The sequence below is a fragment of the Athalia rosae genome, chromosome 6 (assembly GCF_917208135.1).
Source record: "Athalia rosae chromosome 6, iyAthRosa1.1, whole genome shotgun sequence".
In the NCBI taxonomy this organism is placed as follows: domain Eukaryota; kingdom Metazoa; phylum Arthropoda; class Insecta; order Hymenoptera; family Athaliidae; genus Athalia; species Athalia rosae.
Genome location: NC_064031.1, coordinates 11338718 through 11394855, shown reverse-complemented (window position 1 = coordinate 11394855; position 56138 = coordinate 11338718). Strand labels below are relative to the sequence as shown.

Sequence of the window (56138 nt, the reverse complement as noted above, 5' to 3'; positions counted from 1 at the left end):
GATGTACAACGAACGTTTGACGGCCGTCGTTCGAGCTAATAATTTCGTAAACTCGTCAAACCACTTGATTGATGGGGCGCTAAATCTCCCATCCGCATATTATACAATCTGTACCTCATAAACTCGATGAATTTATTAAAAACAAAAGAATAGAAAAAAAATCGGTATACCTGCAACGGAAGATAATTCCAACTCATTTTCTCAATCTTCGAACAACTTTTCTGGCGGAAGAGCGTATACGAAATCAGAATGAGCGGCATGAAAAATAATAATCGAAATCCCATAGTTGTTCGAATGAACTTTGATGAGAATTTTTGTTTTTCGCGGGTTACGACCTCGTGGCCCTCGACCTTCGATGTGCATTTCTATTTTCACGTGATACGAAATGCGTTCTAGAGTTGTTCCGTAATCGGTAGCACGGATCTTGATGAAATTGAATTTCTTGAGTGAGGTTGGGCAGGTCGAGGAGCGCGTGGAGCGGGTGATTGAGATTGATGATGGTCAACTTATTTTATTCGGACGTCAACTACCCGTTCGAATTGTCTCCGCCGGCATCGGATGAACCCGGTCCTGTAAACTTTCCTGGCCGTTGGATCGTTCTCCCTTTTCAGAGCGACGGATCCCAGATATAGATTTTCAGCTCGACGATCTCGCCGGACGATTCCGCAGGGACGATATCTGTATTCTTTCATCGGTGAATTTTTTCACCGACTTTTAGTCCAGGTATCCCAGTGTAGCAGCACCGATAATTGCGGAATATAACTTCACCCCCTGCGAACGGGATTTGGACTACGTCCAGTAACGATTCTACCTTGAAGTGAGAGAAAAAGTTGAAGAAATGAGAAAAATAAAACTGAATGTACAGATGACCGAATGAAATTTACAACGTGCAATAACGATGGGCATGGAATCCGTAGGAGAAAATCGGAATCAATACACCGATGAACATTGTGTTAAATATTACATTATCTCAATATTTAATCAAGTTTAACGAACAACAAGAAATTTCCCAATTTCGCGTTCAGACGTTCGGGTTAATTAATCGAAATTGAATAGCTGGTAGGAGCCTCACCGCGGTCTTGTGGATCAATTGGATCTGCTTCCGAACTCGGTAGCTCGAGGGCCAGAATTACCAAAGCCGCGTATCCAGGTGTATCTCGAAAGGCTGATAATATTAAAAATGTCACGTCGGAGATTTTAGGGCAGACGGGGGGAGGATGATGAAAAATTAAAACAGAGAAATGAAAACTGAACGAAACCTGTCGCACGATACGTTCCATCGGTTGCCAAACGCCGTTGGGAAATTCGTGTCTTATCAGTCGTACTTTAATCTTAATCCGAGTCGACGTGCGATCACGGTGCCGTAACCCCGCGATCGGCTCCGGCGTGAAACTCTTTTTTTAATTTTGTTTTTTTTTCTTTCCAAAACTGGGACACCGCTCCGACTTTTGGTTACCCAGATTCGAATTTCTTTCGTCAATGTACGGCCGCTGCGGATCGGTAACGCGTTCAACTGGACCGGAACGTGATTGCAATACCGAGATCCTGAGAGCGGTGTGATTAGTTTTCATTCTTCGACGATAAAATCCACGGTGAGCTCGAGAGGTTTAATGGCGGATCACCTCGGTAATCATCGCCTTTGTCGAACGACGGCTTAAAAATTATGCATAACCGCTAGCAAGGTCAGCGACGAGGGGTTCCCTCTCGAAAAAAAATGACGTAAATGCACGGCGGCTGGTGTTGTTACATGCGTTTCATCCTTAAGGCGAAGATGAAAATTATTCAAATGCGGGTATCGGGAGCTTCTCCGTGATCCCGATCACGGCTAGCCCGAGGTGATCATGTAGGCGTTATGTAATTCACATGTGTGTACGATTAACCGAACGTGGGGATACGAGTATGCGGATACATGGGTAGGTACATAGGTGTACCAGGTACACGTGTAAGTGTTTATATTTTTTGAATCGCGTAATCTGCCAACTGACGCAATATTCGGAGGCGAGTAATGTGTAGCGGTGTACGTACAGTGTGCGGCACCGTCGGAAGAACGTCGAAGCATCTCACCCACCTAACTACCTGTATGCCCAATGTGCTATTCATGAGAGAACCGATCCTCCGGCAAAATTACCTACGGAATTGCCCCCGCTACATCAACGAATTGTACATGCATATCGCGTGTAACGTACGTACACACGGATGGGTACATATAAGCGAGTGAGAGCGAAACGATCGTTTTACTTTCTTGAATCTGCGGTGTATCCCCGCTTTCATTTATTACATCCCGTTCGCCGTTCGTAGCTCGATCTCGATAATCCAATTACATCCTTCGGGATACCGAAGAAATCCCACTTTTAGGCTCGTTAATTATTCGCGCGCACTCAAACCTCCAGGGTCTTCCGTGATAATTACCTCGCGTAAATATGCGATGCGGCATTTTTCCGAACACGTTGATCTTCGGGATCAGATCGCATTGAAAGTTCCGATGTGCACCCACGCGTACTTCCGTTAACCAAAAGTCCAGGGGGTTCCAGAGCAATTGAAACACGCGTCCGAATGTTCGTCGACGTTCCTCTAATCCTCGACTCTCCACGTTCCATATTTTGTCTCTTACGGTGTACGGATTATTAGGTGTGTATTTCATCGTCGCACGTCACCGCGATTCTCCGTGTCAAATGGGCAAGTGAGATTTCTGCGCTGTGTGTAATGCGGTTAATATCCCCAGGTTGAATGAGACGTAATCCGCTTAACCCTCGGGGCAAACATAGAATATTAACCCGAGAAATTCTAACTCTTTGATCGCGGCGTATACGCGCGATATGACACCGCGATTTTTCGTCTCTGTCAAATAATTGCAGGTCTACATTTTTCTATTTTTCTCTTCGTTTTTCGAACTCCAACGGTTTTGTTGAGCTCGTTGTATCCGCCGCCACCGAATCACTCAGATTTTCGTATCGTCGATTGAATTCGCGGTGGATTTTATTCCCCGAAATGGAGATTGTAACGATCGGTTGAGATTTTTCGATCCGATACAACAGAACCGCTAAAGCTCGTCGCTTTTGCGGCATCGAATAGGTTTTGTCTCCGTAATTTAGCGTGGTAATATTTCAGACTCCTTTGAAACCGACGGTTGGCCAAAATTCCGTGCTTTAACAACCGCAACAGCTGTTGGTGAAATTGCTCAAAAGAGGTAAAGTCAAGGAGAACGGGGGGGGGTAATTTCAAACGGCGACAGCCTCGCGGGTTTCGCTCGTTTTAATTATGAAAGTGAAATAGTTACCGGGAAAAATTGTTAACCCGAATTAACTCGAAACTCGCTTATCGCTCCTCTGGAATTGACACGTGAAACTTCGTCACGGCAAATCAACGATTATCAAAATTCGAAAATCTTGAAAAAAGTCGCGGTGGAAACGAAATCGAGGAACTCGCATACACGCGCCACAACTTCCTGCCGATCGAGTGAAATAGGTTCGGCGACGATCGCGAACTGAAATGAAAAATTTCGCATCGTATTTCTCGCTTTGATCCGAGGAAATTCGGAGCGTAAAGTTCGTGCGCTTTTGGGGCGTAGGTGTGTAAAAAAGGTACACGGCGATGAGGTGTCGTGAGTCTGAGAAGGCCGCGAAGTCGTAACAGTACTGGGGAAACTTACAAAGAAGATGTCAGCCGACGTTACAGTTAACTTGACACAAATCAAGTCACGGCTATTTCTCATTCCTTTATAATACAGTTATAAGGTAATAATGTGGTCAGTCATGTGTGTAGCATCGTTATACGACGTAGTACTCCTCCAATCCCATACGACTGAAACCTTCACTTTTCATAGAACGTTCAACGGTCGCATTATACGGAGATCAACTGGTTCATCGTTAGACTCACTCTCGAAATCCTCCAAACGTAAATGACCGCGGGCCAGACCGCCCGAGAATCTGGGCCATATATTTGTCGCGCGAAGACTTCTTCCCCTCCATTTCATTCGTGAAAAAAATTCGCAGCGGAGCTCCGAGCTGGCGATCTATTTTTCCTAGGTTGTACATTTTCGAGAAAAAAAAAACAAAAAAAAAAAAAAACAAACAAACCGTTCGATTGTCCCACCGCGTCGCATCGGTTTTGTAGTTAGCTCCGTTTTTCCGTTTCCTCCTCTCGACTCAAACGGGAAAACGGCGCACATCGGCCACATCAGCTGCTCCGAGAAGTTTTTCTCGGTTACTGATTGCCAGAGTGTTCGTTCGCTTAGATTCGAACAAAGAAGTTTATAAAACTGAACAATGGTGCATCGAACAAACGGGATCAAAGGAGTTGGCTGTAAATCGATTTTATGATTGGTTTTGCGGTGATTCCGTAAACCGCCCCCGCCGCCTTTTCCCCGCTTCGAATGTACGTAGGAGCGCTATGAATTACTCTTCCCGACGGTGCCGATAACGCCCCGTATCCAATCGCCCCCTTCGAAATCGGCAAAAAGCTAAAAAAAAAAAAAAAAAACCATTAAAGTTTCGTTCAACGAGGTAGAATTTAATGAGCCTCCCTTGAATTATTCCGGATACGTTTCGCGTCGACCAGAAATATCGGCGTCAGTACAGCCGTTCGATTTACGAGTATTTGAAGAGTAATAAAACGCGATACGTTATTTATAGACGGGATGGAGTAAAAGAAAGGGGGAGGGGGGTAGGGGGTAGGGGGATAAATAAAGCAGTTCATCTGCTCATTCGAGTGCCGAGTAAATCATATGATCGCAATTTTGAAATTCAAGAGCAAAAAGTAGCACAGCCGAGTATACGATCGAAGGTCTAACTCGAAGGATATTCACGGCTGAAATAAATACGCTGGTCCTTTTTCACCGTGACGAGATCCCGGAGTTTTTTTTATTTTTTCTTTTTTTTTTTTCTTTTTTTTCGTACCCCTTTTGCCGTTCCCAGTGATTTTAAAAACCTACGTATGTCTCTACTTAGCGAGAACCTATCACTGCGCGTTACGTTGCACGGGAACTTTCAAGGTTCGAAAAACTTTGCCATTAGCGTGCAGCTTACCGGGTCTTTATTCGGCAGCTCGGTTCGTCCGTTATATTCTTTCGTTATCGTTTTGTTCTCTTTCATCGAATAGTACCAGACCCCGTTACCGCCCTCGTGGCCAGCCCAACCCAGTGCGGCTAACTTCTGAAACTTTTAATCGCTCATTTCTGAAGGATAATGCCGACAAATTGTGAAGTAAACCGCCAAGTTTGCACTAGCGACTTTTATACAAACCGAACTTCAGAACCTCCGTAATAGCCGATGTTTTCACCCTCGAGATATCCGTCAAAATTTATTCTACTCGATAACTCGATATTTATTCACCTCCGCCATCAAGAACGCTCCGAACCCTCAGATGAAGAATTCTTTTTTTCTTTTCCGTTTTTGCGCAAAAAGGAGATCAAATGAGCGGATTTAGAACGCCGATGGAATCTAGGGGAACTTCGATCGCGGTATTCTCGAAGTTTTCGAGAATTTTGAAACTATTGAGCAGCAATCTGATTCGATATTAAAAAAAATCGGGCGCTGTACCGCCGTCGCCAGTATGCAAGATACATATTTCCTCGAGGCGCGTGTGCACCAGTCATTATTCATTCTTGCCTATACAGCAACACATTTATGTGCAGCAGTGACGTGGCATGAGAACTAATTAGGAACGATCCATCATCGCAAATTCATATTCCCCCTTTCCCATATTTTCGATTAGTAACGGAAGCAAGTGACATTGCAAAAGCCATGAGCGGTCCGTTTAGAATTACGATGACTCGCCGCTCGTCGGCTCTTATGTTAGAAACGAACAACGATAAACCAACGCGGAGCCGCGGCTGCAATTTTACCAATCGTGTATAGCGCGGATTTTTTTTTTTTCTTTTTTGACAATTTGGAGCGGCTCAAATCGGAACGAGGTGAGGCGATACCTCCTCCCACAAAAGCCGCCGATGTGCGAGAAATCCGTGAAACACATCAATCAATTAACGCCGGGATCGATCCACTTCGATGTTGAATTTCTCAACACCGTCCTTTCGCACCGACAATCGTCTCGTTTCATTAAATTTCATTCCTTTATTTTCGATTGGCCGCCTCACGAATCGAAGGGGTGATTATTAATATAATGAAGAGATGTGATTTTCGGATTCGATTGGCAATCGTACAGCGGATGATACATGTGTGTCGATTCAACGGAGATAAAAATCGTAAGTGTAGCATTCGATCATGTCTTCTCGTAGCCCCTAGGTAAATACACGTATACCTATGTGTATACGCGATGCCGTATCGTGAGCGAATAGATCGTAGAAAATAATCGGGTGTGACGTCACTACGCGTCCGAACATCACGGCGAAGCCGCGGCTGACGATTTGAGCGAAATGAACGAAAATCAGAAGAATTTTCGCAATGATATTTCTACCGATGCCCTACGATGCGCTACCATTAGAGATTCCGAGACGTGTTACATTCGAATTTGTCGTTACGTATTGAAAATGAGAGGACATGGAACATCGCTAGTTATAATATGAGAAGGTAACGCGATATCGCCAGATCTGGACAATACACATCTGCGTCTCAACGTCGCAATGTCCCAGATACACGATACCTCCGACCGCATAACCGTATATCTAGTAAAATGAACGGGTTATGCATGCGATTTCAACGAAGGTAAATGAACCCACGAATGTGATTTTCGTGATTTTCATCGGTCGGTTGTCGGGAGAAATATTTTTTTCGTGAAGCGTGATATTATTTCTGCACAGATTAGCCGGTGGTTCATCAGCTGTGAATAATATTAACAAGAAAAAAAAAAAAAACATTCACAATCGAATTACGAACTACGTACCTTAAAAAAAAACAAAAAAAACCAAACCTAAAGAGAATAACGTATTCGAGTACCCGACGCGGTCGCGGTGGGCGTCTAAAACTTATTTCCTAGACCTCGAACTGATTTTTAAACTCGTAATAAGATGATTAATTGCGCACCGATGTTGGGTACGACCTCTGAGGTTCGGTGGTATATACCGTGTACATTGTTCTCGTAAGACGTGTCAAAACAATTAAAATGAAAAAAGAGAGAAAAAAAAAAAGAAAAAAAGAACTTAATAAATAAGTAAATGGAAAAAACAATTTTACGATGGGGTTTTGCGGTCGGCGGTGCAACGTGATTCATTGGGTTTTGCAATTTATTTCGAGAACATTGAAAAACCCGGACAACTTTTCCATTTCCTCGTCGGTGATTCGCGAACGGTGAACCACGCGACGAGATTTATAACGGACAAAAATTATCCGTCAACGATTAATTAATCGTTGCGAACAATGTAATGCGGTAAACGGATTCTATATAATAATGGATGAACTGATTTATATTTATACCGTTCATTGTATTACGAGTATTTGGCAGAAATTCAGGTGAATTTTATAAATCTGTTCATTCCATTGTCGCACCGGCTGGAGCGGAAATAGAAAGAAGAAAAAAAAAACGAACAAAAATTTCTCTTCCATTTCTTTCTAGTTGTCGGTGTCATTTTCGTCAGTGGCATTTTATCAACGCGACGGACAATCGAATCGGTGGATCGTCTTCGTCGAGGTCATCTATTAACGCGTTGCGGTATACAGATAGTAATCTGTAATTTCGTAACTAATCGTAAGTATATTTATAACAAAGAGCAGGCCGCGAGATGCGATCGAATGTGAATAAAAAGAATACACCTATATACACGCCTATGGTTACAAGTTTAATAAAGAAGTGTACGCTATAACCGCGTAAGTGAATCGTGCAAGAGTCATCACGATTCGGTTGTTCAGCTTCGAAAGAAAAAAAATAAACGGGTGCGGTGGCCACCCGTTTTCCTTGAGAATATTATAACAGGGGAAAAAAAAAAAAAAATCAAAACGATCGTCTCGTTTAAATTATTACGCGCGCATCGTCGTCGTTCGAATTATTCTTACACCTTCCACGTACTTTTCTGCAGCAACGCCCGCTTAACCTCCTGTCTCAGGTGATGATCCATTGACCCAAAAAATGAATAATGATCGAAATTTACACAATCTGCTCGCACACGATACGCGTGACGCGAACGTGAGAATAACTCGGTTCGACTTTTCGCCCGAATTCCGTCGCCCGCATGAGGGTTCGGGGATCGAAATCGATTACCGAGGGTAAAATGCTTTGAAAATATTCTTCTTTGACGATTTTTTTCAACGAATTTAAGTCAGATAACGAATCGCGCGAGAACATGTTACGGACACGGGGTGTTTTCGCGTCGAGAGGGCAGGAAATTATAATTTTCGTTGAATGTATTCGGCGATTTGTCTCGCGACGAATGAATTTCCACCGTCTGGTTGACCGTGCGTTACGGGGGGGGGGAGGTTGAGTGCGGAGGACGTATTCGCGGTAAACGTCAATTATTAACAACCTGGTCGCGATTTATTTGGGTGAATTTCGCAACAATGGCAGCTATTATACGTACCCACAGCGATACGTACGGTGCATGAAATGCGATTCTTCGGCGCCATGGCCGTCGGCAATAAACGTTTTCCGTATGGACCCAAGTAAATTGAAACAGACCGGGTTATAAAATCCGTGGAAATCGTCGGTTGGTTTGCGACCTCTGCTACAGCGCGGGGTAATACCTCCGAAAAGGGGGGGGTTTCGTTCGTTTTGCGTATTCTACATTTACGAATGAATTTGTATTTGCTATTGTTCCCGCGAAAATAATATCAATTTCGTACTTCTATCACCGACGCCGTATACACAACTCTACGTACACGCGTGATCTCCACAACTCGACGTATTCCGAAACGCACACACGTCGTTTCGTACAGGGATTTCAATTTTGCAAACCATTACAATTTCTTTTCAACGGAAATTCACCTATTCATAACGTTCGCATTCGTTCGATTCATTACAGAACAGATGCAGCTCTACAGCTGGTCGGTCAATTAACGTTGAAAATTATTTAGAAATTTTTAACGACTGAAATATTTATTCTCTCTCTCTCTCTCTCTTTCCTACCCCACGGAGTCGAAGTCAGGGTGACAAAAATTTTCCAGGATCAGCAGCAGCGCCGACATTTCCGCAGAAAGTGGACACCGCTTCCCGATAATCGATGGGTAACATCCGGATAGTTGCATCGATGCGGAATACCCGACGTCTCTGATGCACCACCGTACGTTAGCTAGAGCGTTCAAGTGTCGGGCTGTCTCTAAACGTTCGTTCGAATCTAGTCGGTATACGCCGCGGATATTGTACGGCCGATTTGAGGGGGTAGAATTTTTCAGAGAAAATACCCTTCCCTCCGTCTGTAACGGGACGTACGTTCAAAACTCAACAAAAAAAAAACAAAAGAAAACGCTTTTGCAGCTGGCATTAAAATTTATCGTGATTCCAAAAAATTACGGATACGCCCTTCCGTTTCTCAGCTTTCGACGTTTCGATAGGTGAAGATTTAAAAAGCTTGAGCAACGACGACCGTCAAAACCAGATCAATTAGTCGACCCTCCTTTCGTTAAATTACGCGTCAGACATCAGACGTGCATGTGGCCACGCTCATCTCGCGATCATCTGTATCTATGTGAAATCGGTTTTGCACGGGTGTCACTCAATTTCTAGACTCGCCACTTCACCATTCTCGTTTCTACCGGTACGTAGACGGCTACCTTACTCGTGGAATGATTCAGCGAACGTAATCCCATTTGTTCAATGCACTCGTTACAGAGGTGATGTTACGTTAAATTTCACCGTGAAAAAAAATAAAGAGAAATAATATATATATATAGAGAGAGAGAGAGAGGCTCACTCTCGATTGTAAAATATCGCAGCTTATCTCGTTCCCCCCTAGTTATAAACTTGCGAGTAGTCGGAGTTATGTGTGCGCTCTAACGAACTGCCGTTTCGAATTGTATATTTGTTTATTGGTCGTTATAACTGAGATCTAAAAATGGCAAAAAGTAAAAGGCTAATTAGATTTTACACCGAATGTAACTTAACGCACGGTGCAGGCCTGTCGTACGAGACCGACACACCAGTTCCGATTCACTCGAGTCTACACGATTTGTATTCAATGATGCATTGCTCAATTTTCTACGGCTCGATCAACGCCCGACTAAATTTATAGTCCGGATGTCGCCTAATTGAGGTGTTTGACGTTTTTTTTTTTTTCCAAGCAGCATAAAATTACCCTCGAAGCTATAGGTCGATGTTGTTGTTTTTTTTTTTTCTATTTTTTTTTAAGGAAGCTCAGAAGATTCGAATTACAGCCGGGTAGAATCGCCGTGGACCCCGCAGCGTCCGTGAAGGAGAAGACAAAAAAAGTTATAGCTTTAACGCGCGAGGTCCGCGCGCGATTATTTAGATGTAAAAAGCAAACGGACCTCAAGCACCGACCATTGAAGCGTCAATCAATCGTCATGAAATACGTGTTCAGTTCGGCTACACGCTACGTACGTACGTACGTACGTAGCGTATTTCTTTGTAATACACCCAATTTAAATCTGGGAATAAAAATCACCAATGAGCTGTCAAGAACGGACGTATTCGTCGATCCTGTAATAATGAAACAGCGAAGAGATGAGCTCTTCTCGTTACTTGAGATGGACGTTCGATCTGTGAGCTCGATTTTACGTCGGTGCAGGGATCGGTGCACATTTCGGATATTGGCAGAATTTCGCCGTTCGGTATCTCTTTTGGAGAGCGGAATTAGGTGCCGACTAATTGGCTCGATTTCCGACACCCGTACCGCGCTAATTATGATCGAAGTATTTTTTCACCGTGAATTATACGACCGACGTTGTTGTACCGACGTGTTTCCGGTTCCGCTTTCTTCGTGCGAATTTTGCGAAGTAAAATCTATTGCCAATCTTTTCAGTATCGTCGCGTCGACAATTTTCTAACAAATCTGTGTCGCGGATATTTTTCTCTTTTGCGATTTTTCGATTACTCTGTACGGATATTTGCTCGATCAAAGGCGGGTCTAATCTCTCAGGAAATTAAGTAACCAAAACCGCGGCGGTAAGGCGATCGTTTTTATTTATTTATTTCTTTTTTTTTTCTCTTCGATATCGCGTTCGGATACAATCATGACACAGAGAAGTGAATCGAAGCGGTCGCGTCGTGGGCCGCGTTGGAGCACAAAGTTTGCGCCGAAAGTGAGATCTTTCGGTGAAATGTTGGTACGAGGTGAGGTCTAGAGTAAAGCCATGGCTAAAAGGCTATAATTCGAAACTGGGAGATTCGATGGTGGGAGGATTTAGCCCACCCTGGCCTTGCCAGACGCCGATCTCGTTGTTACAGTTTCCTACTTGGCACGCTTACGTCTTACGTAATGAAGATACAACGCGCCCCTCCTCCTACGGGGAAGATGGAACGAGGCGGGGATGGACCACAAGATTTTTGGTATAAAAATCATCGGCTTAAGTACCGGTCATCACACCATCCTGTGTTCTCTAAAAGCAAACATGAAGGTAAGGAATAACAATTGCCGGTTTACCGTAAGCCTGAAGTCTACTTCGAACGATCGATCGTCTCTGTACCTTGTGAAAACAAATCTTACAGGTCCTGATCCTGCTCGCTATCGCCACCGCGGCTCTCGCCAGCCTGGAACCAGCCGGTTATCGTCCCCCAGGGTCATCTCCGTCTTCGAGGTACTTACCGGCCTCACAAAATTCCATAAGTTCGCCGTCCAACCAGTACTTGCCGGCCAACCGGTACACCGGCGCTTCCACGATTCAGACACCGTCCAACCAATACTTACCCGCGAATCGCTACCAGACTCCGACTTCTCTGGAAACACCGTCGAACCAGTACCTCCCAGCTAACAAGTACAGCTCCTTCCAAGTTTCCCAGACTCAGGAGGCCCCGGTTAACCAGTACCTACCACCTTCGGGCAACCGGTACACCTCGGCAAACGTACACCGGGAAACACCGTCGAACCGCTACCTACCAGCGTCTGCCAACAGAGAAATCGACGCCAGCTCCGCTCGCCAATGGATCGCCAATCGCGCCGACGTCGGATCATCCCCGAGATACACCGGCGCCATATCGAACCAGTATCTCCCAGCCGCTTTCGAAGCCCAGCAAAAAGTAGCGCAACCCTCGAACATCTATCTGCCAGCTTCCGGTCGCTACTCCGCTCCCAGCCATTCCGCTTCTACTTCTTCTTCTTCTTCGAGGTATACGGGGGGTAGCGTCGCCGCACCTTCCAACCAATACCTTCCCGCCAATCGGTACGCCTCATCCGATAACGGATACGGATACCAGTCCGCCGAGGATTCCGTAAGTATTGAATGCGCCAGATATCTTTGGATGAATTTTTCAATTAACGTTTCGCATCGATGGTCGGTGATCAGGTACCCGCGAAGTACGATTTCGAGTACGAGGTCAAGGACGAATCCTCCGGTAACGATTTTGGCCACAAGGAGAGCAGAGACGGCGACAACACCCAGGGCGTTTATACCGTTGTCCTGCCCGACGGTCGTAAACAGATAGTGGAGTATCAGGCCGACCAGGAGGGATACAAGCCGAGGATTTCTTACGAGGAATCGAAACAGGGATACAACAACAACGCTTACAATCGTCAGGGTGGATACGCCCATGGTTATCCCCAGGGACCTTATTAAGCGGAATCGAGTTTTCGTACAACGTAGAAACATGTGCCAGTATGCCGACAACGACGACCTAGCGTTTTATAGTATCATTTAAAGTATCGATTAACCTATAGTTTCCTGTACATTATCCGTCATAATCACTGCGGTATATTCGATTGATACACGGTGATTATAACAATCATTACTGATGTGTAAATTATTTTTATATTAAAAGAAAAATAAACGAATTTCAATTGATAATAATCACGACTCGTTCGCAATCTATTTGAAAACAAAAAAAAATTCTCACCAATCTCGAACTCTGTAGTGTTCGTTCCGATTATCGTGGAAAGGTTGCTCGGAGGATGACTGAGCTCAAAGTTAAGGTCACATAGTGGTGATCGATGGTTGTGGAAACTCAGAATAGAAGATAGAAGGTGCAGACGTTTCACAAACGAATGCTGGTGAACCGAACCGTTGCAAGGTTGCAAGGATGTGGCTACGCGTTCGGAAAATAACGAAGAGTATTAAAAAGGAAGTGTATCGGTGTGCGAATGCAACGAAAATGCATGGAAACCGGTTGAATGGAGGTGAAATTATTTTCAGCCTGTACTTGTTCAACGGTTTGAATTATTCGAAATTACAACAATCGGGGCTATTGTACACATTGTTGTAATATACCGTTTGAAATATTGCCTCGGTTTATTTTAAATCAAATCTAGTTACGGTACCATTAGTACGTACGCCGTTATTGCAAAGGTCTTGATTTTTTCGAGAGCAGCTCCACTGTGAAATACAACGAATACTCGACACAATAACTAATTTACCGAGTGTATATCGTCGGCCATAAATTCAACCAGATTTATCGCGTCAGAGTCCAAACTTACGCTTTGACAAATTGACAAAAAAAAAACTCTCGAAACGTTGGTAAGTTACATTCGTCAGGGGAAACACCCGCGTACATTCGAATTCAAGGATACCTTTTTACTCGAAACCCTTCAACCCTTCCGGACGTTGGTGGAAAAACCGGGGGAAATATGTCGGTGCGATTTACCATCCAAATGCACAGTTTTTTTTTCTCTCTCAGGGAACCAAACGTCGAATCATTCGTTTGTACCCTCTGCTTGCATGTTTTTGTTGTTTTTTTTTTTTTTTTTCTCAGCGCACGATCATTCCGAAAGGCGCGGTAGCGATCGATCGGCATCTATAGCTGAAAAGTTGCATGTGGATCACGTAGAAACGGGACTGACGTCATCGATTTTTTTCATACACCGGGCTCACTCGAAAGTGCGCATCGGCGGACGTCGCGAGTGAAAATAATCCGAAGATCGAAGTTTGAGAATCAAGGATGCCCTAGCCCGTTGATCTTCGTCGATCCGCACGGCTCGTCATAAGTATATGCGTAAAATAAACGTACCTACGTACCTACGTACGTAACGTTCTCGCGCGTACAGACACTTGTACAGATGCGAAGATGTTTGCGGCGCGGTGAAAAGAGTGAGGCGAAGAAGTTTCGGCCTTGCTCCCGATGTTACAGTTGCGTTATGAAACCATAACCGGAGAAATATTTACATGCACGTTAACGAATAACATCACATTTCTCATCTACGTAGGCTTGGCGAATGCGAAATTGAACAACTTCGTCTATAGATATATCGCAATCCGCGTAATTACTCGATCGATATAACAACGATGATGATAACGGGGGCGGGAGGATCGTCGCTTACAAAATTTCTCCACTTCTCAACGATCGCTGGGTGAATGACGACCGTCGCCCCGGCGACTGTGAAACTATTTCGGTTATACGTACCGCCGTCTGTAGTTCAGCGGATTGCAATAACTGAAGCATGTTGAGCGTCACCGCAGGTCCCCCCTAAGACGCGACGCCGTGAACAAACTGACCGTCCGCATCGTCGTCGTGAAACACGACTGACCGGGACGGTCGCTGCATAGCCTGAAATCTTCCCAAAACCGAGGAAATACCAACGAGGCGTGTAATCTGCGGGGGAAACCAGAAGTGTACGGAATATATACCCTGTACACACGTATATATATGTATATGTATATTTGTATGTACTCTTGAAGCATCCGGACCCCGAGGACCTCGTGTACGGTAGTGGACCTGTACCGAATCACTGGAGCATCCAGGGGAGTCTGCGAATCACGAATTATTTTACTTACGGTTACTCTACCCTTTTTTCTTCGTATTATTCACCCTTATAATCCACGTCACCTGGTATGACCCGGTGTTCCGATTCATTCTTTTCTCTTTTCTTCCTTTTGCACGTAACCGTCGTCAATTTAGTGCGCCTCGGTAGAATATGACGGAGAATAAAGAAGACGTAAGGTAAATACGTAGGTACGTACGTACGTACGTAGACGAGGAATTTCTGACAACCGGAGCAACGGACCGTGTTCAATTTCGAGCCGGTACAGGTATAACTGAAATCGCGGACCGTGTATCCGTAACATTTCAATGTAACGTATACGTACGTATGCACGGTATGTGTATATGTATTGCAGAGACGAAGGGGAGCGTTACTTTTGTTATTATATTTATAGCTCTGATTCAATTTCACGTCTCAGCTGACTTTATTTAGCAAATAATACCGCACATACAAAATATTTCCCGTTCTGATCGTATTCCGTTTTCCTTCCTTATTTCATTTTCTCTCGCGTACCTACATTCTGCTCTTTTATGCTTACGGTTCTGCGGTTAGCGCGACGAGGAATTTTATTCCGAGTAAGTTGGACTTGATCCGACGCGATTGCGTCTGGTTACACACATGGAATAGGAAAAATTGAAAGAATCGGAAGATCGTAATTTTTTCAGACGGATCGTTCCGCGGGACAGCGGCATAATTCTCGAGGCCATCGCATTTCGCTTGCAGGGTAGTTAGCCGCGCTATAGTTTGGGCGGGTATTTTTTTAATGTTTAATTTCCATTTTAATGGAATCCGCTCGACTCAGAGAATAATAACGAAGTACCGGGCAAACAGAAGAACAATTTTTGTTAATTAAACTCCCCTACACTCTTGCTTTGGCTGCCATATTGAATTTTATACGGCATAATTTCATCTCGTAAGAATAATAAAAGCCAACTAGATTTTATATATCCTTCGATTATCGCCCAATTCATCATTTCCAATGGGGTGAATGTTATCGCCGATAACGCGGTGTGTGGTGGTTTATATCTACGTACTTACGAGTTCAATTTCAATGAAAATTCCTCCTCGACACATCAAATTTATTCGTCGTATAATCCGGCTCTGAAGAGTTGACGACCGATCGAAACTCGAGGTACGAGATGTTTCTAAAATTCGTGCAGCGAAATGAGCTTGCGCCGTTGCACTTTGCTTCTGAGCCGATTGGACTTTTCGAAATGAGTGAATCGTACCGTCGAACGGTGATGACATTTTACTCGTTCGCTGATTGTCCGAGAGGTCAATATTCAATTTCTCAAATATGTCAGCCAACGGTTTATGGATTTATGGTTTTTCAATTGAATTTGAATCACCGAGCCAAAAAAAAGCCAAGCTTATAGTCTTTGATGGATTTTTCTCAAAATTGGGGCCGGAATTCGTGTGAGCCATTTTTTCCGTGTGCAAAGAAAAAAAAAAAAAATAAAATAAAAATCCCGACGAAATAAAACTCACCTACGTTGGCCGTCGCGTCGTCTCGTACGACGTGTGGTACGATGACGCAATATTTGTAACATCGGGATCGGAAGCAAGGCCAAGAGTTAGCCGTAATCCCGCGGCCATTCGGGATGGACGAATTCACGATTAGATCACCAGATGAAATATTTATTTGCTTAAAAATTTCTTCATTCCGTTTCACTGGCCGCATATATCCTCCCAGAGCACTTTCAAATATTGAACGCTCGTCAATGAATCACCCCGTCCGTCCGTACTCCAATGATTCCCTACCGAAATACCATTATAAATGTTAACGTCGTCGCGTGAAAGTCGCTCGATCGACGCGGCCCACACTTCGGACAGCGCCCCGAATTATACGTGAGGCTTCGGAGGCAAAACCGAGTCGGCCCTTTTTGCCTGCGTGAAAAACTCTTACGTTCGACGAGAAACCCCAATTTTCTTCTTCTTCGATTGAACAAAAAATAGAAATAAAAAAAAAAAAAAAACGGGGAAGCACATGCCGTAGATTTGTCGGCAGTTACGGCGTAGTGCTAATATTTTTCCGAAATTAATTGAGATTTTTTAACGAGTCTAACATCGTCGTTTTTCATTTTTCTTTTATACACCGCAGGTGCAGGAAAATACTTTACATGGTAAAGGGCACCGGAGCTGGATAAAAAGGAGATCGAACGACAGATGAAAAAAAATAATTGGATCTACTCCGTTCCTACTCGTTGGATGATGTGAATGAGAAGTGGCGTATAGCCTGATGAGCGATAGGAGAGGTTCGGAGTATCGAAAAATTCAGTGGGAGTCACTGAACTTCCGATAGGAAAAATGAAGTTTGCTTCGGGGTGAAACGGGTTGCACGGTGCTTCCGCCGCGCGGAGGTTTTAATTGTAATTGATCGTTCCTACGCGCGGGTGAAACGGAGCAAAAGTGGGTGGCAATTTAATCGAAGAAATAGTACGCCATTTGGTGTTGCACGTACCGAAATAAAAGTCTCACCCGGAAGGGAATAACTTCAACATCTGCGACCGTGGAACACGCCCGCCGCTTTTTCTACGAACGAAAAATAACTGCCCGTCTACTTCGTAGTATATAATACGGCAGATTTTATCTACTACACACGGTGTATCGCGTATGATATTCCCATCGATCCGATAACTCGGAACTCGATTCTCAGTTTTATCATTATTTCAGAGTGGGAATTATTCATCTATCACACAATTCATTTATTCCGATATCAAAACCTCGTCGGCGATTTTTTTTTTTTTTGTTTTCCATCAGATTCGCTACACGGAGGACTTTGAATTGTGGAAGGATTTTCAAATCGTCGATCCAAATTCTTAGGGTGTTGATGATTATATCAAAGGTGTGAAAGATGTGATTCTTCTCGGCGAAAATTGAGGCCAGTGTGGACGCATCAGCCATCTCGGTAATACACCTTACTCGTAGAGACAACGTCCTGACTTTTAGAAATGAAAATTAAATCAACTTCAATTAAAATAAAATTAGATTCATACCCTCGGCGCTCTTGATGGTGCAGAGTCGCCGAGAGAACCGTGAAAGTTTCGACTGCGCGGTGTGACAACCGGCGCGGAGTTCATCATCCTATTCTTTCCAAGTTTCATCGCAATTTTACCAACTCGTGTTTCAATCTCTCATAAAATTAGACCTCCTAACCAAATCGAATGAACGGAGTAACGGATACGAAGAGGAAGTCAAAAAAAACAGAGAGAAGTGATAGGGGAAAGAAATCAGTATGCGTGTCTGATATGTGAATTGTTTCTTATCAAAAAAATTAAATTATACATTTGCGTAGCTTAGTGATTATAGAATCTTAGAGAAAAAAAAAAACAAAACAACTAACTCTCGACGATTGTAATTAATTTTTCGACTTTTCATCGTAACGTCGCACAATTTTGCGCACGTTTCTATGCGTATACCATGGGTGTTAGTAGTTGTAACCACCTTCGTTTCTGTTTCCATTAATATTCCCGCTTCCACCCCTACCGTTTCCCTCGTCCGTATACGTCATCTTTGGCCGGAAACCATTTTCGTCGGCTACGTACTCTACGGTTTGTCTACGACCGTCTGGTAACAAAACGTAATAGACACCGCGAGCTACGTTATTCTCGCGGCTCTCCTTGTGCCCAAAATCGTTACCCGACTCCACGTCGTTCACCGAGTACTCGAACTCGTACCTCGACGGTTCCTGCGAACGTAAAATTCGAAAATTCAGTTCCCTTCGATTTTTCTCGACTCCTATTTATTTTTTGTTTCTTGTTTATTCGTAACACAACTCACGTTGGCCGCGCCCTCGTCGTACCCTTGACCTCCGCGGGAACCGGGATAGTCGTTCATGTTCGGGGGAAGATACTGAATTCCTCCTACGGGTCCCGCAGGTTCGTTCGATTCGGCGAAGATCGATCCTCCTTGCGGTGGAGTAAACTGTTGATTTGGCGGTAGGTATTGGTTCACCGGTGGTTCCGGTCTGCCGGTTGTTACAGTCAGGAACGTAATTAACCAGCTGGTTGTTACGAAGGCCTGTTGACCGAACGATTATTTGTACGTGTACAAATTCCGGGTGAATTGAATAGGACGAATTGGATTTGTAATCCCGAAATGGGATGGAGAATATTCCGATTCCCATTTGTTTCTACGCCGGCTGAAAATCGATGGAAAAAAATGAAGAATTGGAATCAGGTAGCGTATGACTTACCGCTCTCATGGTGTTCGCGTGGATGGAACTTTTCCTTGTTTTTTTTTCCCTGACGTTTCCGTCTAACGCGAGCAGCGGTTCGGATGAAATGACGACTCCCGGCGAACGATACGGAATATGCAGTTCGTTCGAATGACGATGTAAACTTAGCGTCGTTCCTACGAGCCGCTGCGGTTTCTAACGCTTCTTCTACTATCCGCACCTGGGGATGAGACGGTGCGATGTGCGAGGTGGCAACTGCCTCGGAGTGATTTTATACCTTTTCTAGGCTCTAGGTACATCCTACCGTTCTCCGATAAACCTATAATACCGCATTGCGAGCAAGGTCGTTGCGACAGAACTGCGTGATGAACCTCCCAACGAACGACCCTCCGTCGCGTCGTCTCATCCGCATTCGATCCTTTTGTTCGTCATCCACACAGACGCATAGACACAGAGACACAGACACACGTACAGTGTTCGCGATTTGCAACGACACGGCGAACCACACACGTGAAAAGCGAACATCGTTGAACAAAGTAGTTAGCGTTCGTCTCCGGTAAAATCTACGCTCTCGCCTCGCTACCAATTTTTCGCGGCAGAATCGATCGTGCGATGAAAAAAATATTTTTCAAATTTCACTCGCTCCGTTGGCTCGATGGGACATCGCGCGAGGCGGGAGCGTAACGCCACGTGTTTAATATTCGGAAACGTACGAGGGGGTGGGGCGAATTCTTGCGGACATCTTGCGGCTTTGATCCGTTTTAATCCGTGGGAGCTGTAAAATTTTAATTGAGGAAACGCGCGCGGAGTTTACGCGGACGGGTGGAGAGAGGCGTAATCTTGATTACTGTGCGAGAGTGGCTGCGCAACGTCGGTTGCATACGAAGTTTGTCTCTCGGGCTGCTTCATCTCGTGCACCTCGTCACAAGATATTTCTCTTCTTGTTCCGAGCAGACTTTATTCAGCTCGAAACTCCCTTATACGTCTTCGGAACTCGACTCAAAGGGCACGGTCGAGGTTTTAACGTCTGAGCTGTGCGCGCGTGCCTCACCGACTCTCCTCTCGCATCCGAATTCATCGGAGCGAAACGGCTGAACTCACCCCTGGCCGCGGCGCTCTGCGAACTCGCTAATTCAACGCACTGCTACCCCCTTGATCAAACTCGCTAGCGAGTATCCGGAATCGTTTGTACGAAGTACGTTGAGTCGGGAGCGTCTCGAAAATATTCACTTTTCAACGTCGTGGTCGATGATGACGTTCGACGATTTCTTCGTACGGACGACAGCAACACGTTCGTATGAGTGATTTGAATTTCGTGTTGCGAAATATTTCAACCGATTCGCTCCAGATGGCTCGGACCCGCAGGTTAACGAATTATCGAAAGACCAAAGCGAGCGGCGAGAATTGATTGATGGACATCGGTAAGTTTTGCGCCGGTTCTCGAGACGCGCGTCGATGAAAATTACCATCGGTTATGGTTTCGCGCGGGTCATATACATACATATATCCCCCAGTTTGATGAGTTATGCAAAGCGTATATCTGTATTGACAATTGTGTATCTGCATATCTACAGGTAGATTTTCATATGGAATGCAGCTTTGCTCATGAATATATTATTTCCTCCTATTACCCGGCTGCCCGTACAACGTTCGCTGTGTGTGCGCGCCCCGGTAGAAATGCAAATGTGAGTACGGCGGATGGCTGAATTTGGCTGATCTGGTGCTCGCTAACTGCGTCATTGTAATTACGAGGGGAACAGAAGGCGACGCGTTGCGTCTGCCGCATCGAAACTAACGCACGTGCGTTTCGTGTCGCGGCTGAACTTGTGCGACGCGCGATATCACACGTACCCGATATATTTGCCCTTGGTCGAAGTGGCGATGGCGCCGGGAAAATCCGTGCGAATTCACCAGTTTTTATTTATTTATTTATTTTTTTTCTTTCTCATCTCTTGCGATACCAACATCAGGACACCGATGGTGGTGATCTGGACCGTGGTCCGGAGGCGCAGCCGGTAGGGTATCCATTGGATGAAACGGAGTTGCTGCATTCCGTGCACAATGAAAACACGTTGACCCCGTCGCCGCTCTCCCTGCTAGGCGTAGAGATAGACGTACAGTGTACCACCGTGAGCCACGTTATACCAACACTGTTGCAAATTATATGCCGCTGCAATTGGAAGGCGCAAAACTCCATTATCACGGAACTATTTCAATTCATTTCAGTCAATTTATTTTATTTTATTTTATTTTATTCCATTTTATTTTATTTGTTTTCTCGTTTTTCTTGACACCGCGGCAGAAGTGGAAGCCAACGGCCGCAGCGGGAACAACTCGTGGGTATAATGGGGAAACTCGTATGTAACGCGTTATGTAGCCGCCGGCATTAATCCGTTACGTAATTTCATCTAGCGCCGCGGTCGGTCTTCAAATTTAACGTAAATCGAAGAAAGCGGGTACGTCGTTTAATTTCTCCATTCGACGACCGACTGCGCGAGACTCGAAAAAACCTCCTCGTAATTACTTTTTCCACCTTCATCCGATTACAGGACTTTTTCGTCTCTTCTTTTCTTCTCGCTTCATTATACAGTTCGCGGTAAGGAAAATTCGGGCACACACGCAAGCAGCCCCGGCGGTATTCGTCGATAAAATATTCACGCGGGAACGAAGTGGCGCATCATTGGTTTTTCTTTGATCAGCGAACGTCGAAAGTTGAACTCAAAACAGCGTCGGAGTCGGGGGCTCGTTTTCATTGACGATTGAGAAACCGGAGGCTACGAATCACCGGTGGGGTCCATCCACTTTCCATTTCACATACTTACCTACTTAGACGCGATCTTCGGGATACAGAGGCGAACGAAGTCCATTTTCTTTTTTATTTACACAGGGTGGTTTCTCGCCTCGACGCGTACGCGATTGCCGTGCGTCGTCTCCTCAACCGGCTGGCCAAGGATCCAACGCGGGCCCGTGACCTCGGTACGGATGAAAAACTCATCGTTTCGATCGCTGCCTACTTTCCTAATATAGAAACAACCTAGATAGCGAAGCTTTTGCCGGTGGTTCCGGTTGACGCACGTATCACCTTGCCTTGACTCGCACAGTCGTCATCCCCGCGTTATTCGCCAACTCCTCGTTATCCAGAAACATCTGGCGATCCTCCGGCGGTGTTACGTTGCGTCGATGGGGGCGAGCTTTCGATAACGTCAATCATTTTTGCGTTGCGTACGTACGCGCGTAACGCTGAATGCGAATCGTGTAAATCATCTCTGGCCACGTGCGTACGTGGACGCGGGAGATCGGATGGAATCTCGCGAAAGCGGAGGAGGCGAGCGACTTACCTACGTACTTATGTATTACATATATACTTTCATAGTTATCTACAAACGTGGGTATTATTTCAAAAGTGTACGTATAGGTGTACGTTAAAAGACGCGTTTCATTTCAGTTGCGCAAAAAAGACCTTGCCCCGTGTAAATAGATCGGTGCGTTGTAATATGGCACAAGAGTTCTGTATATTCGTACAAGTTATATAGGTAGGTATATATATATATATATATGCACAGGTATGTACCGGTGCCGCCGTCATGTGTAGGCTAATTGGATGAAAGATGGTGCGCAGCATCCATTCGCCTCGTCCATTTTTAGCGTCGTCGTAAGAAGACCTCAGCGCGTTTCGTATTTTACTGAATTAATCTCTGCACGGTTATAATGTACTGTGAATATATCCACATCAAACTGCGCCCTGAAATGTACATGATGTACACCGACGTAATTCGAATTAGCTGCTTACGCGCACGATACTAAAATAACGTAAAAAGCGCACGGATGCATGAGAAAAATAAGGGGATTAAGAAAATTCAGATATTCGTATTTTCCGGTTTCATTTTTAAATCCTAGCTATACCACATCCTGCGCCGATGATTTATGTATACACTTTCACTGATACGTTACGGCGAGTGCAAAACTACTTAGATGATCTTTTTTCTTTCTTTCTTTTTCTCTGGACTATTTTTCATTCTTATTTTGTAACTTTGCGAACGGATCGTTGCGGTATAATTTAGAGCTCGGATTCCGACGCACCGTAGATACGGTTGCGGCATAATCGGTGATGAATCGAACAAAACGAAGTGATGGGCGATCAGATTTTGGCGTGGGCAAGTCATTTCTTACATTGATGTAGAATAAATGTTGTAATTATAAGTCTGTGCAGGTCGGTTTCGCTCTACGTGTCTCTCAAAATTTTACACCGTTCGAACGAAGGGAAAAAAGTAGATCAGGATCAATGTGTAAATCTGAAAATAAAGGATGCGAGGATTGAGGTGATTATTCAATTTTCTTAATCAAAGAATCAATAATCGATCTCACCATCATCCTTTTTGGAAAGTCAATCGAGACGATGCCGCATATCGTGAACTTCAATTTTTGATTCATTAGCTGGCGAGAGAATGCCTTTATCTAGAATATAAAATATCGTCAATTTATTCTTTCGTTACTCAACGATCTTTAAGAAGCTGTAGTCGATTTTTTTGAATTTCCCCACGGTGTGGTATGATATCGTTGAATTTCATCGAGATTCGTTTATACGATTCGGCACTATTGGGGCGCTTTAAAGTAATGATAATTAATTACACCAATACCACTTTACCCCCAAATAATAATCGTCCGAACGAAGTATTTTTATCTCTCCCAGGTTGACCTCCTGTAATATTATTCCCATTATTTATATATTCGTTACACGAACCTCGTCGTTCAGGCCATTAGTTTCCCCCGATACGGAAGCTTCGATGAAAAATTCCTCGGCCGTTTTTGACTGTGAAAATAAACCGGCGAATATTAACAATTATCTCCGTAAATAAAGTAGAGACTCGAAAATCCTCACTTCTTTCACCGTGTCGCGACACACGCTGGCCACGTGTAAATATTTCGCTACGTCGAAGCAGATCCATGCGAAGTGAAGCGCGATGTCCAACCTGGCGATCGTAATTTCAACAAGACCGAGGGCACTTCGTAGATGAAAAAGAATCGAGAAAAAAGTCATGAGAAAAATCAACAGCAGTCTGGGACCGTAGGACTCGTTGAGGAGTTGCGCGGCGTCGTGCAGTTGGTGATGAACGCGCCTGGCCAGCCTCAGTCGGAGAGCTGCCGAGCGTGAAAACGAATGAATCGATAAAAAATTATTCGACGATTCCCCATCGGGTATTCGCACAGACTCACCGTCGTTGACGTTTATCGACCGCAATAGTATGACGCTGATTTTTCCCGGTGTCAAAGATTTCAGGATTATTTCATTCGCCTTGGAGAATCTTTCCTGGATTTTTCTAAGCGGTGTGAGAAACCCCGCGAGGACAAGGGCCTCCGCGAAGGTGGGGAAGTGGTTCAAAATCCAGGTGAAGTCGAACAGGGGACCGCAGTCTGCGGTAACGGTGGCAAAATACGTTAATAGATTAATCGCAAGAACGACGAAGACGTAGATGCACAAGCTGCCGGTCTCTCGTCGCATCAGCAGCTTGTGGTCGACGGGAGAATTCAGATACGATAAATTTCGGTCGATGTTCTCGAGCTTTTTGTACACCAGCAAATCCGCCGAGTTCCTCGTTACGCTGGCAATGAGTAGAGCCGGAACCGCAAGCAGGTGGATGCAGCTCCTGAGCTTTTGGTTCTCAAAGTAGAATATTCCCTCCCGAAAGGAATCGTAGTAACTCCAGGACCATTCCCTGGTTGAGAAAAACAGGACGTAATACAACGCGATCAGGAGACACGAGTAAGACCAACCGATGCAACCGCGATGACTGTACGCCCACTTGACTCCGAGTCCTGAATGAAGAGCGGAAATTTTTTTTTTTACATTTTCGTGCGAAAATAAAATAGGATAAAAAAGAACGAGGAGATTTTCAAGTCCGATACTTTTTTTTTTTTTGGCGTATTTCAATTTTCTCGCTTATTCCGAGTTGCATTAAGGGGATATTTTTGGGGCGTGATAAACGCGTCGTTCGGCGTATTTGCCTTACGTACACGTCCGTAAGCGATGAAAAAGTGTGCGGTGTGGATTTGATTCGGGTAAAATAATTTGGACAATTATTTCCCTTTTGGATGGAGTCGAATTATTACTTGCCCGAGAGTCCGGTGAGGAAAAATAAAAGCCAGCTCTCCTCGAGTACGTCATTTGGATTCAATAAATTCATCTCCTTCAGTTTCACCGTAGCGCTCCGCTCAGGTCGGCAAAGAGTAACTACGGAAGTAAAAAGCACGGATGTCACTCTCAGTCAGGTCTTATTCCTGAATAATAACGACGTTACCGATGTTAAAAATTTCTGCAACTCCGCAGCGGGTTCGTTTCAAACGTATCCTTTACCCCGCTGGCATGTCAGCCTCGTGCATTAGTAATTAGTCCTTGGCGCATAAAATATCGACGTTCTTCCGTTACATTTTTTTCCACTCTCTTCTCGTGTTTGTTTTTCGTTTCAAATTTTTTTTTTTTTCAATTTTTTTTTCATCGCATTCTTGTTTGTCTGTTTAGATTTTTTTCAACCCCCTCGGGGTAGAAACACGTAGATCTGAAATCTACTTTTCCGTTTCTACTTTAGTAATTTCAAATAATTTGAATTAAAGCTCCATCGAATACGACGAAATACGTGTGGGTCGAATTTTTCACTCGGTTGCGCGTTGATATTTTGTGAATTATTTTACAGTTTCGCGTTAATTAAAATCGGTGGCAATCGTACGGTCGAACGAAGGTCGTCGTGAGAATCGAGGGGGAGAGAGAAAAAAGGAAAAAAAAATAATTAAGTGCGCCGCGATAAATTCGATCCCTTTGCCGCTGATCTCGTGACGAACAACGAGCAATAATAAACGGGACTTTTACGTTACAATTCATACGCCGATTACTTTTGCACGCGATGTTGTTGCTCGCCTATTGCGTACGTGTGGGTATTCCTCTGTAGGAACATCGATTAATCTAGAACGAAGCCTGCAGATATATTATCTTGCACCTCTTTTGTCGAGCCATTCGTCTATTCATCGATCCAGGTGTGTAGGCGAACGGAAACTAGTGAAAACCAGGCTTTGTGAAGCTCTAGCTGCACGACGGCAACGTCATCCCTGTGCAGCTGGTCCATCAATCAATCCCGGATAACTCGTTGGTCGCAAGGTCGCATCTTCGCACCGTCTACCCACTGGGTGTACGCGATATTTTCGCATACCTCATCCGCACCCACGAATCCATGCAAATTTTTCGCCAATTTTCATCTCATCTTCGAAATGTGGAGAAAATAAAATTGTTGCACGAAGCATCCGTGAATTTCCATTGCTCAAGATTCTTCGATTTCTTGTCTGAGAAAATAATTTTCTTCCTTCAAAAGTCCATTACCCATGACTGACCTATAATCTTCGTTGCACCTGAGATGGAATTTCAGAGGAAAGAGAAGTGACTAAGAGTGCAAAAAAAAAAAAAAGAAAGAAAAAACGAAACTCGATGGTCGAATGCAGCGGAAATACCGCTTCGCGAAAATCTTGACCATCCGATATTTGAGGGACACGGGGCTTGACCGTGTCGGAATAAAAAAAGTGGCGAAGACTAAACTTCCAGGACTTTATTTTTCCTTTTCGAGCTCATCGAGGGGTTAATGAACATTGTCTTTTGGGCAGTAGAATTGGATCTTGTGAGTTCAATGAAAGATGCAAGTCGGGGTCGTAGGAGAGTATGAAAAATTCAAGACCTACAACTCCACGTCATGGGTGTGAAAAAAAAGTTTCAGGATTTTCCTGAAACTCGCGTGTAACTGCTATCACAGAACTAATTATCGGTACATATTAGCCTTTCATTTCCTTTTCTCAATGACGAAGAAAATCTTTTGTTATCGGAAATAGCTCGCACGTATATTTTCTCTTCCATTTCTCTCACGTTCGTTACATTTTCACAAACATATGTGTTTATATATATGTATATATAGATATATATGTATCAAATCAACAATTATATGTAAGCACGAAACAATAATGACGATCGTGACGATAATAATAATAATATTAATACTATAAGGCTTATGATAAAAACGAGTACAGAAACGGCGGTAACAATATAATGTCGATAATAACGACGACGATGAGCGACAGCGATAATTTATAGCCAGGATATTAGGGTAATTTTCAAGTCTGACGACCTCGTGGATATCTGAGGTATCCGCGGATACCGTTGAGCTGCCACTATACTCACCGTGCACCGAGTATAGACGTAATTTGTTAGTGAAACGATATAATGGCGTGCAAAGCTCGGATGAAATTTGTTCCGCTTAACTTGACTCACAATAAGAATCGGTGACGTATATTACGGTATTGTGTGTATATACACGTAACTGAATAGCCATGTATATTTATGTATACCAACCCTTGTTATTTTGTGATACACGAGATTTCTCATTGCCGGTAATATTACGTCCGCGATTAGGAAATAAAGCTAGAAAATTTGCATAACGTTCAATCGGTACGTGAAATAGTCTCGGCAACCGTACGGCGTATGGGTGGTATACGTGTACGTACGTACGTACCTGTGACATATGGTTTTGGCGGTAAGTCGATAATTTTATATAAGGTATATATTTACATACATATTGTAATAACTTTTTTCTTTTTTGTTTGCTACGCTTTACCGTTTTTTTTTCGTTTTTTTCGTTTTTTTCAAATGCAATACTGGCGTGAGAATATCATGTGACACCGGTTTCGTATCGGATATGGTAATCGATAACTTATTATTCTTCAATATTGTTCAGTATCTGTATCCTTCGTTACTACCGCCGGGACCTCCTCCTCCTCCTGGTGAAGGGGCAGGAAAAGAGGCTGTACCCTCGTAACGAACCATCGGTCGGTATCCTCCTCCGTCGGCTACGTAGTCGACTATCTGAGTCCTTCCGTCCGGTAGGAGGACGTGATAAGTTCCGGTGGCCTCTTCGTCCTTGCGCATTTCTCTATGACCGAAATCCAGACCGGACGCCGCGTCCTGCACCTCGTACGAAAATTCGTAGTTCGCTGGGTCCTGAGAATTCAATGATTTCATTAATTTTCGTTTCGGCTCGATAAACGTCGAGTCGAGAATCGAATGAATTTCGGGGCTGAGATTTTCATCTCCATTCTCGTTTGAATATGACACACGTAATATATCCACATACACCAGCCCAATCATCCGGATGCCCCGAGGCGGGTCTGCCACCCGGATTTCCAGTCGGTGGTAGGTACGCCGCTCCTTGGGGATCTCCTAGGACTGTCCCCAGAATCGTCAACAAGAGAATCGTCTGAAAAATCATTAAAACCAACCCGCTCAATATCGTTGGTAAGATATTCGGCGACAAAAATATTTTCGAAGCAAAACGAGGCGGGTTTTCTGCGCCATGAGACGCCCCGAAAAATGATTGCATCACCCACGCTTCTTTCGGGTCAATCGCGAGTCGCTTTTCTGTACACTCGATTACTTGAATAACTTTCGAATGCTCTTTTTTCAGTTCGTCCCTTATTTCCTTCGCCACATATCCCCACCGGTATGTGACGCGATAGCCTGAGAGTTAATCGCTCTGAATTTCCGTTTGAAATTCCGCGAGAAAATTGAAAAAAACTCAACGACACTCGGCAGCTGGTTCCTGACGGGCGGGGGGGTTGTGCGGATCGCGGTATGGTTTAATGATTTTCTCTTTTTTCGCCCCAATTTTCTTGGTTACACACGCAAAGGATTACGCTCTTGATCGCACGTACAGCAGCGTACATAGCGTGAACAGATGCGATTCGAAACGTACGATTCCACCCGTTGTAGAAAATTTCACCCGTCGAATCGAGTGAGACGGAGGTGGGTGAAATTTTTCGAGTGAGGTGAGCAGTTAATTATTCACCGGGTGTTCCGTGAATTTTCTGAAGTTGCGTCGAATGAAAATACACGTAATACGAGGGTGGGTAAGAAGTGCGGCTGTGAATCGTGGATGAGATCGAGTACCTTTGGCTCTCTGAGATTCTCTCTGGTATGGGTATGTAGATGAATCGCATCCGTCGGTTAAGTATTTGCAAATTATTTGAGTTGTCGCCAAGCCAAGCGCGTTACTGAATAAAATATAAGGATCGAGAAGGCGAAAACTAAAATGGAAATTGCGCTGCGCTGCGCTGAATATATATGTATATACGACCGCACGAATAATATACCTTCACCTCTGCTTTAAGACTCGCTGGGGCCGTTCGGCGGTAAAGCGATAAGATAAACACTTGTTTCAGCTTTTCTCAGACCAATTCTTTCTCGCTCCACCCTCCAACCTCCACCCTCCGACCTCCCATTTCCCGATCCCCCTCAAGCCCGCCGTTTGCAAAAGGAAAAAGTTTTAATTCCCGAAAACAGCAAACAACGTTACGTACGTGTACAGCGGCGCCAACGACGGCGTACGATTAAAAATTGATACCTCGATTCGTTTTACTTTGCACCAACCTTTTTTAACATCGCGGTATTGAATGTGTATTTTCGCCTCTGTTTTCAGTTCTATCCCTCTTATGATCCGTACGATTCTCGGATTTTACTTCACTATCCAGGTAACGGTGAGACGTTCCTCGACGGAACTAAGATGAGCTAACAAAACGTCGTCACCTTTTATACTCGGCGACTGAGTAACCGAGTGCAATGAAACAGACCCGGGAACACAGTAATTTGGAAAATACGGTATGCATCACGGTAATTATATTTAATAATAAAACCGCAGATCCCCCATAGCTCGGCATGAAGTCGTCGCCAAGACAGCGCCGTTCTATACCTATGTATATAGCTTTATCACGAACAATCTTAAAAGTAAATTCTACAAATCTTTGACTCCCAAAAGATTTTTTCATTTCATTTTTTCATTTCATTTTTTTTTTTACCACATCTCACCGATGGTAATGAGTAGCCGCCACTCTCTTTCCCCGTGGGATTATTTCTGATCCATCTTTGGAACATAATGTGTCGTCTCGTCGTCGGTTACCGGAAGACCGACAGATACGCGGCGTCGTACCGGGGGCAGACGCGCGGTTCGTTTGGGTTGCACACGTGAGGGAACGATTACGTAAAACGTGAACGATAAAACCCAACACAGTCTGATTTCATGCTGTTGCTACTTCTGCTGCTGCACTGCAGCACGGTGCAATCGATTACGTGCATCAGTGCGGCGGCGCGCATCTTTCAAGATGTTCCTGTTACTCTTACTCCTCTCCTGTCATGCACGCCTATAAGTATACGTACAATACGTGTATATTTGCCGACTCCTCTCCCGAGTTACTTTACTCTTACTTTCGATCCCTACGAGTCGCCGCTGCGGTTTACTTATGTCAGTTACTCATTGAAGAATAATTCTCGTTACAGTTTTACCGTCGACGGGACGATCTCTCGCTCTCGCGTGCCGGCCGGTACGATTCTCCTTTCTCCGTATCGAGGAGCGCATGCATCCCCTTCGTGTCTCGTGCATTGCTGGGTAACTGGGAATAGAAGAGAAGAAGCAGAGAAAAAAGAAAAAAAAAAAAGGGAAAGAAAAAAGTCGCAAATGATATTCATTCCGAAATAAAAATTTAATTTACCCATTAGAGTAACAAAGGAATATATGTATTTCATCGGTATTACGTATTGTATGCCGTACGGTGGAAATGGAATGACGCAAATTTCTTACCGCATGTTAGTTTCAGGTATATTGAAATATTGAAAGTAGAATAAGACCTTTGGAATTTAGTTTCTATCGTTGCAATGTAGCTGACGATTTGAAATTACTAATTTCACGTTATTTCTTCTGTCTCCGTTCGACTCGTGCCAACAACCACTCTCGTGCGTTAATTATTTTCATTGATTATTTTGAAAATTCGATCGTTTTTAACAAACGAACTCCACCCCGCAGTACGAGACAACAGAGCGAAGTATGGAAATCGAATTTTCGGCAGCTGTATGGGGTTGAATTTTTTTTTGGTTTCGGGCTGATTTTGAGATTGGAAAAGTTTGTGATAATTAGCTTCGTGTGTTTATTATTCACGGAGGTACATAGAATATATAATAAGTATATGGCATGTAGGTATTTGTCTGGTTTACATATGCGAGTGCGTATACGTATGGTGATCGCAACAACGATTTTCAGGGTCACAACTCATAAGCATAAACTAGGTGAACGATGACACCTGCCGTGTCATTCATTTTGACAAATTTAGAACACATGCGTATTGTTCGTTTGCGGATGAGAGTTCGACGATTACTTGAAATACGAATAAACTACCAATATACCGTTTTTCCGTACATTATCAGGTGGTCTGACGCAACGACAGAAGCATCACATTCGCGGTGTAAAAGTAACGGTGATGAAATAGAAGAAAGGAAGATACGAATGAAATAAAAAAAAAAAAAAACAACAAGAAGCAGCAGCACTCGATTGACAAATAAAGTAACGTATATGTATAACAACATGTATATGTACGTACAATACATGCGTATATATCTACCTCGGTTCGAGAATTTCTCGCGAACGCCTCGAGGTTGTTACAGAACACCCCTTCGGGGCCTCGTAGATCGAGATCAAGATTTGGATTGACAAGTTTACGTTTGAGAGATAACGAGGATGATGATAAACAAAAAAAAAAAAAAGAAAAAAACATCATTTGCAATAGCCCGTAGTCGGGTCGAGATTCGTTGCGTTATATGAAAGATCGCATGTTACCTATCGAATAATAATGTATGTTGTATAATCACATGGTCACATGTTGTATAACGAAGTAATAAGTTAATCCTTTGATAAGTTCGTGTCTCTTCCGTAACGTTTATCATACGTGATTCAAATTTAACGATAACATATTATTATTTATTTAACTATGGAATTAGTACTGATACCCGCCATTTGACGCCGCGTCACCTCCGCTGCCTGATGGATAGCCATTGCCGTTACCACCCCCGCTAGGACCCCCGGAAGGATAACCACCGTTTCCGTTACCGTTTCCACCTGAACCTCCTCCCGAACCGCGACCACCTCCGAATCCGGATCCCCCGTTACCTCCGCTCGGACCGCCGGACGAGTAGCCTCCTGGGAAATTGATCGCAGTTTTTGTCGTGCTCAAAAATATTTACACCGAAAATTTCGCCCGGTGAAAAATTCCATGTATTTGTGATGCTCGACTCACCGTTTCCTCCGCTTCCACCGCTCCCGAAGCCGCCTCCGTTTCCTCCGCCGTTCTGACCTCTGGAAGGATATCCTCCGCCACCACCTGATCCCCCACCGAATCCACCTCCGTTACCTCCTCCGAACCCGCCGCCATTTCCACCTCCACTTGGCCCTCCTGACGAGTAGCCACCGTTTCCACCCCCGCTGCCGCCTCCGAATCCTCCGCCACCGTTACCACCCGGACCTCCTGAGGGATAGCCACCGTTTCCACCACCGTTACCACCTCCGAATCCCCCGCCGCTGTTCCCACCCGGACCTCCTGAGGGATAACCACCGTTGCCGCCCCCGCTACCGCCGCCGAATCCTCCGCCACCGTTTCCACCTGGACCTCCCGAGGGATATCCACCGTTTCCACCTGAACCACCTCCGCTGCCTCCACCGTTGCCTCCTGGACCACCGGAACCGTATCCTCCGTCGTTAGCCTCGCCTTCGTATCTTATCTGAGGCTTGAAACCGTCCTGATCGGCTTCGTATTCGACGATTTGCTTCCTGCCGTCCGGTAACAAGACGTTGAATTCACCCTGGGCTCTGTCGCCGTCGCGGGTTTCGGTATGACCGAAGTTGCTCCCGGACTCGTCGTCCTTAACTTCGTACGAGAACTCGTATTTGGCTGGTTCCTGAAATTTGGAGACAGTAAAGACTTGCAGATGTCCGTATTCTCAAGCCGTACATCCAATATACTACTTTCTAGTACAGCGTAGGGAAACTCTTCTGTCGAAGAAAAGATCTTTACACCTGAGCTACTCACATTTTCTTCGCCACCGCTTCCGTAACCTCCGCTTCCACCACCATTGTTGCCGCTACCACCGCCGAAACCACCACCGTTTCCACCAGGTCCTCCGGAAGAGTAGCCGTTACTTCCACCGTCACCACCTCCGAATCCTCCGCCACCGGTGTTGCCACCCACGTTCGGAGGTCCGTAGCTACTCGAAGGTGTGCCACCGCCGTTTCTTCCGGATCCGCCGTTGCCACCTGCGCCAGGAGCTCCGTAGTTGCTGGAAGGTCTGCCGCCACCGTTTCCACCACTTCCTCCACTTCCTCCGAATCCACCTCCGTTACCTCCGGCACCAGGAGCTCCGTAGTTACTCGACGGTCTTCCACCCCCGTTTGCTCCTCCGCCGAAGCCTCCGCCTGACCCTCCTGCATTGGGAGCTCCGTAACTGTCGGACGGTCTTCTGCCTCCGTTTCCACTTCCACCTCCCCCGAATCCACCGTTATTACCACCTCCCGAACCAGGAGCACCGTAGCTGCTGGAAGGTCTACCGCCACCGTTTCCACCGCTTCCTCCACTTCCTCCGAATCCGCCTCCGCTACCCCCGGCACCAGGAGGTCCGTAGCTGCTGGACGGTCTTCCGTTACCACCCCCATTTCCATTGCCTGCCCCACCGAATCCGTTGCCACCGCCTCCGGCACCAGGTGCCCCGTAACTGTCGGATGGTCTTCCACCCCCGCTTCCACCGCCGAATCCTCCTGCGCTTCCAAATCCTCCATTTCCACCTGCTCCTGGGGCACCGTAGCTACTCGACGGTCTTCCACCGCTACCGCCACCTCCACCTCCACCTCCACTTCCACCTGCTCCTGGGGCACCGTAGCTGCTCGACGGTCTTCCACCGCTACCGCCGCCTCCATTTTCACCTCCTCCGAATCCACCTCCGTTTCCTCCGGCCCCAGGAGCTCCGTAGCTGCTCGAAGGTCTGCCGGCTGCACCACCGCTGCCGAAACCGCCGTTACCTCCGTTACCGGAACCGGAACCACCCCCGAAACCTGGTGCTCCGTATTGACTCGACGGAGGTCCACTACCGCCACCCCCACCACCCCCACCAGGACCACCTCTGCCCGGTGGTAAATAGGAGTTTACCGGAGGTTCTGGCCTAGCGAGAGCTAACGCCAAAACGGCGGTCGCCAAGACGCACTGGAAAATCAATCGTACGAACAATTTGAAAAGCAGAAAAAGTTATGAAAACATTTTGATAACGAATGCCAAAGAAGTCTGACAGTTTTCAATTCAGACATTCGGAACTTAGTGTTCAACTTGGAAGTTTTCGAAAATTTCGAGTAAATAAAAATACAAACTCACCTTAAACATCGCCACGATTTTTCGAAACTCTATGTATAGACGAACACGGTTACTCAATGATCAGATCGTCACACGTTTTGCGGCGGATCCGCGACTCAGGAGGTTACCTTGTATTCCAAGGATGAGCCTGCGCCACCGAGTGGTATCGAGTGAATGATAAAACCCTTGGATAAAATCGTCCTTATATACACCCCGATTCTCATCCGTGATCCGTGATCAGGGATTTCGTGCAGTGCGGGCAAATATATTTACACAGTCTATCCATTTCTTTCCAGTATATTTGTGGGTGTATTGTGCTTCGAGTGGTAGTAACACTCGTTAAAACCGTGTGGCGGGGATAAAGACAACCGCTCAAAGACATCGAAGACGTCGTCACCTATACGGATCGTGCGAGCAGCTCGCGTTGCGAGACCCGATTACACGTTTGCCTCGCAGCATACACGGTCTATATTTTTTTTTTCCCTCCTTCCTTCGTCGTATGCAATTACGTTATGGTAACGGGGGAAAAAAAAAAATAATAATCTCCACTGAAAATATCCACAATTTTCTCCATTTTTGATTTTATCTACGAGCGATAAGATGCGGGAACATTAAACGACGCGTTGTTACGGATTTTCGACAATTTTCGGAGCTTTTCTCGTTCGATGCGATTGTCTCGTTTTTTCCTCGTCATCTCTCAACTCTGAATAATTGATTACGTGGCTCGTGTGTGTAAATAAAGATAAGCAAGTACCGCATCAGGTGGTAGGGAAGCTAGTCGCAGGTAATTGGGTTAAGTAAGTTTAAGTTATAGCAAGTTTATCCGAAACTGCGAACCTCTTACACCGGCAAGTTACGTATAGTCGCGCGCTCAAAGCCATATACCCGGTATGTATTATGGACAAAATTCGCTGTCTCTTTCCCGGCCGTGGGGGGGCAGAAGCCGAATAATTTCACGGAATTATTAATATCACTTTCTTTCTTTTCCTGAAAATTTTCTCCTTTCAAAAGAAGCGTAGATTGCGCTAGCGAATCATGCAGCTCATTTCGCGTTCCCTTGATCTCGGGTGTTGTATCGGGAAAAAATATTTTCCCACTTCTTTGATGTGAATTCTGAAAAATTCGGGATCCCCTCATTTCTCCACGTTTACCTTTTTTGCTCGCTCGATCGGGAGCCGACTGCCTTTTCACAACAATGCGTGAATCTCTACGACCGTCACTATTTCATATATTTCATACACTCTCATTTCTTTTCCTCTTCCTTCGCAACTTGTTTGGCTTCGAGAATAAGAAAATCGAAAATCTGTTCTCCGGTTTCCTTTTTTTCCAACGAACGCGCGGCGCGACCCGATGATGTACTCGCGATACGCCGTTCGCGTTCGATTACGTGGGTGAGTTATAAATAGGTATAATTCGGTATGAAAGTAGCCTAAGGAAAACACTAGGTCAGATGTACGGGATGCCGAGCGCTTGTAAGCAGCGGTCGCATGATCCGAGGAGATTCACTTTTCATCCCATACTCCTGGAGCCCCTCCAGTCGCCCCGCGCAGCTGATACTTACGGAGGATTATAAAATGAGACGGAGGAGAAAAAACGAGAGAAAAAAAAAAAGAAAAAAATTAAAACTGAAACTGAAATAAAACGACGAGGAAAAAAGAATTGGGATTCATGTCTGTGAGAAGTACCTAACATTCCTCCTTATATTTGCTCCACGCTGTAATACTCTTCCTCCATGTACTTATGTAACGATATGGTGAGGCCGGCTTTGATTTATAAGATTTCGCTCAGATACGCCGGTCTAGTTAAGCATCTCATCGTACCTTAGTACAGGTATGTAAAATGCATTAACAGCAAAAGCAGCAGCAGCAGCGGCAGCGGCAGCAACAGCAGCAGCAGCAGCAACGATGAGTCGATGGACTTAATGACTCAATCCTATATTGTTGTGCAAGTGCCGCGCGCGCGCTATATTTCATTTACCTGTACATGAAATGTACGCACATTTCTTTAAGTACACATAAATTAATCGCGTGAAACGATTAAGTTTTAGGACCGCTTCTCAAAGTTACTTCAAATGTACAGATTGAGTATAATTTCGGTAACCGGACGTCGTACCTCTAGAATCTGGTGCATCGGAGAAATTATTTCTTTGAGTTAAAAATTATCATTTTTTCGAGAAGAAGAACTCTCCACACCGAATCGTTGGTCCGGAGGACCTTCGCTCGTCAAAATAATTCGGAACTACGTTCGAAGTCGTAAAACTATTCGGGTATGGAGAGGGGGGGGGGAAGGCGAAGTAGAGGGAAAAGAAAAAGAGCTCCGAGCAGTGGCAATCTGCGAAGCTGAGATAAGGACGAGAGCATAGAATTTCATGAAGTAAAACTGACGGTGAAAAAAAGTCGAAGAAAGAACGGAAAAAAAAAGGTAACCGAAGAGATGAGTTTATCGCATTAGCGGAATACTTACAAACGCGATGCTATGGTAGAATAATTTCGAATCGTATAACTTTTCATAAAAGATCTAGAGCCCCGAAATTCGGCAGGATATTTCGGAGTCCGGGTTACATATTTTTTTCCTCTTCCGAGTACCGGGGATTCGTATTATCGACCCACCTTTTTTTATTGTCTCTCCGATCTCATTAAATATTGGAAAACCCGACTCTCGCATGGGGTATACCCCGGCATGTGACATCGATATCCACCGCTGTAATTATTTTTATCGACGATATTAATATCCTTGTCATTATATTATTATCGTGATTATTGTCATTTTTTTTTTTTTTTTTTTTTTTTTTCCACCACGACATTTCCATAACAGTTCGAGCCGATGGCACGGGGTGATGCGGGGTTGTTGTAGAAATGCGAATTTGCTCGACATACAGCGGAGGAGACGCCGCGTATAGAATGACGCAAATAATAAACCGATGCCATAGATGCGCTCGCATAAATTACCTCGCAATAGGTATACCGGAGCAGAAGCACATCTGTGATGTCGATGCTTTCCATCCGCGGTGTTCGTATTCATCTGAAACGTACGTATTTCGATATCGGGACGATATATGTTGTTATTACGCTCCGTATCCATCGCGTCGCGATCGAACGATTACACTATCGTGAAACGGGAGATTATTTTTACGCCAATTATAATCGAGGTAGCAGAAGTGTGAGGGTAATGGATTTTCGCGAGTGAGAACCGCTGCTGACACTCCCGGTCAAATCCAGAGGAGCCAAATTGAGGGTAACTTGGAATCGGTTCGGTTTGATAGAATGGATAATTTGCGGGGCCATTTTAGTTACAATTAGTAGTTCGGTCGGACTGTAGCGCGGCGAGTTTATACCTATGGGAGAATTGCGAGTTGTTTCGCAACTGTATAAACGTTGTGTACATTTCTATAGCGTCGACAATAACCACCCACACCTTTCCATATTGTCGCCAGCTGTGCCGCAGCATCCTGGTCTGGATCGTCATCGATTTCGCAAAGGAGATCATTCTTCGTAGTCGTCATCGTCGTCGTAGTACCGGCGTAGAGGCGCGAACGCGGGCGAAGCTGCGGCGTTCCGCTTACGTTTCATACGTACAGAAATATAATTCCAACGTATATTACCGGCGCTCACATAATAATGATATTCGAAACCGTCATGAGATGGAAAATCACGCGTTCAATGCATACGACTAATTGAACGCCTCTTCATTTACCGCGGCCCACATCACACGATCGTGGGATAATTATCGCGGAGGGTACGGGTAGAATTATTTTTCTGATATGTGTGGAGGCAAATTTTATCCAAGAATCACACAGAGCAGTTACACAGTAGTACGACGTGGCTCGCGTAATTTCTGAGCTCCGTAAAAGGAGAAGACAAAGTTTTTTGCCGGTTAGCGAGAATTTTTTGCGTTCTGCTGTCGTAGTGCCGTCTAACCGGTGGATCGAAGGGTCGCGAATGCTGGGAAAAATTCAAGGTCGTGGACGAGAGGTTACGAGCAAATCGGTTTCCATGATTTTTAATCACCTCAACCAACGTTCCCTCTGGATACGCGTTCGTTCCAGATGTATACTCACCTTAAGAGGGCAGATAGGCAAAGTAGATCGTCCGTCGCATCAACTGGATTAAAAATATGAATCGAAAGGAATGGGACACTGAGGTCTACGCGTTCAGCGGTCGTATACCCTATTGGAGACAGTTGGATCGGTAGATTCGTTCTGACTCAGGTATTACGAAGGTACGCATTGTAGTTCGAGCTGTTTTATATATTTCCAAGGTTAAGTACCGCCACTCTCATCTCGAAGAAACGCTCGCGGTTAATCGCATACTGCTTTATTTGGTAAATGTTTACCGTGAAGAAAATTTGCAACTGTTAATAATATATGATCCAAATAGTTGTGGCTTTCAGCGAGATCGTAATGATCCCGATTTTCGTATATGGTGAAAATTCTCATCCGTCCGATTTGCGATAGGACGTGAAATAGTCCCGCAAGATTTAATCGAATTCAAATAACGTCGATCGAGAAAATTTCAAATAAAAATGCCGGATTTGTAACCGGCTACAATGGGACGAGTTCGTCCTTGCACAAGTCGGTGTAAGAAAGAACCGTTGATGCTACGATATACGTCCGGAGAACTTCGTCGCTTATAGCAATCCTATGTAAGTGAGTAATTTAGAGCATCCGACGTACGTACAGATCTTCTCATCCACACCATCTGTATATAAACGCCTCTATCCAGGATTGCGACACCCCTACTCGATCCGCGCCAGATGATGGACCGAATAAATACCCGGGATACCTCGAGCTCCGGACGCATTCTAAAACTCGCGGGCGTCCCACGCGCATCGCAGTTGAAACGAAGCGTCAGAATAACTCATTCGCGCCGCTCTGAGACGCTGGTAATCCTGCAGAAGCAAAATGAGAGCCCGCACGACCGAATTTTCGTCCGAAAATGACTCGTTCGGATATCGAGCGGCATGAAAATCTGCTCGACAGGTTTTTGCGACAATTTTTTGCGAAGAGTCGTGAAGCAGAGCGGGGGCGTTGCGAGTAGACTTTTGAAATTGAATGATGCAGTTGGGAGAGTTCGAATTTTCCATTTAGAACGGTTTCTTTGATTCGGATCGCGGGTCGTGAAACTATAGACTACGGTATGCCGGGGGAGATATTCAATATCCCCGAAAGGTACGCGCTCTCGTAACACGTACGCCGAATAACATATGATCTTCAGATTTTCATTGTTATACGGAAACGTCGATACATCAGCGATTTCGATGCACGCCGCATCCAAAGCAACCGAAATCACTATTCGATATTCCACGTACGGCGTGTCTATTCCGAAAATTTACATCATTAACGATTTCTTATTTTGCCCGGTGCTCGAAATGAACAAAAAAAATAAATAAATAAAAATAAAAATAAAAATCGAAACTCTCCGGTATTTCAGAGTGCAATTTTTCGTTTCTTTCACGTTTACTCGTGGTTTATGCTTACCGCGAGGAAACTTCACTTCTCGTAGTGACAGGTGAAGCAAACGTTCCTTTTTCTGAGGCAGCACGTACCGCGCTTGGATATTGGATGTAACTTCAACCTCTTCCTCGATCCCCCCGTATATCGCGAGCGAGAGAGAAACCTCTCCTCATATACGGTTGTACCTATATGAGCGCAATATTTTAGAGGGTAAACGACGCCTACGTCTTACCGAGTTCCTGCACGAGTAAAAGTGCTCTCCTATTTTCTCGCCGATTTTCATAGCGCATCATTCTTTTGGAATCGTCTGAACCTCCGGTAAATTCTAAACCCGATCTCCGGGTAGACGTGGTAGCTGAGGAACGCATCGATTTTTGTAAAATGCTAATTTTTGTCCTAATTACGATTGCCGTGGAAATGTGCGGGAAAGTTGGAAGCGAATACCGCGCTCCTCGTAACGAGAGAAATAAGGATAGTTACCCCTCGGGTTCCTTTTATTTCCCATAAGAGGAGCCGCACGCCTTTCACGAATCGAGTGTGAGGCCTCCTTTTTCACAGGATTCTTGATACGCCGTAACGACGGTAAGAAGATGTACCAGCGACTCCGGCGAGCGCGAAGGAAATTTACCTCCGGCGCTGCAGATGCTGTGGGTATAGAAGGAGAGGTTTTCAACGAATTCGAAGCTTTTATCTGAGAGCGTGAATATGCCGGGAAGAAAGCTAATCGTTGAAAATAGATGTTGCGTTCCGCTTCTGAGAGAAGCTCGAGCGCGGGGTCTTTGAAAGTGGCGGGAGACTGAAAAATCCCTTTTCTAGGAAGGTGCAGGTGAAGGTAGCAAGAAATCCTTAATCCTGACGAATAACGTGTTTCTCAATCGTGCGCAAGAACCGCTCTTCCTTCGAGACCATCGGGGTCTCCTCTATGGATCCGTTCCACCGGGGGAAAGCCGAACTACCGAGAGGATCTGTAACTACGATCCCACGGGGACTGGAAACCAGAGACCCGACGGTCAAGCTTTTCTCCGAACCTCTTCACTGCAAATTAGCGAAAGACACGTGAAACATCCGACCCTCAATCTCGCTCCTTGTCCGTTCTTGATAGAGGTTTTACGCTGTAGCGTACAGCTGAATTATGTATAATGCAAAAGCACCTGCTGCTCCGTTCAATTTTTCCTTTCATTGCTCTCATATCCCATCGTGTAGTATTTACTTTCTCGGCCGAGGGAGAAACGAAGAAAATCGAATAAACCGGGATCTTATAAATTTCTAATGGTGTCCGGTGAATAGCGGTCCTGATTCGATGTCCAGTGCTTTCGCGAGATTCATTTTTCTTCAATTTTTTTTGGCCCGAGCTCTTCCAACCGACGATTCAACGTTATTCTTCCACGTCAATAAAGAAGAGACCTCATCGGCTTTCAAATTAAAAGAATTTACCGAAATACTTCGAGACAGAGCCGTGACCCGATCGAGCGAGAGTGACTGAAAAAAACGCGGAGTATTTACTGCGAATCATCAACGATATTTGGAAAAATTGGTCGCGAGGGACGATGATATCGGATCGGTAGTCACGAGGACGTATAATTCCTACGGACAAAAATCGTAGGAACTAAATACCACTCTATTCGTCGTTCGAAGATCGACGAAACAAATCGTCGCAAGAGATCGGCACCTTCGATTTCTGTAGCGAAACTACCTTAGCAACCGTAGTTATCCGATTCGCGAGTAGAGCTCGAATCGACTGATGATCCACGTGAAAAGAGTCGTATCGAGTAATACGTTGAACGAATAGAAAGTGAGAAAACGAAAGAGATCGGCACCGCGAATCAACGAACAATATCTCGGAGCCAATTTTGTAGCGATGGTCGGTAGATATCGAGACTATCAAAAACTTCATCGGTCTCTCGATGTATGCGACGCGAATTTCATAGCTTCGGTGCTGAAATCGATGATCTCGTTCCTCCTTCGTGTTACTCGTGATGAACGGTTATGGGTACTCGCCTAATTGACGCTGCGCACATTTTGGCCGCAAGGGTAGCTGGTTTTCATATACATTTTGCTCTCACGAGCCATTTCTTTTTTTTTTTTTCTTTTTTCTTCGCGCACACCGGGGAGCTCTGGACTGTGAATCGGCGGATAACTGATGAGCCAATTTTTACTGAGTGTTTAACACTGTTCTTTTTTTTTTTCCCGAGCCAACGTTAGTAGCTAACATGAATTTTAGAGCCCGCAAATCAACAACGGCGTGAAAAATTAAACCGCGTACGCTCGAGGTACGGTTCAGGAGGGGGGGAGGGGAGTGGGGGTATGAAAATAAAGTTTTCCTCGGTAAATCGGCCTCTTTTGTGTCGATCTGAAGTGACCTTGCATGGGGTCAAAAAGCTTTTCCCGACTCTGCAGCGGCATATCTCCGCGGTAAACACGCTGCTACGAAGTGGAGATAGGAAAAAAAAGGTGAAAAAGAGGAAGAGGAAGAGGAGGACGAAGATGGATGGGAAGAGACCGCTGAGAATGAGGGTGAGATGATTTCAATAACCAAAAGGCGTTATATCTGGCCATTGGTAGATAGGAGCACGTCGGCGTCCAGAGACCGCGAGGCGAAAACTGTCGCCTTCCCTCAACCTGAATAGGAACTGTCGTATGTGGGAATCCATCACAGCGATTTCCATCGCGACCCCTGCGCGCTACCCGGGAAATTCTTCATTCAACGTGTGCGATCTAACGTCGCATCAGCGACCACCTGCCCCTCGCTTATTTCTTTGTTATATCATTCGCCGGCTATTTCTCTCCAATTGTTTTTTATCTTCGCAAGTGATTCGTTGAATTGACATTCGAATTATCCCTGAAAATCAGAGCCGAACCTTTCAAACTTTCCATTTTGATTTTCCTTTTCACGCTTTCGACCCACCACCAGTCGGCCGTGATCGACGTTCATCGACGGTGCAATCTTGAATGCTTACTCAACCTCATCGTCAACGGCACTCAAAAGTGCAACGGGCACCGTGCGATCGTTCGGAGAAAAAAAAATTAAAAAAATACGAAAATTATCATTCATAAATGAGATATGATCTGGACGGTTATCGCGATGTTCCGTCAACTCGTTGTCGTACGTACAGCATGTGAATCACGAATGTCGATAGACGGTGACCTGGAGTTCAGACATCGGGGCTTCGATCGCTCGCGATACCCGCATTACCTGACCTTTAACGATTCCTTACGCACATCTGAAGCATCAAACAGACATAATTTATGAATAATTTCGAAACCGCGAGTTCGCGCGGTCTGCGTTCGACCACCCGTTGAAAGGCATCGATCAGCATCGATGGCATGACGAACGGCGTCCACATGATCCGCCCGAAGAAGTGGTCCCTGCTTTCGATAAAATCGGAATTTTTTCACGCGACAAAGACAAGGCGAAGCAGCTGAATTTCGAGTTCGAAAATTTTTGGATCGGACGAACAAAAATTATGGAAATAAAAACGGATCCATGTGTTCCCCGCCAAACGGTGACTCCCGAAGGTAGTTCCCTACTGCGAGTTTCAGTAGTGAGAATTCCGGCAGAATTGAAAATTTCGGGACCTCGTATCGCTCACCGATAATAATTAACCGGACGTGGCCCCCGAGCGCTCGCGTAATGTGACGGGACAGTATTTCCCATCGTCTTTTACCCCGACGGTAGTTAGGTGATGAATAATTTGACGAAAAATTCATTTTTCAAGCGTAGGGAGAGCTAGACGGAAATTCGCAACAGTCGTGAAACATGGCCGGTAAGTTACTACGGGCGAAATCATGATGGTAAAATTTTCATCAGAACGGAGTGAGCCAAAGGGGTAGAAACGGCGGCGCGGTGAGCTACGTTACATCATATATATACAAGAGCATGTGCAAAGGTGCCATTTGTCACCGGATGAATAATTAAAAGGAGCAACATTTCAACCGTGGCAACGCGCCTCTTTGTCTCTAACTTATCTCTCCGTGTCTCCTTCTTTTTCTCTACCGTTTTATTTTCACGTCCGCTGCAAGCAGTTACATCCTCACAGTCTTGCACTCCGGCCTTATCAACTCGGGAAATAAGAACGACCCCCTCGTTCCACGGCTTCGTCTTGCGCTCATTTTTATCAAGTGAAACACAAAAAAAAAAAAAATCCGAGTAGAGAAAAAAGAAGGAGCTGGTACAATAGAATAGAAGGGAACAAAAAGGGCTGTGACATTTTTTGATTTCATGGCATAGATGTAGCAGGCTAATCGGGTCTGGCATATCTACGTGGGAATTTGTAGTCACATTTGAGCGTAGCCTAGGCATTTAACCCGCGTGTTTTGCTCCGTTGGCATTTGCGGGAACAATGGGGGTGAAGAAAACGGAGGTAAGAGTGTAAGGCAGGTACGGTATATAAGGTGGGCTATCCTCTGGAGGTGTGCGCGTTTCTATGGTATAGGTGGTTGGGTAGGTAGATAGGTAGGTAGGTAGGTAGGTAGGTCGGCAGATATCGCGTGCGCCGAGCAAAAAATACGTGACATTAGCTCGGAGAACATACCTACCTACCTACCTACCTACCTTATATACTTACACGAAGAAAATATTATTTCGCCAAGGTGTTTGCCCAGCTCCACCACATTCGCGTGGCATTGAGGCTCGTTTATATGGCGTTTATAAACTTTCAACGAAACCACCACTGTGTTCGGTGTATGCGCACGTCACACCACACCGCGCGACGCTCGAAGATGAAACCACGACCTTCGGCACAGGCGCGTGTCGAAGACATCGTCCAGGATAATGAGAGTAGAGAGTCAAGGTCGATGAAAAAATCCTATTCAAGTTCACCGGAATGTGATGGAAATCTTGAATCGCTCACATATTGTCACGAGAAATGGAATGACCTGGATACGATTAGCCGGTCGTAACCTACGCCGCAAGATGAGCGTTCCGTCACAATTCAAAGATGGAGGGTCTCCTCACCGTGTTTCTATGAAACCCTGGTAATCGGAGGCAATTGCCGATCTGCATGAATTTTGAATTTTCGAATCAAAAACTTGTTAATTTTTGGTTCGAACTGTCGGGAAAAGCCTTAAATTTTGATGAGTAATCAGAATCGGCAAAGGGTTCAGCGTATCGGGTGGCGCGAGATTCGTCGATAGATCGAAAATGAATCGAATTCTATTTGATTAACTGTCAAATGTAATTTCAGCGCATGGAAATACAAGCGATCTGCAATCGCGATCGGTTAACTGCCGTTAGTCAAATAGTTACACACTTGATATTCGCTCCGGTGGTGCATGCGGGGAATAGACCAGAGCCGGCAACTTGTTAGCCAAGAAGTAGATAATTCCGTTTGACTCCCGGGGGTGTGGAGAACCCGCGCTCTACACCCTAGTTCAAATAGCGTGTTTCCGGCTTTACGTCCGTCCCAACTTCCGGGGCGTAAGAGGAACGCCCGCGGCGCGGCGTGGCGTCAGCGTCGACGTCGCGTGGCATTGCTGCGTCGTGCCAATCAATTTCCACGCGACTAATCCGGATATATCGAACTTTGAATTTTCATCCTCCTATCGCCCCGCCATTCATCTCGCTTCGAAGAGCCTCAATCCACGATATAATTCCACATTATTCCAGCTCACAATTAGTTCATTCGAAAGAAAAAAATCACCGTTCTTAGATTTTCTTCGTTTCCGTCGTACACCGAACCCACGCATATCGACCGATCTGATCCTGAGTAAATTAATCCGAACGAGCTTGTGAGTCCGGATTGGATTTTTTCTTCCGTAAAACAGATCTCAGGATCGAGAGTAAATTTTTCAATGCGAGGAGATTTGTAAATTGCAAAGTACAAAAAAGAGAGGACGAAAAAAGAAGAACCAACGTTGATTCGATGAGCGAAATTCCCGAGACAAACGCAGGGGCGATGCGGAAAAATTCTCTTCTTTTCTTTCATTCTTTCCGTCGTACCCCATGAAAAAATAACGGAGTATTAGTAGTTCAGCTTTAATACGAAGTGGGACTTTGTTCCGATCCCTAAACAATCAAGGGAAAGTTACCGAGGCGAAGCTCCGCGCGCGATGTGGCCGATAGAAAAAAAAAAACGATTTTGTCGCTCCGGGTGTATAAGGTCGAACTTAAATGCTACGACGTTCGAAAATTCTCCTACCATCTTACGGAAGAAGTATTACCAAAGTACCAAGATATCTATGTGACAAAAATTTCAACTTAATACTCCGAGTATCGAACGGCGACCCCACCGCAGTTGGATGATAACTTCGGATCATTTTTTTTTTTTTTTTTTTTTATTCTAGTTCCATCAAAGATTGAAAGTGGACGTGTTCTTTTTTGTTTTTTTTTCTCTCTCTTTTGTTTTTATTTCTCAGATTGACAGATCGCAGAGGGAAAGAACGCCCCGAGGTGCCCATCAAGGGTCAATTAAGTGAAAATATCTCGACACGGGCGTTGAACTTGGAGGCAACCGAAGCGCAAGAGGCGACTGTTCAAACTTTGAAGCTGCGCCTCGCGTATCCACCGGGAAATGGTCTTTGCACGAATTTTAAAATTCGTCCACCATCGCCCAACGGAATTATTTCTTGACTTTATGAATAATAAAAATGCATATCAAGTTCGCGTCTCGCGGCACGTTCGGTGCGTCGCGCTCAAACTTGGAATACCCATGCAGTTGCCGTATTACAACGATATGCACACGTGGTATGAAGGTTGGAACAACAAAGACTCTGCCACGTGTTTCGCGCACGTACGTGTGACTAGACACAAGTATATCATACACCGGTTAGCGCAAGATAGGTGCCAAAATTTCATCAATAAAAAAAAAAAAACGTTCGTTGAAGTCATGTAACGTAAACGTTTGTCACGAGGACTGCTTGACTTCACCGCACGACTTCAATTTCTGTCAATCGTTGAACAGCTGATAGGAATTCAATTTGTTCAAGTGATGTGAAAAATGAAATAGGATAAAAATATCGCGAAAATAGATCGACGTATTGAAAATGTTTTGCAGATGTGGTGAAAGAAAAAAAAGGGGGATAATAACGCATGTTTGAGAACAAGCGATATAATAATATGATGTGTGTCAGGGTGTTCGGTGTTGCGCAAATGTGCTCGGCTGTGCAGAAATAATTAAAATACCCATTCCGCTTGATTTTTACCGCGAGCGTACGATAACACCGTGAACGGCGATCCTGAAACTTGTTAGCTCGGATGGAAGAAAAGAAGGAAGGGAAGAAAAAAAAAAAAAAGAAAAAATAGATCGTCAATCCCCGTGGAAGGTATCGCAAATGTCCCGAAACTCGTCGAGAATTCGCGAAGCTTGGTGACCGACGTCTCGCGAAAATTACGAATGTCGCGATATCGTTAATTAGCTCACATGCACAGGTACGGGTGTACACAAGTACCTGGCTAATTTGTAAGGAATTCGGAGACGCGGATGACGCGGCGCCCGTTCGCCCGAAACTACTCAAGACTCCCCGCGAGTAAGGACATGGAAGGGTTCGCCGCTCTAGGACAAATACGTGCGTGCTCAAGGGATCCCCTTCGGAGTAAGATTATTTCTCTCTATTGTTGAGCACCGCCTACGGAACCGCCAAGACTACCCGGCGAACCGGCCGTCATTTCTCAAGGAGATTCTCGTCCCGTTCCAACGTGGCGTAGGTACGAAACCTTTTCAAGACTCGGACGTAATAACCGATTGCACCGGACGACGGCGTGCGCACAGGGATCGAAGAACGAGCCCGTCCGTCGAACGATGGGATTTTATTTGGAAATATCCCGACCGAAATTACGAGGAGAATTGTGCAACGATTCGGTTCGATCTTCGTTGGATGTATATTCCAGATCTATGACACGAAAGATCGAGGATCAAAGCGTTGCCACACTCCGAGGTTAACCTTCTGCAACTCGCATTTTCGTACTCGTTCAATTCTTCGATGGGAATGGCGGTTTGCTACGCCGCTTAGGGCACGATATGAGGCGGTTTTAGTTAGTATGGGTACGTGTACCCAGTTCGCTTCACCCGCGCTTAGAGAACCGCTTTAATGGAGGCGATCTTTGATTCGATCTTCCCACAGAGCAGTGAAAGTTCACTACGGAGGCTGTTGTTTTACTATGTGTATGTAATACTCTGATATGCTGTAAGACACGCAGCCCAACGCTACGAAATATCAAACATATGCCGACACGGAATATTCAGCGGTTAATTAGTCGACGGTAATATGTTCTTTTTTTCTATTTTTTTTCTCATATTTAGAACGGGGAGCCGTAATTAAAAAGAACTAATTCATTGTAAAAAAATTAAAATTAAAATTAAAGAAACAGCGTATTACGGCCGAAATGGTGAATCGGCATGCTAATCTTCGCTCCACTGAGTTTATTTTCTCTATAATCCAAGTTCGAAATTTCTGTGTATTCGCTCTCGATCGTGGCGAATAATGGTGTCGTTGTACAGCAACGAGTACGTGACGTATTCGACCGAAGCAAATATTTTTGTAAACGGGCGCGCGATTTTCAGGAAGTAGATATCCGACATTGAGTACACGAGTTACACAGGTGCGGGTACACGCCGGAGTATCGAGTTTACACGCGTCATCGTTTCACTTTTTATCGCACGTCGCGCGTGTGTTTATTGAAAATTATTTCAATAAAACGCAGTCGAATTACCGACGGATTGCGTTATTCGCGCACAAGTCGGTGACAGCGATGCATCATCGTCGCCTCGGATCGTTCGCCGATCGAAGAGTTGGAGAAGAATCAAGAAGTTCGATACGCTCATTACTCGAATCACGTTCGAATCTCCGTGACGATTGACGTTGCGAAGGTGAGAAATATTTCCGATCGAGTTACCCGATCGCGAGATCGATCCCAGTTGGAATGGTGAGTCGACGAACGATAATTGTTTTTTTTGTTTTCTGGTGCTTTGTTCTTTGGTTTCGCAAATCAGATTCTTTAGTAGTATGATGATTTTATAAAATATATTTTATTGAACGACGGTGTGGGTAAAAAATAAAAATAAAAATAAATGAAGATTTTTGAAAATCAAACGGGAATGTGTACGCGGTCGGCGTACGAAATTCCGATTTCGATTCATCGTATAAGGGGAAGTAATTTGGGGAGTGTCGTTGTATCGTCCCGTAGAGACTCGTGTCAAGCATGTCCAGGTATATATACGCACCTACATAAACGTCGTTATATATATATACATATGTAAACATTCACGTGCAGTCATAAATGCATAAATATATTCGTACATAACGCGATATGTAGGCGTATACCCGCATACCGTCTGATTAGTTCCATCTAATATCCTGTGAATCCGGGCGTAGGTCTCGGTGCGTCGTACCTCGGGGTACCTTCGTAGGTGACGTCCGCGTTGAAACCGGTTTTCCAATCAGCTGTGTATCGCACTATCTGCAGACGTCCGTCCGGTAACTGAACGCGATATTCTCCACGCACTACGTCACCGTCGCTTATCGCGTTGTGGGAGTAGTCGGTGCCGTAAGCGTCATCCTTCACCGCGTAGTTGAAGTCGTAAGGCATCCCCGGAACGTGATGATGGTGGTCGCCGTGGTCGTGGTGCTCGTGCTGTTCGAACAACAACAACAAAAATTTCCCTCTTCAAAATACGCAGCGAGAAACGCTGAATTGTTTTTGTTTTTGTTTGTTTGTTTTTTTTTTTTCCCCCTCTTTGTTTTCTCACGAAATCTGAATACATCTACTAACGTTTGGCACGAGGGTGTTTCCGTTGTTTCCCGACGGTTGCCCGGTGTAATCCGGGAATCCTGGAGTCGGTCTTGGGATCGGCGTTGGCCTCGGGGTAACTGGAAACACGGGCCTCACCGTGTTGATCGGGAAGTTTGGCGGGGGCCTCGTCGGAACCGGAAACGACGGTGTTGGTCTTGGCGGAAACGTCACCGTGGGTCTGTTGTACTCGTAACCCTTGGTGGGATCCGGTGGCAGGTATCTGTTGCTGCCCGGCGCTATGTCGGCGACGGCGACCATGGCGGTTGCCGCGAGACTCAGCAAAGTGACCTTGGAACAAATGGAACGAGAGAACAGAAGTAAATAAACGAATAATAGGGACCGGACGAGGTTCCGAAGCGTTGTAAAATATTCAAATTTTATTTCTTCTCTCCTCCTTATCTTAATTACTCGCACTCTCATTACCTCGGGCGTAACGATACGCCATTTCTTTGCTAATTGGCACGTGTATTTTTTTTTTTTTTTTTCCTTTTTTTTCCGTATATTTGCATCGAGTGGTACCGTGAAATGTGCAAAGGTTCGAAGGTCGATCGCAAGATTAGACCTTTACCATATTTCGACATGCGCGGCATTCGTTCATTTCGTGATCATCTGATATCGGTTGCGCGATATATATTTTTCATTAATTTTGTATCGCACGGTGCAAGGAAAATAGAAAAAAAAACGAGAGAACGCACTCACAAGTGCAAGTTTATACGCGGGAGTTGATTTCTGTGATATTTTTTTCTTTCTTTAGTTTCTTTTCTCATCGCGGCGAAACCCTTGCGACGACGACGTCGAAATCGATTTAACTGCGAGTCGAAGTTTACTTTTCCCCGTTTCCGTACTGTCGCGACTATTGTGCGGTATTTCTCATTACGTTTTATTGATATTTGATAAAGTTATACGTCTGTTTGCTCCTCGGTATAAAAGTGACATTAATTCGTCTCGGCAATCGGAGATTTATTTATTTATCAAATCCATTGTCTCAACTTCTGTCGGCTGCCTCGGCTACTCCGCCACCGAATAAATTACCGGAGCGACTCGCGCGACTTTTTACCGAGCCGGAAGAACCTGCGGAATTTATTCGCGGCTCACCCCACCCGTCGTTTTGTGTGTCGGCAATAAATACCTGATGAATCGCATCGATTCCTGGCGAACGTCAAACGCCCGTCAATTCGACAATTCTAATTCACGACAAAGTGGATGTACATAATCGCTGTGTTTCGTGTTCGTCTATAGAATTATTTACCGGTTAAATCAATCTTTCGACTGTCTATTTATTATACATAAATCGGTGTACGGTCACTGCGAGCGAGTGAAAAAAATCAATCCGAGGAACACGATCGAGTCTTTGATTATTCCCGATTCATTGGGCATACGCCGAATAAAGCGATCGAGCGAGAATTGAATCGGGACAAAATGAAACAGTTAATATATTAGACCATTGATGCTGCACGGAGAGTAATTGATTCCGAGACGCGGAAGCACCCCGATTGGGGTGCGTAATTTTACAACGTAACTTTGATCAGATCGTCAATTGTGATCGGTATCCGATTCGCGAAAATCATTTGACTGAAGGCTTGTTTGTTTTTCCGCAAATCGTATAACGCCCTGCAGGTATTTACACATATTCCTCATCCAACTTTATCACAGACCGATCAAAAGACAATTAAAATCTCTCTGAGGTTTACGATTCTTTTTTTTTTTTTAATCAATGACAATTTTTCATCTTCGATCATATTTATATCACTGGGCAACAACCGAACGTTATCAACAACGTGAGAATTCTCGGACTAACGGTGGATGATCGAAAAATAAATATGATCGTCATCGATCAATAGCGTGTTGTGATTAATTGATCGAGAAAAGTTCGACGAATTCCTCCGTTATAACCGTTGCCGACTGATCATCGATCTTCGACACTCTCTCGGCTACTGTACGCGTTTTATTTTCGTCAAAAAAATCGAATCTCAATTTTACCGTTAATGAGGTGGTTTTGCGAGTGAGTAGAATAGAGTTCAGGCAAAATTATAAGCTGTAATTTCGTTTGTTTTATAACGTGACTTGCGAAATGTACACATTGCCAAAGAAGTCTTTCCGAACAAGAGAAGATGCGACAATCTCATTTTTGTTCCCTATTCTTTTCTGAATATTTTTTTCTCTCAAGTCAAGCGAATGTGTAACATCAGGCTAATTTTACCTCAGTTAACCAGCGTATTACCACATCGTGTAGTCGTAGCAATTCTTTTCTTTTTGTTTTGTTTTTTTTTTTTTTTTTTTTTTAATCAAAATAATTGGTCAATCTAGTTAGCGATTTTGCTAACCCACGACACGTTACTTATAACAGCTCTTGAAATTATATAGAGAGAAATTGTAATTGCATGGAAGAACGTAATCACAGCTCGGTCGTCCGCGTCGCGTCAAAGTAGAAATTTTTTTAATTACTCATACCCTGAAACCCGTTGTACGAATTACCTAAGGGCACGCGGAGCGCAATTATGTTCGGAAAATGAAACGAAGTTTCTCACGTGGTGAGACGAGAGCGGACGAGGGTGAAGAACTGGCGAGAAATCCGGGGAGAAGAAACGTTACAAAGGGTTGAAACGTTGCTCCTCGTCTACCTTCGCACTATTGATGCGAACCGCTCGATGTACACGCGGAGAGGAGAGCCGAGTTGAATACGAACACTTACGGCATTGATTATAACGAGAACGACGCCGCCAGTTTCTGACACCCTTTGTAAATCGGATCTAAGCCAAGGCGCGCGAGTCTGGCTAGGGTGTGTCTAGGCGAAAATCTTTGCGAGGATATCGTGACTGACGTACCTGGATGTTCATCATCGCGTAGTGGTTCTCTTAAATCAGGTAATACGGTAGATAGTATTCGTAGCAATTAAGGCGCACTCTGTCCTCGGATAGACACCTGGTGTCGCCGCGAGTCAATCGGTGGGGGGGATTTTCGGTAGACGAATTGTCCCGCCAGGAAAAAAAAAAAAAAAAAAAAAGTCACGGGAAAAATGGAAAAAATCGTCGAACACGATCACAGAGTACGAACGAGTAAGTTGTCAAAAATTTTCCGGATTACGATAACGGTTCACACATTTGGTTATTTGTTTGTTTTTTTTTTTAATATATTTATTCCTCCCTTATTTTAAGTTGATTTGTTTGTTTTTTTTTTTTCTTTGCAACGACGTTTCCGAACAAATTAACGATATACGACAGAATTTCACTGAAGTCACTTAGTCAAACGACGAGTGTGACCGACTGTACACCACAAGTGACTTTCGTTGTTTATATAGCCTGACTCTAACGAGATGATCCTTTGCCGAGGTGAAGGAAGAGAGCTAAGCCTCCCGGTACGTTTGTGCGGAGGGAGTCGATGCAGGGATGGTGGGGGGGGAGGTTCGAGAAAACGACGCCGACGACTTGTACCGCTTTACGAGAGGGAACGGGATCCTCCCTTGACTTACCTTGCCTCACACCTCACCTCTGTCACCGTATCCCCTACACATGGGCCACCGAACGCCGATGGAAGGCGTTAAAGAACCGAAGCCGTCAAGGTCTTCCCATATCGGACGACACTCTCGTGGTTTTCTATTCCGTACGAGTTAAAAACCTCGATTCCAACGGAGACAGAAGATCGAGAACCTCCCCGCGGTAATCTCTTGCGTACGTATCGATAGACCTGCGTCTTTATTTCATTTATTTTCATAACTTAAAAAAAAAAAAAGAAAGAAAAACACGCTCCCAACCGCAAGGACATCGCGCAGGGTTTGACTTTCACTCGATGCGAATGAGGTATTCCATGTACGAGCCGTTTTTCAATCATTGATCTGAAAATCATATCGAAGATTTCGTTTTTTTCACCCCTTGTTGACACTGGTACTCGCATACGCGAACTCCGTACGTCGGTCACTTCCAGGCCTACTACCGATCGTCCGGACAGGAACCGAGTCAGAGAGAATAACGTGGAAGCCACGTCGGGGACGCCAAGAAGAGCGGAAAGCTTCGAGAGCAATGACGGAAGCTCGACCGACGTGACATTAGCTATTGATCGGTAAAGCGAACGAACGTACAACTACGTACGTACGTACTTTTCACGTTTTTCGGTCAACGAATAACAGTCGTCTGGGTATTCTATATACACATATACCATGTGCATTTCCTCAATACTACATGTGCCGTTACCTTCTGCTACAGTGCAATTGTTCTTACGTTAGCCAACTTCGGGCAATATCACGAAATTCCACCCCGCGTCCTACACATCTTTCACGGACCTGGTCAGCTTCACGGAATTCGCTGACTCCGCTGCAGAGAGAACCCCAACCTTTTTGTTTTCCATCTCAATTTTATTTATTTATTTCTTCATTCATTTCTTCTTCGCAAAAATCTTCTGCAAGACGTTACGTATCGGGCTGTCCGATCGACTTTGATTTTTGCGACGCGAGGCCCAAAAATTGATCGATCAGTTATTGTCGATGCAAAAGGAAAAAAAAAACACGTCAACCTTGAGGAGGAATTTCAATTTTTTTCGGGTTTAATTAATGAACGTTAACGTGAAAACTTTGAAAATGCCCACGTTCCGTGGAACGTGGGGCGTGAGACGTGCCTCGAGATCTTTCCGTTGTAAAAGAGCTTTCACGGAGGACACAATGTTCATCTTATTCGTGTGCGTTCGTCGACGTCCGAGTCATGGTGGCCTCCGGGGGATCCCCATGCATGCTAACCGGGCTAACGTTTAATTATACAAAAGCTCTGGCGCGAGCTTTGTTGCTATTGTCTACCAAACTGGAATGTGAAAAGATCAAGCGTTACGTACGATAAGCTCTGCATGAATGCGCGTGTTTAGCTCTTTTCTTTTCTCCGTTTTTTTTTTCTCTCTATTTTCGCCGCTAGGGAAGTAATATTCGCAAAGTTTCGCGTCAATGAGTGTAGAGTTCGTTTGGAACAAAAAAAGAAAAGAAAAAAAAGAAAAAGAAAGAGTACAAAAATTCTGGAAAGCTCTGCTCGTCATTATCTCACATCAGGTGAAATCGAAACCAGTGTGAGGATGAGGTGAAAAAAATATTTAATAGATAAACGAATACACCTATTTCATTAGCGAATAGACGGGTGATTAGAGAGGATAATGGAAGGGGGAATAGTAAAAAAATTAATTCTGAATATTTTATGTTTTATTTGATTGCTATACTATAAATGCGAACTATATGTATACTCCGAGTGGGTACACTCGCGTATGGTACTTATTGTCATTTCTCGCCGCGTACACTAGAAGAAGTTCTCGCAAAATGTCGCGTAAGTTAGATAATTGAAAATTATTACGAAAATGAATTTCAAAATACATACGTATACGTATAAATATATACTTTTTTTTATCTGTTATTAATTATTAACATCAATTGCGGCGTTACGATAGATTAACGAAACACGTGTATACCGTTCGTTATTTTTTTTTTTTTCATTTTTTTGCGATTCGCATAAAATTTTTTTTTTTTTCAATTAGTCTTTAATAACCGAAAAAATCAGCCGTGGGATGTGACGTGGGAAAAACTGCACTCTCTTTTAACTCACGTTCATGTGAATCATTACGAAACTATCTTATACAATATTTACGACCAGCAGCAGCTGCTGCCGCTGCTATAGCTTCACCTCCGGCTTGCCCTGTCGGCGTTTACCGAAACGACGTCCCGACGTCGAAACAATGGGACTAGGATGCTTTAAATTACTATTATGTAACGATAAACCGCCATGAGATTAACGGTTAAATAATTACGGAACGAGTGTAGAAGATTTTAGACACCTTAATGCGAGGCTGTAACCGAAGGAGAAGAGTGGAGAAAAGAAGAGAGAAGAGAACGAATCGCGGTTTGTTTCACTCCGTGGAGTTGGAGCCCGAAATTCGGTTGGTTCGGGCTTCTGAGTTTTCAAGCAATGTCCGCGGTTCCTTGTTCATTGAGTTATGTCGTTGGATGTCGGGAGCCGATTAATCTCGTCTCGTCTCTCGATGTTTATCCTGAGAGGCAGCACGCCCAGTTCCGAAAAGCATGCGGACGGACCTACTGTGCTCTCGGAGGTGCTAGCGAAGGTGACCCAATCGCTAGTCACGACCTTTTTACAGATCGTTCGATACATTTGAGCGTAATTTATCAAACTCGTGAAATTTCCTGGTCAATTTCAAAACCTCGAAAGCACGTCAGCGATTATGGAACGTCTCTTGTCGACCACATCCCGATCGCATTGTTTTATCTAATCCGTTTACGGATGATCCGGGATGGATTGTGTACAGAAATTAGCTTCACTTTCGACGTGGGAGGAATCGATGTATGAATTTCATCCGACGATAAACAAATGAGAGTTTCAATATAATATTGAGAAAACGATTTCAAGAATTTGCGAGCAACTACACCACGCTGACCTATGGTAGCCAAATGGAACCGCGTGGAACCGAGTGGAACGTTGCGGACGCTCCCGCGTTCCAAGAATTCAATGGAAGGTTACGGGTACTGGGTCGCGCCATGTAGGTGAAGTTGTAGTATTGTATACCCCGTGCTTCATACTCGAGTAAAATGTTGTGCACATCCATAAAGGTATAATACGTATATTCGTACATGCGCGCTTTTCGTTTTTGTTCTGCTCTCCATTTTTATTTATTTATTTATTTATTTTTTTTTTCAACGAACTGTGGTCATGTTCCTCGATACGCGTGTCCCGAACGGAAATACAGTAAAAACCTGTACAGCCCCCAGATATTTCCTAGTTTCGAAATTTTTACAATCAGTGAAAATTACATCCCTCAT

The 56138-nt window shown here is 44.7% G+C and overlaps 6 protein-coding genes across 6 annotated transcripts; 1 reads left to right on the top strand and 5 right to left on the bottom strand.

Annotated features, from left to right (window-relative positions):
• The first annotated feature begins 11305 nt into the window (after positions 1 to 11305).
• LOC105682962 (COPII coat assembly protein SEC16-like) lies at positions 11306 to 12842 on the top strand. The gene is made up of 3 exons (XM_012395227.2): positions 11306 to 11456; positions 11548 to 12267; positions 12342 to 12842. Exons 1-3 carry the CDS (start codon positions 11370 to 11372, stop codon positions 12609 to 12611), a joined length of 1077 nt encoding a protein of 358 aa, XP_012250650.2. The 5' UTR covers positions 11306 to 11369; the 3' UTR covers positions 12612 to 12842.
• A 5153-nt stretch (positions 12843 to 17995) lies between these two features.
• Positions 17996 to 19252, bottom strand: LOC105682976 (pro-resilin-like). Its single transcript, XM_012395240.3, has 3 exons — positions 18942 to 19252; positions 18527 to 18766; positions 17996 to 18434 (listed from the first exon to the last, which is right to left on the bottom strand). Exons 1-3 carry the CDS (start codon positions 18948 to 18950, stop codon positions 18174 to 18176), a joined length of 510 nt encoding a protein of 169 aa, XP_012250663.2. The 5' UTR covers positions 18951 to 19252; the 3' UTR covers positions 17996 to 18173.
• Positions 19253 to 21192: 1940 nt separating this feature from the next.
• On the bottom strand, positions 21193 to 24727 carry LOC110116814. Its single transcript, XM_048657614.1, has 5 exons — positions 24138 to 24727; positions 23803 to 24062; positions 23665 to 23733; positions 23289 to 23378; positions 21193 to 23215 (listed from the first exon to the last, which is right to left on the bottom strand). Exons 1-5 carry the CDS (start codon positions 24421 to 24423, stop codon positions 23165 to 23167), a joined length of 756 nt encoding a protein of 251 aa, XP_048513571.1. The 5' UTR covers positions 24424 to 24727; the 3' UTR covers positions 21193 to 23164.
• A 1850-nt stretch (positions 24728 to 26577) lies between these two features.
• On the bottom strand, positions 26578 to 30035 carry LOC105682977 (pro-resilin-like). The gene is made up of 3 exons (XM_012395241.3): positions 29812 to 30035; positions 28085 to 28207; positions 26578 to 27951 (listed from the first exon to the last, which is right to left on the bottom strand). The coding sequence occupies exons 1-3, from the start codon at positions 29875 to 29877 to the stop codon at positions 27685 to 27687; spliced, it is 456 nt and encodes a 151-aa protein (XP_012250664.2). The 5' UTR covers positions 29878 to 30035; the 3' UTR covers positions 26578 to 27684.
• Positions 30036 to 30899: 864 nt separating this feature from the next.
• On the bottom strand, positions 30900 to 36067 carry LOC105682963 (pro-resilin). The gene is made up of 4 exons (XM_048656862.1): positions 34185 to 36067; positions 32856 to 34019; positions 32067 to 32724; positions 30900 to 31969 (listed from the first exon to the last, which is right to left on the bottom strand). Exons 1-4 carry the CDS (start codon positions 34191 to 34193, stop codon positions 31767 to 31769), a joined length of 2034 nt encoding a protein of 677 aa, XP_048512819.1. The 5' UTR covers positions 34194 to 36067; the 3' UTR covers positions 30900 to 31766.
• Positions 36068 to 48559: 12492 nt separating this feature from the next.
• Positions 48560 to 52619, bottom strand: LOC105682964 (pro-resilin-like). The gene is made up of 3 exons (XM_020850672.2): positions 52168 to 52619; positions 49322 to 49630; positions 48560 to 49183 (listed from the first exon to the last, which is right to left on the bottom strand). Exons 1-3 carry the CDS (start codon positions 52180 to 52182, stop codon positions 48899 to 48901), a joined length of 609 nt encoding a protein of 202 aa, XP_020706331.1. The 5' UTR covers positions 52183 to 52619; the 3' UTR covers positions 48560 to 48898.
• Positions 52620 to 56138: the final 3519 nt, after the last annotated feature.

What these genes read in the sequence shown, in the direction of transcription:
- LOC105682962 (XM_012395227.2), top strand. Translation starts at nt 11,370, where the DNA reads ATGGACCACAAGATTTTTGGTATAAAAATCATCGGCTTAAGTACCGGT. An exon ending in CTCTAAAAGCAAACATGAAG is followed by an intron (nt 11,457 to 11,547) that starts GTAAGGAATAAC and finishes CAAATCTTACAG; the next exon opens with GTCCTGATCCTGCTCGCTAT. An exon ending in ACCAGTCCGCCGAGGATTCC is followed by an intron (nt 12,268 to 12,341) that starts GTAAGTATTGAA and finishes GTCGGTGATCAG; the next exon opens with GTACCCGCGAAGTACGATTT.
- LOC105682976 (XM_012395240.3), bottom strand. An exon ending in ACGACGAGGGCGCGGCCAAC is followed by an intron (nt 18,435 to 18,526) that starts GTGAGTTGTGTT and finishes TTACGTTCGCAG; the next exon opens with GAACCGTCGAGGTACGAGTT.
- LOC110116814 (XM_048657614.1), bottom strand. Translation starts at nt 24,423, where the DNA reads ATGCGACGAGAGACCGGCAGCTTGTGCATCTACGTCTTCGTCGTTCTT. An exon ending in GTCGATAAACGTCAACGACG is followed by an intron (nt 24,063 to 24,137) that starts GTGAGTCTGTGC and finishes CACGCTCGGCAG; the next exon opens with CTCTCCGACTGAGGCTGGCC. An exon ending in CTAATGGCCTGAACGACGAG is followed by an intron (nt 23,379 to 23,664) that starts GTTCGTGTAACG and finishes TTTATATTCTAG; the next exon opens with ATAAAGGCATTCTCTCGCCA.
- LOC105682977 (XM_012395241.3), bottom strand. Translation starts at nt 29,877, where the DNA reads ATGTTCCAAAGATGGATCAGAAATAATCCCACGGGGAAAGAGAGTGGC. An exon ending in GCGGCTACTCATTACCATCG is followed by an intron (nt 28,208 to 29,811) that starts GTGAGATGTGGT and finishes ATGATTTTTCAG; the next exon opens with ACGATTCTCTTGTTGACGAT. An exon ending in ATCCGGATGATTGGGCTGGT is followed by an intron (nt 27,952 to 28,084) that starts GTATGTGGATAT and finishes TTGAATTCTCAG; the next exon opens with GACCCAGCGAACTACGAATT.
- LOC105682963 (XM_048656862.1), bottom strand. An exon ending in GAAGCGGTGGCGAAGAAAAT is followed by an intron (nt 32,725 to 32,855) that starts GTGAGTAGCTCA and finishes TCCAAATTTCAG; the next exon opens with GAACCAGCCAAATACGAGTT. An exon ending in CGGTGGAAGCGGAGGAAACG is followed by an intron (nt 31,970 to 32,066) that starts GTGAGTCGAGCA and finishes TCAATTTCCCAG; the next exon opens with GAGGCTACTCGTCCGGCGGT.
- LOC105682964 (XM_020850672.2), bottom strand. An exon ending in GAAACACCCTCGTGCCAAAC is followed by an intron (nt 49,184 to 49,321) that starts GTTAGTAGATGT and finishes TTGTTCGAACAG; the next exon opens with CACGAGCACCACGACCACGG.